The sequence below is a fragment of the Ricinus communis genome, chromosome 3 (assembly GCF_019578655.1).
Source record: "Ricinus communis isolate WT05 ecotype wild-type chromosome 3, ASM1957865v1, whole genome shotgun sequence".
Classification (NCBI taxonomy): domain Eukaryota; kingdom Viridiplantae; phylum Streptophyta; class Magnoliopsida; order Malpighiales; family Euphorbiaceae; genus Ricinus; species Ricinus communis.
Window position 1 is genome coordinate 21,966,881 of NC_063258.1, and position 72,089 is coordinate 22,038,969.

At 32.9% G+C, this 72,089-nt stretch overlaps 5 protein-coding genes across 7 annotated transcripts in view; 2 read left to right on the forward strand and 3 right to left on the reverse strand.

The window, feature by feature from the left end:
• Positions 1-11,605: 11,605 nt before the first annotated feature.
• LOC8277898 (putative receptor protein kinase ZmPK1) lies at positions 11,606-14,284 on the reverse strand. The gene has a single exon (XM_015723592.3). It carries the CDS (start codon positions 14,212-14,214, stop codon positions 11,791-11,793), a length of 2,424 nt encoding a protein of 807 aa, XP_015579078.2. The 5' UTR covers positions 14,215-14,284; the 3' UTR covers positions 11,606-11,790.
• A 3,233-nt stretch (positions 14,285-17,517) lies between these two features.
• LOC8277897 (putative receptor protein kinase ZmPK1) lies at positions 17,518-20,450 on the reverse strand. Its single transcript, XM_002526174.3, has one exon. The coding sequence runs from the start codon at positions 20,437-20,439 to the stop codon at positions 18,025-18,027; it is 2,415 nt and encodes an 804-aa protein (XP_002526220.1). The 5' UTR covers positions 20,440-20,450; the 3' UTR covers positions 17,518-18,024.
• Positions 20,451-28,412: 7,962 nt separating this feature from the next.
• LOC107261809 (zinc finger BED domain-containing protein RICESLEEPER 3-like) lies at positions 28,413-29,774 on the forward strand. The gene has a single exon (XM_015723591.2). It carries the CDS (start codon positions 28,413-28,415, stop codon positions 29,772-29,774), a length of 1,362 nt encoding a protein of 453 aa, XP_015579077.2.
• Positions 29,775-31,619: 1,845 nt separating this feature from the next.
• LOC8277896 (26S proteasome regulatory subunit 4 homolog B) lies at positions 31,620-36,193 on the reverse strand. The gene is made up of 6 exons (XM_002526173.4): positions 35,617-36,193; positions 34,508-34,753; positions 32,904-33,073; positions 32,607-32,823; positions 32,363-32,503; positions 31,620-31,947 (listed from the first exon to the last, which is right to left on the reverse strand). The coding sequence occupies exons 1-6, from the start codon at positions 36,088-36,090 to the stop codon at positions 31,864-31,866; spliced, it is 1,332 nt and encodes a 443-aa protein (XP_002526219.1). The 5' UTR covers positions 36,091-36,193; the 3' UTR covers positions 31,620-31,863.
• Positions 36,194-67,969: 31,776 nt separating this feature from the next.
• Positions 67,970-72,089, forward strand: part of LOC8277895 — a 9,170-nt gene continuing 5,050 nt past the window's right edge. The window contains exons 1-4 of one of the 3 annotated variants that reach the window (XM_048371666.1): positions 67,971-68,676; positions 68,710-71,068; positions 71,150-71,254; positions 71,407-71,559. In XM_048371666.1, coding sequence (XP_048227623.1) covers positions 68,606-68,676; positions 68,710-71,068; positions 71,150-71,254; positions 71,407-71,559 — 2,688 coding nt within the window. In that variant the 5' untranslated portion in view covers positions 67,971-68,605. Of the gene's footprint in view, positions 71,069-71,149; positions 71,255-71,406; positions 71,560-72,089 lie in introns of all 3 variants that reach the window. The other 2 variants (XM_048371665.1, XM_002526172.4) reach the window with 2 other exon arrangements.

Consider the following 72,089-nt stretch of genomic DNA (forward strand, 5'->3'; position numbering starts at 1 on the left):
TCTGTGTTTAGTGTGAATATGATTTGATGTCTGTAATGTATAAAAATCTCATGGCTGTCATTTTCTAATGACTTGGGAAAAGCAGAAAACTTGGCAAGTTGTAGTAGTGGCATAACTGTTGTATATATATAGGGAGCTTCGTAGAAAAAGTAAACTAACAACAATAACATGGGATCCATTTAATTACAAATGGGTGGGGCGGGGAGGTCCTAATTAGCAGTTCAAAATAGAGTTTCCAATATTATCACAGGGGCTAATATAGGAGCACTGTTTGGTACTGTGAGTGATGATGGTGTTATTCATGTGAAGGAATGAAGTAAAACCCAGTTGTATTATGTTATAAAGAGAGCATATTTTTATACATAATGCATGATAAGGAGATAAGTGTAGATGCAATTACTGAGAAGTATTTATAACAGAATAAATAATATAGGAGAGCTGTTGTGTCTATCTTATCATCCTCCTGCAAATTGAGCAGAAGTAGACACGATTGTTGATCGCTAAAATCTTCATCTGTAAGTGTACGAGGTAATGACAGTATAAGATAGTAAATTAAAGTCGATCCCATATAAATAACTGAATTGATATTTACTAAAAAGTTATGTAAACTAAAAGAATTAAATTGTAAATTTTAGATATTAAAATAATAAAAATTTTAATAAAATAGATGAAATTTTAATAGTTAAAAATAGTAGAGATTATATTTCATTTAATGACAATCATCGCGGAAGTCAAATCAAATTTTCAGTTCTTAAATGCAATTGTTTCTAAGATATTCTAATATTCTCCCAAGCTATTAGGATCTTAGATCACCTTAATTGAACCTCTGTAGCTTTGGATAAAGCCCAAACACTGAGACTAACTCAAACAGAAACAGACTGCACAACATCTGACTTCGATCCAAGTATTTTCATCCTTAGTAATCTGATATGAAGTCAAACCCTTCGTGAGGATTATAGCTTAGGTAGTTCTCTACAAAGTTGATGAAGACCAATTTTCGATTTTAAACCTTTACTATCACGAAAAATTCACCAAAGCTACTGCAACCAATGTTGAAATTTGTCATTTTCTTTACAAACTCCTTATCTCGATATGAACCGGTTCTCCAACTAGTCCTGACCCTTTTTAAACATCTAAAATGGTGGTGGAGCTGGTTCACAATATCAGGTCAAGTCTTCTTTGTTCTTCATTCGGTTCTACGACTAGTCCTTGCTCCTTTCAATTTAAAACTCCACTTTTTATGACTCAAGTCACTCTTCTAACATCTGATGCTCATCCAAATCAATCCAAGAGTCAATTTGTACTTCGAAAAGCTCTATATTTATTTAGAATTGCCAATATACCTTGAGAACACACAATAAATAACCCAGTAACTAAATCAAGCAAAAACTCTATAAAATTAGAAAGACATTAACTATAACTGCAAAACAAAACCATAAAAATATACTCATAATTTAGAGTTATCAAATTTTTCCATACTTGAATTATTATTTGTCCTTAAGTAAAGCAAACCCATGACTCTTAAAACAATAATCTACTTAGATAATTAAGATAACTGAGAATCTTAGAAATGACCTCATACTTGTCAACCAAGAGAAATAAATATAATTAACTCACTTGTTGTAAACCCAAATGTGTGTGTGCATGTGACCTTGACGCAAGACAAACATAAATAATCAATTGAATTACTAATGGAATTATTCCATCATACTACAATAGTCTTTAAAGCACTAATCTCAATCTCAATCTTTTCATTTGATCTTTCTCCATTGCAGATTACTTTCTCTTTCTTTTCTATCATCTAAAGGATATTTTCTTATTGAGTACTTGGATGATAACTATCTATTTTTCCTTGAGATATATATAGCTTTTTTACGCGAATACTAACACTTGTGGTGAAAGCACCTGATTATTCAATATATAAGAACCTTAGGAAGCTTTACTTACTCATATTGATCAATTATCTTTTGACGCGAAGATCAATATTTGTGATGAAGACCCTCAGTTTCTCAATAGCTAAACAACAACGGAGCATAATTTTCCAACATAATCAACTTTTTTATTTTATTTTACAACATAAAGAAAGAAAAAGCCCAAAAATTTCTAAATGGCATAAAAGAATAATAACTTGTAATATCATCAATTATCTATGTTAACAATGCTAAGATATCATGAATTAAATTAAAAATCCAAATTACATGCTACACAATCATGGATTAATCATACTAATAGATCTTAATTTTTAATTGATGACAACAATATAATCATGGATCAACCAAGAAATTAAGTTATCTGAGTAATTGACACCTAAAAATAAAATAAAAGAAATTAAGAAAATAATAAATAAAAGCTTTAAAATCCTTCTTCCCCGTATTTAATTGAAACATTATCCTCAATGTGAAAAATAAAAGAAGAAAGAAAAGAAAAATAAAAGTAAATATGAGGTAGTACTCCTTATGTAATTTCCATTCCTCAATTGCTTGTTTTCATCATATTTGGATCGCACGTTCCACTCAAATGGTGATAGGAGAATAGTAGATATAACTGCTAATAATCAACACTTAACAAAAAGATTAAATAGCAAAACATATTTAAAATACATGAACTTAAATAACCAATCTAAGTAAAGAGTTCTAAAATAACTATAACAAAAAATTAGATTGCTTTCCGAAAAGCGCTTGTTTATAGTCCATAGCTTAACTTTTGACCTAGCTTTTCCTTTATTCAAGATGACTCCTTTAACTTCTTCCTCCACACATTGCTAACAAGTTTTTGAAAGTCCTAAGAACTAGCTTTCATTTTCTATCTCTTTTTCTTTTTCTTCCTCTAAGATGAGATCAGAGTTGTTAAATTCAAGTTTAGGTGTTGTTTTGATTGAGTGATCCAGTTTAGGTTTTCCTTGACCATGATTCTCTAATTTCAAATTATGCTTCTTAGTTCTAACACCCTCCTCATTTAACCTTAAAGCATACCCAACAATTTTCTTATTATCATCTCTCTCATTCAAGTGCAATGCTAGACATGCCTCAAATGGTTTTTCATGTGATTTATTTACAAAAATTGTTTCAACTAAAGAATTAATCACATCAATTGCAAAACAAGTATCATTTATGTAGGGTTTCTTTAACGCTTTTTTCTTTTTCAATCTCTATCCTAGATATCAACTTGTCCATTGCATATTACTCCTCTTGTGGCAAAAAATAGTTTATTCAATATGATAGACACGTCTACATCTTCCATATTTAGAATAAGAAAATTAGTAGGTAAATAAAACTTTTCCACTTTCACTAACAAATCTTCAACTATCCCTATAGGATATTTAACAAATCTATTAACAAGCTGTAATGAAATAATGATTGGTTTCATTTCAGTTATACCAAGTTCATTTTCAAGTGGTAAAGAAATCAAATTAATACTAGCACCTAAATTGCATAAGCAATTTTTAATACTAATATCACCAATAGAACAAGAAATAGAAAAACTCCATAGATCTTTCAACTTATGAGGCATCTTCTTTTGTAGGATTGCACTGCATTCTTCAGTCAATGAAACTGTAATGTATTCATTTAACTTGTTCTTCTTGGAACAATTTCCTTAAAGAACTTGGCATAATATGGCATTTGAGCAAGAGCTTCAATAAAAAAATATTAATCTAAATTTTCTTAAAGATGTCAATAAACTTTTAAAAGTTATTCTCATTATTCTTCTTTTAAGTATTTGCGGTATGAATTGGTGGAATATAAGATTTTATCAAAAAGAAGCATATTCCTTCTTTTTCTTTTCTTTACTTATTTTTTCTTACTCTTTTTCTTCACTTGAAATGATCAGCTTTCCTTACAACTACTGCTTTCTCCTCTACAACATTAAGTTTACGTAATTTCCTTCCATTTCTCAAAGTAATGGTCATGACTCTCTCTTCGGATTCACCTCAATATTACTAGGTAGTTTTTCTTGCTCCCTTTCAATAATCTTTTTAGTTAATTGCCTCACTTGCAACTAATTGCCCCACTTGGAACTCTAGATTGTGGATTTCTACTTGATTGGTTTATACAACTTGATCAATCTTTGCATCAAGTTTCTTCAATATAATATCTTAAGAAAACATATATTGCATCATCATGTATTCTAATATTGTTGGTGGAATAATATTTTTGGTTTCATTAGCCAAGTTAATTTCCTCATTGAGCAATAACCCATAGAGATCATCAAAAGGAAAGCTCGATTGATTTATTTTCAAGAAATCGAATAAATGGATGATAAGTTGTCCCTAACTCTTTGGTGACAACATGAATCGGGTCTTCTCGGAGATGGGGCTACTAAGGGCCTGAACTTGATCCGACATGCTTTTAGCTCATTAGATATATTGTGAAATTGATCGCTTGTGTCTTTTTTTAGGTGGTAGAGACTCGTTTTAATGCTATGAATCTGTTGTTTTGATCCAAATGCATATGTTGATTCAAAACGAGTCCAAACTGCTCGAGCTTTAGCAGCACCTACAATTTGCAAGATGAAGCTCTCGGACATTGATCCAATTATCCAACTAAGAATAAGCTGGTCTCATTGAAACCACAGTTTGTATGTCGGGTTTGGTTGATTATCTTAAAGAGTTTGAGGAGGAGGTTGGCTGATGCCATCTATATCTATCGCTAAGTAATAACTATATAGAACGGGCATCAGTTGCTCACGCTAGAGAAGGTAGTTGGTGGTGTTCAGGCGGGTGGGTTATTGATGCACAACATTAGGAAGAGATTGTAGAGTTGATTGGGAATTGTCTACTGGTGTTATAACTATTTTGGTGTTAGAGGTGGACATGGTGAAGCTGGATTGTGAAACCACTCAAGGCTCTAATACCATGAAGGAATAAAGTAAAACTCAGTTGTATTATGTTATGAAGTACACTTTTATATAGAATACATGATAAGGAGATAAGTATAGATAAAACTAATGAGAAGTGTTTATAACAGAATAAACAACATAAGGAAGTTGTTCTGTTTATCTTATCAGTGTGATGGTTGTTTGGAGCATGAGAGAATTGCTCTCTTGCAACTCAAAATTATTTCATTTTTTTATGTAAAAAAATTAAAATTATACTATTATTCATATTATATACTAACGTTACTCAAGGGTCCAACATTGAATAACCTAACAAGAATTCAAAAGTTACAAAAAATGGGTAAATTGCCCAGCTGGTACTAATGACTGGGGATAATTGAATATCCTAACAAGACTTCAGAAGTTTCAGAAATTGCAAAAGTTGCAGAAAGGGGTAAATTATCCATTGCTTACAGAGGGATAATAGGAGTCTTCTTCGAGTTGTTTGGGTATTTTACTAGATGAGTAAGACAAAGAGAGGCGATACAAGGGTCAATTGGGGTTAGAGTTTTTTATAGTGTCAAATTTAGGATTCAAATTGGGGAAATTTGGTTTTAATTTATGGAAAGTTAAAAAGTAGGACTCGCTGACTGATTGGATTGACTTTTATGAGATGACACATGCTGAGGTGGAGAATCAAACAGAATATACCTCATCAGATTGCTAAATCAGCATCAGTTAGCCGGAAATTGAAGAGCTATCATAAATTGATATACTTTTATATAATTTGAGTACTAATTATATTCAAATTAAAATGCTGGTATCAATTTAAAATATGGTCTAAATGATTGGTACTAGCTGGGCAATTTACCCCGCAAATAAGTGATAGTAAGATCAAAGGGTTTATGGTATGAATTGATAAATTAATCTACTTACCACTTTATTTTGCAATAAGTTGAATATATATATATATATATATATATATATGTTTTTTACATAAGCGGTGAAGAAGTTTTGAAGCTACGCAACTTGAAGATCCTCGGCCTGCCTGGCAACCGCTTGAAAAACAATATTCTATCATCACTTAGTGGACTTGCATCTCTCCGAAATCTAGATATAAGCTACAACCAACTAACTGGAGCATTAAGCTTGAAAGGTTAGATGTGGCTTCTCGCTGTTTTTTCATTTTATGAAGTCAGTAATGAAGTGTTCTATCTGACATTATTTTATTTAAATAGATTGTTGAAGAAAACAGAAAGTAGCTGCACCTTTCTGGTCTCAGAGGTTGCACAAGCTAGGTTGCTTGTGCAGACCTTTCATCACTGACCAAGGGAAAAAGGGAGTTTGCAGGAAAGGTCACTTCTACCTCTTCCCCAAAAATTCAGAAGTGTCCGTTAGAAAGAAACTCAGAATCTCAGCATGTATATAATTCCATCTTAAGTTGCAATGAACTCAGAATTCTTGTAACATTAAAATTCATCACTGTTCTATAAAATTTTACATGGTATCAAAACTAGTTTAAAACCAGTCATCATCTACCCCATCAACACAAAAAATCAAGCCTAAAAAATGGCTCACTTAGAAACCACAAAAATCACAAACATTGTCCTACGAGGCAGTCAAAATTATTTTTAGTGGTCAAAATCTATTTCCATTGCCCTCAGCGGTAGAAAAAAATTAGGTTTCATTACTGGAAATAAACAAAAACCCAAACCTGTAAATCCAGAGGCTCCGGAATGGAAGAGTGGCAGACAGCTGACCATCTGGTCATGTCTATGATCACTAATACCATGGAAAGCCAGATTTCCCGACTGTGTATTCTTATGGAGTCATCAAAGGCAATCTGGGAAAAACTAAAAGGCCTCTACGGGCATCAAAATAATTTTGCACACATTTTCAGATTGAAGCAGGAATTTTCTCAAATCACTCAGGGAACTAAGAATCCCTCAGAATATGCAATAGAGATATTAACTAGATGAGAAGAGTTACAAAATTACCTTCCTTCGTCTAATGATCTAGAAGAACTCCAAAGAAGAGCAGAACAAGACTTGATTTATACCTACCTCGGAGGCTTGGATTCAAGCTACGAAGGCTTGCGTTCTCAGATCCTTCTTGCCTCTCGGCTGCCTTCAATAGACGCTGTGATAGCGACTATTCAACATGAAGAAACCAGAAGGAACATTATGAATGGGTCATCAGAAAGCACAAACAACCATTCCTACCTTACCCATCGAGACCAAGCCCGACAGAGAGGAGGGCCGAGCGCCATCGTGCGATGTGACCACTGCAAAAAGCAGGGCCATCACCATGATGGCTGCTGGCACCTTCATCCGCAGCTTAGGCCATCGAGAAGGTGGGAGGGGGCTGGAAGCTCGAAGGGAGGCGAGAGGAGAAGCAGGGGGAGCAGGATGAGAAGGGAGGAAAACTCTAGAAAGGGTGTGCATTTGGGAATGGGGGCGTCATATGCCGAAAAATATATGACGCCCCAACCCGAAATGCATCCCGAGTTTCTAGGGTTTTACCAATCTGACCCGACTCGTTCCGCCCCAACCCGGACTGAATCCGACTGCAACCTAGCGACCCGACCTAATCTAGCAACCCGACCCGACCTCTTGACCCACAGTCTTCATGGTCGGACCTCTCATTGGGCCAGCCAGCCCATCTGCCCAGCGGACTTTGGCACCAAATAGCCTCCCAGCCCGCCCGGTCGAGGCCCAAACGACCGAGATTTTGGCTCAACTCCAAGTTTTGATTCGGCAACCCCATGGATTCGGATCGGTTCAACCCGACGGGTCAGGTTCGGTTTAAAATAATTCGTTTAATAATGCTAAATCTTATCAAAATGCATGGATTATTGACTCTGGTGCTACTGATCATATGACTTGGGATCATGCAAAATTGAAAAAATTCATTCCACCAAGGATTTCCATCATGTGACCGTTGCAAACCGGAACAAGATCAAAATTCATGGCCATAGCACCACAAATTTATTTAATTGCAACATTAATGATATTTTATTTCTGCCTGAATTTAATTATAATCTTTTATCTGTTAGTAAGATTACTCGAAATTTGAACCGCAATGTCATTTTCTCACCATCTTCAGTCTCCTTTCAGGATCAAAATTCCGGGAAGACGATTGGTAAAGGATACCTAGAAAATGGCCTCTACTATCTTCACAGTCCTCCCACGAAATGCCTTATGTCAACCATTCCCTCCCCTGGCATGCTCATGCATCGGAGATTTGGGCATCCCTCCGACTCCGTCCTAAATAAATTATTTTGTTACAATTTAAACTCTAGTAATTGTGATGTGTGTAAATTCTCCAAACACACACGATTGCCTTTTTCCTTATCTTTAAGTATGTCAGAAAAACCTTTTGATTTAATTCATTCTGATGTTTGGGGACCTGCTCCCGTTACTGCCTATAATCATTTTAGATATTTTGTCATTTTCATTGATGATTACTTTCGCACTACCTGGATCTATTTATTAAAAGAAAAAAATGAAGTTTTTTCTCGATTCCAAGAATTTTTTAATTTTATCAAAAATCAGTATAATGCAAATTTAAAATTTTTTCGCTCCGATAATGGTATGGAGTACGTAAACCAAAATTTTTTTATTTTCTTTAAACAACATGGGATTTTGCATCAAACCACATGTGTTAACACCCCAAAGCAAAATGGTGTTTCTGAACGCAAAAATCGACATCTTCTCAATGTCACTCGCACTCTTCTTTTTCAAAATAATGTCCCTTCCTTTTTTTGATCGGATGCTCTCTTAACTGCCACCTATCTTATCAATCGGTTACCTACTGTCACCTTAAAGCACATGAGTCCTCTGGAAGTTCTCAAAGGCCGTAAAATAGAATTAGGACATCTTCGAGTCTTTAGATGTGTCTGCTATGTCCATATAAAGCGCCAGCATAAACTAGACAGAAGCTCTATCAAAAGCCTCTTTCTAGGATACTCCTCCACCCAAAAAGGGTACAAATGTTATGATCAAGTAACCCATAAAACCTATGTCTCCTACGATGTTAGTTTTGTCGAGAATGATCCCTATTACACCACTCCCACTAGTACTGACTTTACCAATGGTCCTCCCCCCTCTTTATTTCCGCTTAACTCTGATTTCCCTCTTAGTAGCTCGGACCAGGATTGTCAGCTTCAAGGGGAGTCCCCTCTCGTCTCCAGGCTAATTCCTTCAAGGGGAGACAATCCTACTCCAGAAGCTCAATCTCAAGAAGTAACAGAAGAAGCAATTGCCTTGCGAAGATCTACTAGACAAACTAGACCTCCTGTGAAATTTAGAGACTATGTGTCTCATACAGTAACATATCTAATTAAGAATTTTATTTCCTATAATGTCTTATCTGATCAATACCGCAACTATTTATGTCAGATTTCCAACCTCGTTGAACCCACAAACTTCTATGAAGCCAATACTGACCCCACTTGGTGTAAAGCTATGGAAGAAGAACTTCTTGCTCTAGAAAGGAATGAGACATAGAGTATTGTTCCTCTTCCACTAAATAAAAAACCAGTGGGATGCAAGTGGATATACAAAATCAAGTTCAATAGTAATGGAACCGTTAAAAGATACAAGGCAAGACTTGTAGCCCGAGGTTTCATGCAAACTTATGGAGTTAACTATCAAGAGACGTTTGCTCCTGTAGCCAAAATGAATACGGTCAGAATCCTTCTCTCAATAGCAATCAATCAAGGTTGGAATATGTTCCAAATGGATGTCAAGAATGCCTTCTTACAAGGAAACTTAGAAGAGGAAGTTTACATGAAGCTACCTCCTGGACATAAGTCAATCTCAGACACTTTCCTGGTATGTAAACTAAAAAGGCAATCTATGGCCTGAAACAATCCCCGAGAGCATGGTACGCCAAACACAACCATTTTCTATTAAGCATTCTTTTTAATAAATGTGAATTGGATTCATCGATATTCGTTAAACATACTATTATTATTTTAGTATACGTTGATGATATCATAATAATAGGGAACGATGATCAGGGGATAGAAGAGGTCAAATAGAGCCTAAAAAAGAAATTTGATATCAAAGACCTAGGCCAACTTTCTTATTTCCTTAGTATAGAAATGGCGAAATCTGACAAGGGATTATTCCTATCTCAAAGGAAATATACCCTTGACCTGTTAAAGGAAACAGGAAAAATAGGAGCTAAACCGGCCATCACTCCAATGGAAACCAAAGTCAAACTCAATCTTGAAGATGGAAAACCCTTAACCAACGTAGGGCATTATCAGCGCCTGGTAGGAAAACTAATTTATTTGACTGTCACTAGACCTGACATTTCATTTGCGGTTAGTATGGTAAGTCAGTTCATGCATGCTCCTCGCTCCAGCCACCTCGAAGCCATAGACCTCCTTAGATACCTCAAGGGAACACCCGGACAAGGAATTTGGATGAAGAAAAACAATTCCACTAACATAGTTGGTTTTTCTGATGCAGATTGGGCTGGAAGTTGTAACAGGAAGTCAACCATTGGTTTCTGTGTCTTTGTCGGACGAAACTTGGTGACATGGAAAAGCAAAAAACAAAGTGTGGTTGCTAGATTAAGTGCTGAAGCTGCATATCGTGCAATGGCATCCACAACTAGTGAACTCATTTGGATCAAACAAGTTATCAAGGATATAAAGATTGAAAGCAAAGAACCTATGAAAATGCATTGCGATAACCAAGCTGGCCGTCACATAGCGTCCAACCCAGTATTTCACGAGCGAACTAAGCACATCGAAGGAGAAATTGAAACACCTTATATTAAGAGTCAAGATCAGTTGGCAGACATATTCACAAAATCCCTTGACAATCAGAATCATCACTCGATTCTTAGCAAGATGGGCTCGATAAACTTATTCGAACCCACCTTGAGGGGGAGTGTTGAAGAAAATAGAAAGTAGCTGCACCTTTTTGGTCTCAGAGGCTGCACAAGCTAGGTTGCTTGTGCAGACCTTTCATCACTGACCAAGGAAAAAATGGAGCATCATTTCCTGCAAAGTAAGAAAGGTCACTTCCACTTTTTCTCCAAAAACTTAGAAGTGTCCGTTAGAAAGAAACTCAGAATCTCAGCATGTATATAATTTCATCTTAAGTTGTAATGAATTCAGAATTCTTGTAACATTAAAATTCATCACTGATTCTACATAGATTCTTCTTAAATTCCACAAATGATGTAATTGGTGTTGAATCTTTATGCTTCGAATTGGATGCTTTGAGCAACCTATCGATATTGGACTCGAGTGGAAAACATATTGACAGATTTATGGGCTCAAGAGGTTACCTATTATAGAACAGTTTTGTAATTTTTTAATTTGATTATGTTAAAGTTAATAAGAAAAGTGGAAATTAAGTTTAAATAAGCGAAAAAGAATCTCTTATTGATATCTATTTCCTGATTTCCAGATGGAAGATGTCCCAAAAGCGTAAGTGCCCTTTATCTAAGATGATATGACCATAGAAGGAAGAAGCACACTTCTCGAAGGAGGTAAGTTGGAGAGCCTCCTCCTCTCTCTTAAGATCTCTTTATTATTACTGTTAATTACTAATCAATATTATTATTGTTGGATAAAGTTAATAACATTTTATTTTTAATGAATGAATAGTTTCAGGCATATGCCAACTAAAACATCTTGAAGAGCTTTCTATCAGCAACAATGGTCTCAGTGGTGCATTGCCTTTGTTTCTATCAAATTTGACATCCTTTCAAAGATTAGATTCTTATGGTAATCAGTCATTAGTAACAATTACACAAACAAAAGAATAAGAATAGAAATAAATGATTTGTTTATTTATATGCATATATATATATGCACAAAAACACCTGCCAGCAAAAGTTCATAGACATATTATATATTTATATCAAAGAAAGCATGATCATGTATTTGCTTGACTAGATCATGTTGCTTTTACATTACAATACCACATGCATGGAAATCACCAATTGAGGCATTTACTGCCAATGATCATATTCATCCTGTAGAATCATCTTAACCACTTGGCTCATGGTAGGTCTACTGTCTTTTCCTTCTGCAACACATTTCAGTGCCACTCCAATCAGATTCTCCATTTTCTCTGCATCATAATCCGCTCCCATAATTGGATCAACAATCTCTTTAACCCAAGATTTTGTAGACGCCCCATTTCTCTTCTCATTCACCCATTCCACCAACCTTTTATGCTTCAGTTCCTCACCAGTCTCACTATCCTGACCACCCATTAATGATGGGCTCTTGCCAGTCACCATTTCTAAAGCTACCATTCCATAGCTATAAACATCTACTTTGGAGGTGATGGGCATGTTAAATATCCACTCAGGTGCTATGTAACCTCGTGTTCCTCTTATTCTTGAGAATGAGTTTCTCGGATCAGCTCTGCTCAGCAACCGAGAGAGGCCGAAATCTGAAACTTTCGGTCGGTAATCATCGTCCAAGAGTATGTTTTCTGGCTTTACATCACAGTGCAGGACCCACTCCAAGCATTCTTCATGTAAATAAGCTAGGCCTTTAGCTGTTCCAACTGCAATTTCTAATCTTTTTCTCCAATCCAGTTCTTTGGAAGAGAGATTTTCAGCCAAGGATCCATGCTCCATATACTCGTATACTAAAAGCCTATGCTTTCCCTCTGCACAGTAACCATACATCTCTATCAAGTTCATATGATTAATCTTCCCAACAGTGCTCACTTCTGCTAGAAATTCAGTTTCTCCTTGGCTAGCATCATTTAGTCGTTTGATGGCTGCAACTCGCTGATCATCCAATACCCCTTTATAGACAGTTCCAGCAGCTCCTCTGCCTATTTCTTCACTGAAATCTCTGGTGGCTTTCTTCAGCTCAGAGTAACTGAATCTTTTGAAACCGGTGCCAGCAAGAATGTAATCTTGGTCACTCTTTTCCTTGCTTCTAATCAAGAGGAACCGAACAAATATCGTAGCAAGAATCTCAATAATCCCAATTATACTAGCAAACGCAAACAAGAACTTCTGTAACAAACTTCCATCAGATTTATCGTACCTTCTTTCAAGCTGTTTTACAGCTCCATCAGGACAATCTAAACTCAGTTGTTTAATTGACGAGTTATCTGAATGACTTGTTTTTGGCACTTTCAAATATAGATCTCCTCGGAAACTTGGCGAATCATAACCATTCAACATTTGCGTCTTGGGGAAACAATAAGGAACATTTTCAGGATGGTTCTGAAAGACATATTTTAATATAAACCCTCTGCAGTCACATCTACGTAAGCATACATCCTCACACATATCCAATGTATAATTCAGAAAGTAGCCAAAGTCATAGCCATACATTTCAACGTGAGAAAATTGAAGGAAAGTAGCCTCATTCATGTCACAAGAAACCTTATCTTCAGTTTCGCAGCCTAAAGTCCAATCGGCAAGATTCTTCATTTTATATCCAGGAAGGCAGGAACATTTCCTGCCAAAGCCAGGATTATAGCTACAAATACTATTAGGCCCGCAAACTCCATGTATCTTGCACGGTTGAGAAATGATTTGCCATGAGATTTCCCAAGTGCTACTCTCATTTGCTCGGCTATATAGTCGTAGATTACCATCAAAATCAAGAGTCAATCTCCGTTGAAGTAGGTTTCCATAATCAACAGCTAAGAAAGTGAAATTGTCTGATGAAGTAAACTTACCAAATGAATCTAACATAGCTATTCTACTACTGTTGTAGGAGGATCTGCCCGCTTCTCGGTCCAGAAGCCAAGGGTCTGGCCAGAAAGAACTTGAAACGTCGAAACCATCATAAACAAGACGGAGAATGTTACTTACATCGAAAGATAACTTGTAGAAACCAGAGGAGTAGTTTGTCGAACTTCTTGAAGAAACAAGAAGCGAGTCTCTGGTGAATAATTGGAGTGGGAGAAGAGTATCAGTAGGTAAATCAAAGCTCTGCCATAGAATGACACGCTCTTTTATGGTAATAAGTGCAAGATTTCCAGTATCATAAAGATATAAAGATGACGAAGAGACGGAGAAAGTGTTGGTTTCCCAAATGGTAACGGAAACCCCAGCATCAGTCAAGACAAGGTTACTGGTTTTATGTAGAGATAGCTTGGAGCCTCTTCCATTAACAGGCGTATCACGGTTCGCCATCCAAACTACTGTGCAACTGTTAAAGCAAGAAGGTTCATTAAACCATATGGCGAAGGAATAAGCATTATCACCAACTGGGTAAAAGCCTGCAGAAAAAATTCCGCTAGGTGAAATCAAAACACGATCTGGGTTCTCCGCAGACAGTGATGATCCTTCATTTAATGGACCCTTGAGTGTTGAAGAAGAAGAATATGAAAATAAATTTGATATAATCAGAGAGAAAACAATCAAGATAAGAGAAGTAGACAAAGAAGTAGCCATGTTTGTGGAACTTCACGAAGGTTAAGATGAAGAAGGAAGAGTTAATTTGTAGGACAATTGATGAGAAGCCTTGCAAATGGCACTTGAATACATATATATATATGGAATGGATAATTGACCTTTGGCAAGGGCAGATTATCAACTTCGGGTAAGAGACAAATAAAATAGCTAATTAATTATCATATTAATTATTTATGTAATGAGTTCTTACCAGTAAAGACTCAATGAAAAAGGAACAAATGAAGAAAGAATATTGTATACATAAGTTGTTGTCAACGTCAACTGATGTCAATGTCTGAATTGAGTTACCAATAATTTTGGGCATATTATTAATATTGTTCCGAGAAATCTAGAACCTACTGAAACTCATATTTATCTTATCACATTAAAGAACATATGTCTAATTTTGAGTGTATTAAAAAGAATATCTTCTGGCTTTATATAATGGAATGAAGTTAAATTTGGCAACTCCAATGTCACTCGAACTCAGCTTATTCTTTTTCTAAATTTCTATATACTTTTTAATTTAAATTAATTCTATTTAAAGAAAATAAAAAAAATGAATCACTTTTTTTTTAAATAAAATATAATTAAAAGAATTTATAATAATATTTAAAAATATCATATTATATAATTATAATGCAGTTAATATAATTAAACAATAAATAATTTTTATTACTATTATTTCTATCAAAATTATTTATTTTTACTGTTTTTATCGCTATTGACACCATTACTATATTAGTTTTTTCTTTCATTCTTATTATTAAAAAATAGAAATATTAATAAATAGTTGTATTTTATTTTATTATTAATTTAAATAATTTAATTTGATATAAAAATAATATTTTTATTTTTATTTTATTTACTATCTTTTTAGAGATTTTAATTTATTTTTTATTTCTATAAAAAATAAAATTAATTTAAACTAAATATATAAAAATTAAAATTAAAATGTCTATAAATTTTAAAAAAATAATTGAATTGAATCATAGTTAAATTAGACTTTATTTTTATATATATTCCTTTGCATCACACAATCACATCAAAATCCAAATAAATCACATTAAATATTTTATGAACGCAATATACGCTGAATAAATGTCTGCTCACAATCCTTCGTCAAATATGATACCATATTTTAGGCCTAATGAACTCACTCCCCTATTAAAAACTTTATACTTATTTAAAAAAAAAAAAAATTATTCTGACTTTTAAAAGGTCTATTTATTTTATGTTTGATTTCAAATCTGTCTTACCCTTTGCAAGTTTGTTCTATTGATGAGGTGACAGGTCTAAATGGCTTATAGACTCGACGCGCTCAAGAAGCACCCAGTGAAGCACTCGAACAGTGTCATTTTGGTTTTATAAATAGTAATTAATTTCTTTTTAAATTAAACATATTGTGTTAGAAAAACTCTAGCCGCGTGTTAAAAAAAACTCATAGCCGCCTCTCTTTCTTTTTTTTTTATTATTTTTATCAAAATTTCATCTTTTGGCCCACTGAAGTTTCTTTTTATTTGTTGTTATAAATTATTTTAATAAATAAATATTAATATTTTTTGAGAAGTTTTATAGTTTTCCATTACAAAGGTATTGAATTCTTTTTCTATAGGAGTTTTATAGTGTAGGAATGTTAGATTCTCCCTTTTATAAAAGTGGTGAAAAGAAAAAAAAATCAAATCAGATATTTAAACAATCGGATTTATCAAAAAACTTCTATAAAGTCAATATAGAGCTTAACGCTACCGAATAGAGCGTTCTTTCCGCAAAATTGCAATTTACTACTCTATCAAAGCGATTAATGATTATTATGAATAGATCTCTTTATTTATTTTTCTTAATGTTTGATATTTATTTTTATTTTTATATCAATATGTACTTATTAATTCTCATTAATGGAATATCTATATTTCTTCTCAAAAATTATTTTTTTAAATTGAGTATGACTTAGATTAGATGAAAGTAATATTAAGATAATTTTAAATATTAAATTAAAAATTAGTGATTAAAATTCTATTATTTAATAAATAATAATTTACTATATGAAATCTAAATTTTATTTTAATAAAATTTTAATTATTCAATTAAAATTTAATAGTAAAAATTATAAAAATATGATGAATGATGTTTGATATAAATATGAAGATTCCAGTATATATTTAATTAATTTAAATTAATAAATATATTATTGATTATTCATTAATTTAGTATAAATAAATTAAACTATATAAAAATATTTTAAATATTTTTTTTATCTTTTCTTGTTTAAACCTTTGCTTAAAAGCCATAACCATAACTGATGGTAATAAGGACAAGAAGGAAAACATATTGACTTCTTCAAATGTCTATGGATCCACGCCGCCAAGTGCCAATATTCAAGAAAAACATCTGCAACAAGTTAAAACTTACCCAAAGGGGCAAAACTCTAATTTATCAACAAAACTCCAAAACCAAACACAATAAATATCTTGACACAATTCTCTATTTTTAGTGTTCTTCAATTCCTCTAGCTCAATTTTTATTATTTTATAGTAGTATTCAAATGCTGAATTCTCATCTTATTTAGCTAATTGAAGTCCTGGATTGTTGCTTTTATTAATTTTTAATTTGTTAATTTCAAGTTCTCAACTTTTTATTTAGAGTCCCTAATCAATTTCTCCTAACCTAACAATCCCATGATCTTACTTAGCTTTCAAAATTAGCCATTCTACTTAAATTTATGAAACTATAATAGTAGAATTAAGAAATCAGAATAATTCAGATTTTATTATTCACTTGACTGTCTAGTAGTAGTTAAAATAATGCACTTGTTAACATTTAATACAACAACTTATAGGGCCATTCACTTTTTGCATGCTCCATATGTAAGTGTCAAGTAAAACGCCCAAAACCATATATTTTCTATCGATTAACATTTATTATGGTTCAATTTGATCCCTTGAACATTTTTCTTATAAAATATGAAAATTGATTAAGGGATCAAATATGGATCAACATGGATAATATGATATATATATATATATATCAACATGGGTAATCACTTTATTGCTGCTAAAACTTTGATTATATTTTTAATTAGTATCAAAATCTTAAACTATATCTAATTAGTACTAATATTTTATTTTTTTCTCTTTAATATCAAAATTTTAGTTTTCATTAGAGACGACGATACCTATTGGTACCGAAGCTTTACTATTTATATTCAAATGGTAATATTTTTTAATCTGTTTTTTTATAGTATCACACCTATTATTTGTATTTCAATTGATGATATACGATAGAGACCTGTAGATTCTTTATGATAGTTGTTAGAGCTATGCTCTGAATTGTATTCTTTGATTTGTTTCTGCAATAAAAAATTCTTTTTGGTTTAACCAGAAAAGAATACAAAAAATAAACAATTCCATGCCAGCATATGCTCTATCATCTACTTGGATATTGCATATAGCAGGCGAACTCCCAATAGTAACCCTGGAAGCTTTGATCTTTTCAACAGTAGCACTTCTAAGAATACTTAAGAACCCAAAAAGAAAACCAAAAAAAGAAAAATTAGAAAATCTAAGTAGAAATTAGAAAAGTTCGACAAAAATTTTACGAAAGAAAACTGCAATTTTATTTCATAGTCATCAGTAACAGTTGCAGAAACAAAAGAGAATACATAGGCTATTGTTATTCATTTACACAAAACACCTGCCAACAGAAGACATATGTCAAGAAAAACATGACCATGTATTTGCTTGACTAGATAATTTTCCTTCACAGGTATTGTTACGATGCCACATGCATGGAAATCACCAATTGAGGCATTTACTGCCAATGATCATATTCATCCTGTAGAATCATCTTAACCACATGGCTCATGGTAGGTCTACTGTCTTTTCCTTCTGCAACACATTTCAGTGCCACTCCAATCAGATTTTCCATTTTCTCTGCATCATAATCCGCTCCCATAATTGGATCAACAATCTCTTTAACCCAAGATTTTGTAGACGCTTCATTTCTCTTCTCATTCACCCATTCCACCAGCCTTTTATGCTTCAGTTCCTCACCAGTCTCACTATCCTGACCACCCATTAATGATGGGCTCTTGCCAGTCACCATTTCTAAAGCTACCATTCCATAGCTATAAACATCTACTTTGGAGGTGATGGGCATGTTAAATATCCACTCAGGTGCCATGTAACCTCTTGTTCCTCTTATTCTTGAGAATGAGTTTCTCGGATCAGCTCTGCTCAGCAATCGAGAGAGGCCGAAATCTGAAACTTTCGGTCGGTAATCATCGTCCAGAAGTATGTTTTCTGGCTTTACATCACAGTGCAGGACCCACTCCAAGCATTCTTCATGTAAATAAGCTAGGCCTTTAGCTGTTCCAACTGCAATTTCTAATCTTTTTCTCCAATCCAGTTCCTTGGAAGAGAGATTTTCAGCCAAGGATCCATGCTCCATATACTCGTATACTAAAAGCCTATGCTTTCCCTCTGCACAGTAACCATACATCTCTATCAAGTTCATATGATTAATCTTCCCAACAGTGCTCACTTCTGCTAGAAATTCAGCTTCTCCTTGGCTAGCATCATTTAGTCGTTTGATGGCTGCAACTCGCTGATCATCCAATACCCCTTTATAGACAGTTCCAGCAGCTCCTCTGCCTATTTCTTCACTGAAATCTCTGGTGGCTTTCTTCAGCTCAGAGTAACTGAATCTTTTGAAACCGGTGGCAGCAAGAATGTAATCTTGGTCACTCTTTTCCTTGCTTCTAATCAAGAAAAACCAAACACCAAATATAGCAAGAAGCTCAACTATCCCAATTGTACTAACAAACCCGAGCAAGAACTTCTGTGACCAACTTTTATGAGATTTATCATACCTTCGGTCAAGCTGTTTTACAGCTCCATCTGGACATTCTAAATTCAGTTGTTTCATTGACAAGTTCTTCGAACTACGACTGGTTTTTGGCACTTTCAAATAAAGATCTCCTCGGAAGCTTGTGGCATGATAGCCGTTCAGCATTTCTGTCTTGGGGTAACAATATGGAATATTTTCAGGATGGGTGACCAAATAATTATGTTTCAATAAAAACCCTCTGCAGTCACATCTCTGTAAGCATACTTCCTTGCACATATCCAATGTGTAATTCAGATAGTAGCCAAAATCATAGCCATACATTTCAACGTGAGCAAATTGAAGGAAAGTTGCCTCATTTTTGTCACAAGAAACCTTATCTTCTGTTTGGCAGCCTAAAGTCCAATCAGCAAGATTCTTCATTTTATATCCAGGAAGGCAGGAACATTTCCTGCCAAAGCCAGGAACATAGTTACAAATACTATTAGGCCCGCAAACTCCATGAATCTTGCACTGTTGAGAAAAGACTTGCCATGAGACTTCCCAAGTGCTACTCACATTTGCTCGGCTATAGAGTCGTAGATTACCATCAAAATCAAGAGTAAATCTCCGTTGAAGTAGGATTCCATAATCAGTAGCTAAGAAAGTGAAGTTATCTGATGAAATAAACTTACCAAATGGATCCAACATAGCTATTCTACTACTATTGTAAGAGGATCTGCCAGCGTCTCGGCTCAGAAGCCAAGGGTCTGGCCAGAAAGAACTTGAAACGTCGAGACCATCATAAACAAGACGGAGAATGTTACTTACATCGAAAGATAACTTGTAGAAACCAGAAGAATAGTTTGTCGAACTTCTTGAAGAAACAAGAACCGATTCTCTCGTGAATAGCTGGAGTGGAAGAAGGGTATCAGTAGGAGAATCAAAGCTCTGCCATAAAATAACACCCTCTTGTGCGGTAACAAGAGCAAGATTTCCAGTATCATAGAGATGTAAAGATGACGGCGAGAGGGAGAAAGTGTTGGTTTCCCAAACAACACTAGAAGCCCCGGCATCAGTCAAGACAAGGTTACTGGTTTTAAGCAGAGATAGCTTTGAGCCTCTTCCATTAACAGGAGTATCACGGTTCGCCATCCAAACTACCGTGCAACTGTTAAAGCAAGAAGGTTCGTTAAACCATATGGCAAAGGAATAAGCATTATCACCGACCGGGTAAAAGCCGGCGGAGAAAATCCCATTAGGTGAAACCAAAACGTGGTCTGGGTTCTCCACAGAGATGGGTAAGCCTTCATTTAAACTACCACTACTACTGGTTGCTGAAGGTGAAAATAAAGGTGATATAATGAGAGACAAAACAATCAAGACAAAAGAAGTAGCCATATTTGTGGAACTTCATCAAAGTCGAGAAAGGAAGAGTTTAAATAGTTTATAATGAGAAGCCTAGCAAATTAAATGGCAATTAAATAGATTGTCAACTTGTAAAGGGTTGAAGTAAGGGAAAATAAGTAATTCCGAAAAACCTGGAAGGTAATGGAATTCATATATTCTCTCTCAGTACTTGGGAAATTCATCGTCAAGTCAACACATTTTCTTATCCAAGAAAAATTATAAAATATATTTTATAGTACTCTTGGCCGCCGCATGAGCTGATATTAGTATCATATATATATTATATATATTTCTTTGCTTTCTATGATAATCAGTTAGGGGGTTACACGTTCAGAAAAAACAAAAAAAAAAAAAGCTTACCGGGTCAGACAAACATAAATAAAAAAAGAAAGTATTATCTGGTGTCCCAGGACGCTATAAGGATTAATTAATTTTTTATACAATTTATAAAATATAAATATAAATATTATTAAATTTTATATTTATATAGCATATAATTATTAAAAATAATTTATTATTCTATTAATAAATCATTAGTTCAACAATTATATAATTAAATAGAATAGTTTTAAAATATATATTATAAGGTGTAATAAAATAATTGTCTAAATGAAGATATATATATATATATATATATATATATATATATATATATATATATATATATATATATATAAAATTTCTATATATATATATATATATATAAAATTTCTCATCGCAGCCATATTGTCTGGCCAATGGCACCATTTCACGGGGGAGAAGGAACTCCTGCAGAGGGTTGACTTGGTCTGCAAGTGGTTTGCCCTTTTTTTAGAAGTATTTATTAATGTAATATTTATTTGTCTTTTTCAGTTATTGCTCCAGTTTCTACTTGTGGATCATGTGAGTCACCGTAGTTTTAGTATGGTTCCACATGTGGATCCACCTTAAAGAATTAAGGGATGTTCATGAAACTATACAAAAGTAAATAAATAAAAATATATATTATGATGGAAAGAAAAATTATTTGCAGCCTTTATTTTTAAAATTTTTTGTGGAAGTACATGCTAGATATAATATCTTTAAATGTAAAATAGAATGATATTATTATCAATTTAGTATATATTTTTATAATTTTTATGATATTGTGATATTTGGTAATATGATTAGTAATAATTAATACACATAAATAATATTTGAAATTGGTATCTAAAATTATTTTTAATATTTATTTTATATATTTTATATTTATTTAACATATAATTAATATATCTAATATTTTTTCACACATAGTTCATGAAGAGAAGAAATGAGAAAACCAATTGTATAATTCATGTCAATACTAGTATATTTAGTTTGTTGTATCGTGCATGGATGATAAGAAGAAGTAAAGAAATCACGGTTCAGTCACTATAATTTTTCTCATGAATTGAGCAAAAATATCCTCATATTCAAGCAATTCAATTTGCTATATTCGCAATGAAAACGGGGAGATTGTTATTAAACTATGACAAAGTCTTGTTTGAAGATCTTAATAAGAACATATCATTCTGTTTGAAATTTGATTTTTTCAAGATTTCTTTTAGGACGTAATATACGATCGAAAGTATATGAAAAATTGTTGACAACCGAACAGATTGTCTTTTCCAAATCTTTGAAAAGAATAAAAAAAATTTCAATTTGGTTAGGTAATATGTTTGAAAAGTCTTATCATGAGTTACTTAAAGCATGATGATCCATTACTATGTAAATAGCTTGAACAATTAAAGTATATAAGAATTATTGTAATGACTCAAAGTTAGATCCCTTTAGTAAATTTGAGAATTTTCTAAGAGATCATTAAATTCTGAATTTCTTTTGAATTTAACACGTTTTACTTTATAGTTCTTCCAATTCTATATTGAAATGACTAAAAAGCTTCTCATATGATTAATTCAAATTCTTTACATATATACTGTTATGCATTTCATGTTTTATTTTAATGTGCAATTTGATTCATTCATATACCCTGTATCTGAAAGTGTTACCGTCCTAGAAGCCTGCTAGGAGTCACTCTTTATCTAAGTATTTTGCTCTTCCCCGGTGTCCATTTACTGCCCTCAACATATCATTTCTCCAGATCATATTATTACACGTCACCAACTACTGTCTGGTTCATCCTCGAACCATACATCTACTAGAGTAGTCCTGCTCTAATACAATTTGTAACGATCCAAAACTAAATTCCATGAAATGCGTCCACTAGTCTTACAATTTTATATCTTTATATCTTTAATGAATTTAAAAACTTTTTAGGTCACCGATTTTGAATTTCTCATGAACCTAGTATGTTTAACTTTAGAGTTCCTCCAACTACATAGCTAAACAAATCAAAAGCCAGCTCACGTAATTAGTTTTAATTTTTTATATATATACTATCAGTCATTTACTATCTCGTTTTAATGTGCAATTCGATTAATTCATGCACCATATTACCATAAAGTACTATCATCCTAAAAGCCTGCTCCTTATCTAGTCATCTTGCTCTTGTGTCGGGGTCTACTTCTTACTCTCATCATACAACTTTTTTGAACCAAGTTGTCACAATCATGATGCAAAACAATTAAGCTTCCATCAGATTATTCAGCTTTATCAACTAACAAAACGATTTCAATATAAGCACTATTCCATCGATCAATGAAAATTTCTATAGATTCTTTTTAGCCACTTGATATTACAGAATAAGAAATTGTATCCTAAACCAATAAACACTTTATCCTTATTTATTCTTGGAAAGAATAGCCAAAAGAAAAATTAACCAAAAGCATCAAACTAATTGAGGCCTAAAAGATCTAATGTCAATCATTGAGCAAGCAAAAGTTGCAAATGCAGATAATAACATCTAGTAAAGTTTTACCTTTGATGAAATCTATCACCCAATTCAGCACTGATGTCAATCACATGAAAAGCAAAGACTTTCAACCAGATAAAGAAATAGATAATAGATAACACCAATAGTAAGAGAGGAAGCTCAATTATAAAAGAAACAAACGTGAAGAAACAAAATATAAAAAAAAATTAAGAGAAAGAATTTAGGCATAAAGGAAATGAGATATAATATTAAGAGATTTAACAATTTTTTTAGCAATCTCTCTCCATTTCTTACAAACACAAGCATAAGCCACTCCCTGCACAACTCATCATCTTCGACTAGTCCTAGTCACACCACTACTCTAGTAATTAAGCCATCCAACTACAAGAAAAGAAAAAAGAAATCTAGATGGCGACAATGATGAAATCAATAGCTAAAATAAATTCTGAAAAGAATGAGAGACTTATCTTTTGATGTGTCTAAGTTAGTACTTGCAAGTGTACGAACCGTTCTTCTTAGAGCAATCCATTAAGAAATGTGTTATTAACATCAAATTGCCTAATTGCCTACTTATTCTTAAGAGGCACAGAGAGCACAACTCTGATAGTTGTAGGCTTAACCACAGGACTAAAGGTCTCTGTGAAATCAAAACCAGCCTGCTGATGGAATCCTTTAGTAATAAGCCTAGCCTTTGTACCTTGAAACAGTGCCATCAGGATTCTCCTTCACCTTGAATACCTACTTGCAGCCTATAGCTTTCTTATTGGTAGGGAGGTCAACTAAAGACCAAGTGTCATCCTTCAATAGGGCTTCATATTCAGATACCATAGCAACTTTCCATTCAAGAACCTCCAAAGCAGCAGCAACAGACTTAGGTTCCTTAAGAGTAGCAAAATATGTCATAGGTTTATAGATGCCAACCTTAGCCTAGTAACCATAGGATGAATATTAACAACTAGAGTAGTAGCATGATCAAGAATTTTAGAGGAAGTAGCTTGTTTAACACCTATAAATTCAACACTAACTAGAGGAACAACATTAGTAGCATAAGGTAAAGAAACAGCTTGAGAACTAAAAGACAAGACATGAGAGTCTATAACAGAAACATGTCGTTCTACAGAAGAGGAGAATGAGGAATGGAAGAAGAAGAGGAAAGAATAGGAGGAGAAGCTAAAGGAAAAGTAGACAAAACAAGAAAAGAACTAGAAGAAGAAACAAAGGAAGAAGACAGAATATGGGAATACAATTTCATCAAACAATATATCCCTAGAGATATAAATCCTTCCAGAATAAGAGACACACTTATAACCCTTATGTTGTGAACTATACCAAGAAAAGTACAAGTGATAGTTCGAGGTTGAAGTTTATGAGTATAATAGGGCCTGCGATTCGAGTAACAGGCACACCCAAACACTCTTAGCATAGAATAGTTAGACTTATATGGAACAAGGATTCCAAAGGAGACAAGTTATTGAGAGAGGAAATAGCTAATATGTTGAAAAGATAAACAACAGTTTTAAGAGATTCAACCTAATATGAATTTGAGACATGAGAGTGTGATAATAACGAAAGTCCATGTTCTACTATTGTATTGTGTTTCCTCTTAGCAAATCCATGTTGCTGCTGAGTATAGGGACAAAAGGCACGATGAATGATCCCATTAGTGTTAACAATAGTCAGTGAAGGCTTGATGCTCTCCACCTCAATCTATTTGGATAGCCTTGATTCTACTGTCTAATTGTAACTCAGCAAGAGCCTTAAAGTTTTGAAAGACCCTAAAAGTGTCAGACTTGTTCTTAAGGAAATATATCCAAGTAAAGTGAGTAAAGGCATCTATGAAGGTAACATAGTATTTGTATTCAACTGATGACAACACTAGGGAAGGACTCTATAGATCTGAATGAATTAACTATAATGGCTTAGAATTAGTGGAAGAAAGAGAGCAAGGAAGTCTATGAATCTTCCCTTCACAGTATGAAGAACAGAGAAATAGAGCCTTTATTAGAAGGAACATAAACATTACACTTAGACAACATTGTTTTAACAGTAACATCAGACACATGACCAAGTCTATTGTGCCAAAGAGTAAACACAGCATTATTCCTAGATACATCTCCATTTACAACAGACAGATTCTCAACACCAAAAACAGAATTACACAAGATAGAATCTGAAGAAACAACATAATTATAAGAATTAAGAGCAGTAGAGTGCTGGAAAGAAGCTGGAAGTTGCAACTGAGTTGAATCAAAGGCATAAACACCATCTTTATTTCTCTTCTCAGTAGAACAGCTTTGGTAGTTCGATCCTTGACAAAGCAAATGTCAAGGTGAAACTCAAAAAAGACATTATTATCTTGAGCAAACTTAGAAACACTCAACAAATTTATTATTATGGTTGGAACATGTAAGATATTATGTAAGTGCAGAATTTTAGAGGTGAAAGGAGACTGGAAAGTAGAGTAACCTATTTGAGTTATTGACAAACATGTGTCGTTTCCAATCTTAATCTTTTCTTGACCGGTGTACACATTGTTATGCATCAGGTTGTGTGAGTTGGGGGTTAGATGACTAGAAGCACTAGAGTTGGGATACCAAGACTCATCAAGAACCTCTGCTGAAGAAAGAAGACCAGGTAGTTAAGACACTAGAGAAGTCTGTGTGTACTAAGTAGGAGGAGGAGGTGAGTTATGTTGAGCTAATCTAGAAGAACTACAATCAAAGCGATAATAGCACTTTTCAACAAAATGTCCAATTCTTCCACAAAGCTGGCATTGAGGCTTAGCATGTGAAGAGATCTAGAAGTGCCTTCCTCAACCCCTAAATCCATGATTTCTACCACCAGAATATGGACCGTGCGAGAAATGAAAATTTCCTTGACTAAAATTAAGGTTTGAGTTCAAATAAGAACCAAAAAAGAGAACTGCCGTGTCCAGAAGAAAAAGGATGCCTTCGATTGTAATTCATTTAAGAATTAAGGTTTGACGTAGTGGACATTAAAGCAGTAGGAGTTGAATCCACAGATCTATTATGTTTTTCAATCTTAGCTTCTTGAGTTATAACAAGAGATTCAACCTCATCAACGGTATAAGCACCAATTCTTGTTGATAAAGAAATAATAAATGCATCATATTCAGATGGTAAGCCATCAAGTATTGCAGCAACATGTTCATTTTCAGAAAGCTCACAACCAACAAAGGCTAGCACATCAACAGTCATCTTTATCTTAGAAAGATATACATTGGCAGACATTGAACCTTTTTTAATATTTTGTAACTCAGTTTTGAACTGATTTACCTTTGCTCTTATCTGAGAAGAAAAATACTGTTGAAGTTTTCCCCAAACTTGAAATGAAGTGTTGCAGCCAACCATACGAAGGAGAACACCTTCTGACATTGAAGAAAGCAGCAAAGAGAGAAGAAGTTAATCCTGTTGTTCCCATTCAAAAAACTCCTTTGATAGTTTTCGATACATTTCATCAGCTTGTGAATCATACAGCGGTGGACTACTAAGGTCATGAAAGATGTTACGTTGCAAACCATATCCTTTAATGGCAGATAAGATTTGTTAACGAACAAGGAATGAAATAAATTAATAGGTTGAAATTCCGAAGCAAAAGTTATAGATACCGTTTGGCCATGTGTGTGGAGGAGGATTCCTGCTCTGTACCATGATTAGACCTGTTCAAGGGCCTAGGTACCCTCCCAGGCCCGCACTCTTCAAGCCGGGCTTGGACAACGATTTTTGTGTACAAGCCCGGCCCGGCCCGAACCCATAAAAAGCCCGTACTTCTAGGACCGGGCTTGGGATTTATATAAAAACCCAACTCCGGCCCGGCCCGGCCCGATGTATAATTTAGTTAGAAAAAAAAATGTCATACCTGGGACTCGAACTTGTGACCTTCAACTTATAATTAAGTGTTATATACCACTTAACTACCTATTATTTCTGTTTATAATTTTATTGTTATTAATAATATATCAACAAAAAAAACCCTAAATCTAAATATAACAATTCGGCTCCTTGCAATGTTGTTTACCGCCTCCTTCTCCTTTCAATTGTACAGCCCAGGTGCGGCTCCTTCTCCGTCTCCATCTCCATCCAACCAAATCCTTCTCACCGGCTTTGGCTTCTTATTCACCAGCTTCGAATTCACCGGCTTCTTCAGTCATATGTTTTATCATCTTCAGCAATTACCTTCTACTTGCTCTCGTTACTAACACTGTATGCTTTTATTTGGCTATATTAGCAGTCCTTTTGTGACTTTGGACAGGGTGCTTGTTCAAATTACTTATGTTTAGTTGTGATTTGTTGTAGAGTGTAGAGCTCACAGGTGAAACTATCGAATTCTTGAGGGGAATCTACGAATTATTCGACCTGCAGAACTTGAGGATATTTTTTTCTACTGCACCAGAAAGGTACTCTAGCTTTCTCTTGAGGCATTACTATTACTATTTAGTATCTCTCGACTTACAAGTCAGTCGTTTTGTGGTGAGTCATGGGTACGGGTTAACAGAAATGGCAAGACTCGTTGTGTCGTGTGCTTGGAAACCGAAATGGAACACGGTACCAGCAAGTGAAAGAGCTAGATTAAAAGCAAGACAAGGAGTGAGAATTGCTGGGTTCACAGAGATAGATGTGATTAACCCAAAAACGGGACTGAGTGTTAAAAGGGACGGATTATCACTAGGTGAGATAGTGTTAAGAGGTGGCTGTGTGATGATGGGTTATCTGAAAGACCCAGATGGGACATCAAAGTGTTTGAAAGACGACGGGTGGTTTTACACAGGAGATGTAGGAGTGATGCACCCAGATGGCTATTCTCCCATCTTTTTATTGTTTGTTTGATTTTGGACTTCTTTGAATATGGTGACTGTTTTGTTTAAATTTCGTATTCACATTAGTATTGTTGACGAACACGTGGAACCTTCGCACATTTGTAAATGTTAATTTGTATTTGTGATGCATGTTATGATAAACTGGTTCTAACATGGTTTTTTCCCATCTAAGTGCTATTCACATACGGATTAGAGCATTTATTCTTTACTTTGTGTTTCCAATGTAAATATCCAACCTTATTCCTATATTACATTTGACAAATATTTTTGTATATAATGCATATTAAAATTTAGTTCATGGCTGAGGAACAAAATTCCATAGTACCCCAAAATGACAAATATAAACAGCCCATTGAGGATGGCTTTGCAGAATATAAAGTTTCTAAAAAGCGAGCAAAGACTACTTCAATTGTTTGGGAACATTTTGAGCTAATCGCAAAAGAAACAAATGGAGATGAAGCCAAAGCGAAATGTAAGCATTGTAAGTCTATTTTGGGTGCTGCTGCAAAAAATGGAACATCACATTTAAGGCGTCATTTAACTAAATGCACAAAACTTGGAAATGCAGATATTAAACAATTTCTTATAGCTAGTGAAGTTTTAAGTGATGGGAGTAATTCTATAAAGAATTATAAGTTTGATCATGATGGATTGCGCCATTGCATTAGCATGTTTGTTGTTGAAGGTTCTCATCCTTTTACTATTGTAGAAGAAAAGGGTTTTAGGCGCATGTTGTGTAAGGCGTGTCCTCAATTTAGAGTATATAGTAGGCATACTCTAAAAAGAGACATTCTTTCTTTGTATGTGAAAGAAAGGGATAAACTTAGAGAAATGATTTTCAATGCTCCTGGTAAAATTTGTTTGACAACTGATAATTGGAAGAGTCAACATACAAAACTTAAGTATATTTGCATTACTGCTCATTTTATTGATGATAAGTGGAAACTACAAAAGAGAATTTGGAGATTTAGAGCATTAGTTCCACCTTATGACGGCTTGTGCATAGCTGATGAGATTCACTTATTTTTATCTCAATGGAATTTGAAGCATAAAATATTCTCAATCACTGCTGATAATGCTTCTTACAATGATACTATGATTTCTATCCTTAATGGTCGCCTCATAACAAAAGAGTTTCTCGTATGTAATGGAGAGTTTTTTCAAATCCGTTGTTGTGCTCATATTTTAAACTTAATCGTACAATCAGGTTTGGATAGTATCAGTGATATTATTAATAAGATCAGAGAAATTATGAAGTATATTGATAAATTACAGATACGTAGAAAAAAGTTTTTTGATGTTGCAAAGAAAAGTTTTCACTTAGATATTAGGAGAAGATTTAGGTTTGATTGTCCTACGAGATGGAATTCGACTTATACAATGCTTGATAATGCTCTTTACTACAAGAATGTGTTTGATTATTTTGGGAGTAGAAGTCATGTACTTAGATCTTATGAAATTTCAGAAATTGAATGGAAACATATTTCTATGATTCATAAATTTTTGAAGGTGTTTTATGAAGTGACAATTATGTTTTCGGCTCATAACACTCCTACTTCAAATTTAGTTTTTAGAGGAGTGTGGAAAATCCATTCAAAGTTATTAGAAGTTGCAAATGAGCCATCTCACCTTCTATGCAATACTGCTAAGGCTATGTAACCTAAATTTGACAAATATTGGGCTAATTACAATGGAATTTTGAGTTGTGTTGCACTTTTAGATCCTAGATGCAAAATAAATTTTTTAAAGTATTGTTATGGGAAAATATATGGGAAAGACAAAATGGATGAGATGGTAGAGAAAGTTGTGACTACCCTTCATAAGTTGTTTGACGAGTATAGACAAGAAACTAGTTCTAGTGTTGGAACTTCAAATGAGGAACCATCAAGTGGTGGCAATTTTCTCAGTGACATGGGGGATGAGCAATTTGAAGATTACAAAGAGTTTTTGGGTGAAACAACTACCACACATGGTAAGTCACAATTAGATCTTTATTTTGAGGAACCAACTCATAATTTGACTGAAGATTTGGATGTTTTGGAGTTTTGGAATAAAAGTTCAATGAGATATCCCGAACTCTCAAAAATGGCACGCGATGTTTTATCAATTCCGGTTACAAGTGTTGCTTCAGAATCCGCCTTTAGCATTGGAAATAAGATCATTACCGCTTCTAGAAGTTCTCTTAATTCTAAGACAGTTCAAGCTTTAAATTGTCTCAAGGATTGGATTCGTGCGGAAGGTAATAAAAGTTGTTTATTTATAATTCAATCTATTTTCTGAATTTTATTTTTAAAATTAAGTTTTATAATTGACTAATTTTTATTTTGTGAATTTTTGTCTAGGTGATTTTACACCCAAATTTGAATCTGACACCTCAAGTGAGGATGATATTAGTGATATTGATGGCGAAGAAGAAGCTGAAATTATGGATTTTTAGGTAAGTTTATTATTTACATATTGATTTAGCTTACTAGTTATTTTTATTTATATAAAATACTTATTAATTTAAATATTTTTTGTTTTGTAGGAAATGTGAATTTAAATGCCTTGAAGGAGTTTTCATCTATATTGTTGTTCTTTTATTTCAGTTTTTAGAGTTTTATTTAGATGGTTAAAAATATTAATTGATATTTGTATCTTTATTATCATGATGAACATGATTATTGGGTTTAAAATTTGAATATTTGTGTTGAAATTGGATTTAAATTTTGAATATTTGTATTGAATTGTCGGTTGGTCAAGCCAAGCCCGACCCGAGCCCACCCAGGCCCGATTCGAGCCACCCAGATCCGACCTCTGTTCAATGCCTGGTCGGGCCGAGCCGGACTTTTCATAAAATTTCGGGCTCGGGCTCGGGCTCTAAGATATTAAAAATTTCTCAAGCCTGGACGGGCTCGGGCTTCTCTAAAATTAAGTCAGGCCCAGTCAAGCTCGGCCCGAGCCCGCCCAGGCCCGACCCATGAACAAGTCTAACCATGATACAATTCCAAAATGATCACATTCTAATAACAATTCCAAACACATCACATGTGGTAATCTACTCACAATAACGCATCCACAATTACTATCTCAAACACATCACGTGGAATTTACTCGAAATTGCTATCTCAAACACATCATGTGTGGTAATTTACTCACAATAACATATCCTATATGAAATTTACTCGCAATTGCTATCTCAACAATTCCCCGATCGAGAGCAAGTATCTTCCAAACTGGGTTCAGATTTGCGCCCGCTTGAATGAAAGTCGACTATACTCTGACATCTAACGTTGGATGCTATGCATTGAATAAAGAGGAGAGAAAAGGAAATGCCCATCCACTCCACCTGCCGGCAATTATTTTTATCATTATTTGATCAAATTCCACATCATCTTGGGAACTGACTTCCCTCATCTCATATCATCAGTCTCCAGTCACCCTCCCAAAATTTTTGAAATCATTATCCTCATTCTATAATTTCTTCAATAATTTCAATCACTTTAGTATCAACTGTGAGAGAGCTAAAAAGAACATCACAATAAGTTGCTTTCCTCATGTGCGGTTGTATGGCACATAGCAAACTTCAACAATGAGAAGGATTTTCAAATTACAAAGTCAAAATAAAACAAAAGGTAGCCCAAAAGGATGATATCAGAATGTTAACAGATGAAGCATAATCACCCATAATAAAGCAAATTGTAGAGTATGAAGGGAATGCTAAAAGAGAACAAAATATAAGATCGTCTAGCCTCATGGAAGGATTGCCTCACATATAGAGTCCTTCCGGCACCCCTTCTTTCTTCTTGAACATAACTTTCTCCTTCGCTTTCTTAAAATCTGCATGGGTTACCTGAAACATGAAATACTAAAGCGTGTTAAACGGGCAGCAAGCCAAATCATAAAGTAGCTATAACCTGAATATAAAGCTTCCAGTTCAACAACAAAACCTTTTAAAAAAGATATAAAAGGGAGAAGCAGAGAAGGGGCTAGACATGCTTTTGTTGAGCAAAATGCTTAGACATGCAAAAATATGTGTTGAGAAAAAACAAAAATAAATAACATGAAATACCAATAATTCAAATCCAGAATATCATATGAAAATGAAGTTATTTTTCAATCCACAACCCACAACCCTGACCTTAAGAATAAGGCTTTCACACAACTGTAAAACCAGAAAACTCCCAACGAAAGCAAACACTATGTTAATGAGCATGATGCTCAAATGATTCAGTCCCTATTATCCTACAAGTTATGCAAGGAATCACCTTCATGCGCCGCTCTCTTAGAGCAAGCAGGCCAGCCTCTGTACATATAGCTTTGATATCAGCCCCAGAAAATTCATCCTTAGTCATTACGAATTCTTCTAAGTTAACATCATCTGCCAATGTCATTCTTGATGTATGTATCTACATTACAAGGTAGAAAGCAAGGGCACATTATTTGCAACCCAACATAAAAATATCCATAGGCAATAAAATACAATTCTTGCACTTAAACATGACCAAGTACCTGGAAAATGCGCCTCCTGGTTTTGATATCTGGAAGGGGAAATTCAATCTTTCTGTCTATTCGTCCGGGGCGCAACAAGGCCGGATCAAGACTTTCAATTCTGTTTGTTGCAAGGATTACTTTTACATCTCCTCTTGAATCAAAACCATCTAGTTGATTCAGCAACTCTAACATAGTTCTTTGGATCTCACGTTCACCACCTGAATGTGCATCATACCTGAAAAATAACAAGAAACCGTCATATATTCTTATCATGATAATGACACATCTTGAAATCATGCATATTGATAAGCACACCTCTTTGTACCAACTGCATCAATTTCATCGATGAAAACAATTGATGGTGAAAGATCATCAGCAACTCTAAAGAGTTCCCTGACTAATTTTGGGCCATCTCCCAAGTATTTCTGAATCAATTCACTTCCTACTACACGCAAGAAAGTTGCTGATGTAGAGTTTGCCACTGCCTGAAGTTAAAAATAAGAAAAAGCTAGTGAGACCAATTCTACCGTATATCCAGTGAGGAACAACCAGCATATTTAAACTTGTATCAGAAGATGTGTTGGGCACTTGTGCAACACATGGGAAATACAAGTATAATATATATAAAAAAAAATCCTGGAATCCATAATAGTTTCTATAACTATAGTCACAGATAGGCTTCATTGCCATATCCTGAGGTAGCCTTCCAACAAGAATTGAGCTAGATGCGCTTGGAAAACTGTGAACTACCACTCCAACTGGCTTGGCTGGCCAGGATAAGGTATTATATTCGGGCAGGGCGTCTTACAAAAGAGATATTAACACTTTTAGTTCTTCTATACTTCAAGCTATGGAAGAAATAAATAGACCAATTCTAATTCCACATCCTGATTGTCATAGCACAAGTACAAAGCCCTTTTCTTAATAATGTAGCAGGATTACAACTGAGTTCTTCCAACTGGCAATTGACAAGAAAATGCTGCACTCCCCAGTTCCCAAGAGAAGAACCCCATAGCCTTCCATTTGGGACTTGTGAGTTCTGACTAGGAGTTCTAAATTCCAATCCCATAGGGACAGACAGAGTAGTATTCTCCCCTAGATAGACATCTAAGCCCCAAAATAGATATATTGCAAAGCCCATTGCCTACCAAGCTTCTGAACCAAACAAAACAAAATAATATTATTTTCTGCATAGACAAGATTCTGGAACAGTTGAACTGCTTAAATAGCAATATAAAGAGACAATAGACCCAGATCTTTAACACATAAATATAGATTCAATGAAGTATGAAGAATAATTAGCCAGTACTAAAGACTTCTTTCACCACAATCTATCTTGACTCTTTTAAGTTATTGAACAGAAATTTTTTTGAAGAAAAGTCAATGTATAAATTCTACTGTCTTTTATTTCTAGAATACATACACTTTTTGCAATACCTCAAATAATTATGAATACCCTTTTTCAAGCAAATATGGAAATCTTTTTTTTAACAGAGATGAAGTATAGATTCAATGAGAAAAAAGTAGAATCCTATCTGTTCCTTCAGCCACAACATTTGGTTGATGGAGTCATTGCAGAAACTAGAATAAGAAAGGGCTTTTTTGGCTAGTTAATCAGCCACAACATTCGGCTAGTGACTAATCAATTTCAAAAACCAAAATTCAACAATTAAAAAAAGCATATTTAAACTGCTATCTGTCTTCATTTTCTCTTTTATATTTAATCTAGTCATTTTGCGAAACTTTGCAACCTCGCAATATGAAAAACATATAGAAGAACTATAATATCCAAATTATGCTCATGCCCAATAGGAAATGAAAAAACAATGCAGAAGAAGTATACACCAGAAAGTTATTAGTCAAGCACAACAAAAATATGGGAGGAGAGGGAGGATAAAGAAAGCAAGAGAGAGATGCACCTTAGCAAGCAATGTTTTCCCTGTTCCAGGCTCCCCATAGAGTATCACTCCTTTAGGGGGTTTAATACCAATATCTTCATACAATTCAGGATGAGTAAGCGGAAGTTCCACTGCTTCTTTAATTTCCTGTATTTGGGCATCCAACCCACCAATGTCGGCATAAGATTCCAGAGGAGCTTTCTCAACCTTCATCACAGAAACCATAGGATCAACTTCATCCTGAAGAAGCCCAACAACAGAAAGGACCTGCTCAAGCATAACAACAAAACAGCAATCAAATTCTCATTAGAGAATACAAATCTACTATAAAAATTAGAAGATAAACATTCAGCTACTTTGCAGAACACACATTTTATACAGAAGCTTAGAATACAATATGCAACCTCATCATTATTTGAACTGAACATACATAACACCCTTATTGGTAGATGAATTCAATCACGAAAAAGGCAGCACAACACTGTATTCTCCATGTATTATGCACATAAAAAGGTTCAGATAAAATGGAATGAAATAAAATTAAAATTGGGCATGATTAAACTTTCTTTGTGTTAAATAACACAATATGTGCTAAACATTTTGTGAGTGAAAACAAAAAGGTACACTACATGAACTTATAAATAATTCTCTCTATGCCTCATGCATTATATCACAAGCTAATCCAGAAAAAAGAATACATAACACACACACACCATATTAACTTTATTTGTAGAACATTGTTTAGTTCGGGTCTAAATGAACCATAATACTGACTCACAAAACATCTCACTTTAGAATCAGTTGAATTAATGTATAAAAGAATTCTTCAAATGTAAAGTAAGAGTTTTATTTTTACCAATACAATGCTCAATCTAAATTCTGGACAACATAAATCATATGCAACAACCAACCCAATCGAGAAGTTAACGCATGAAAAAAGAATTAGGAATTTAGAACTACAATTTTCATTCAAACCCTAATATAAGCTCAGTCACTTAAAACTTTAGATCTTTACCTGAATCATCTAAAAACCCTAGGAAAAAAACCCCAAAAAACCACCAAACTCTCAAAATTACATCTAAAGACAGAACTAATTAAGAATTATTTAAGAAACTAAAAAGAAAACGGACCTTATTATGCATAAGAATAGCACATCCAGGTTCAAGTTGATCCTTATCAACAAAAGACAAAATCCCAACATAATACTCGGGTCCCACCGAAGAAGAAACGATGGCATGATTCTCATCAATCAGCTCTTCCAAATTGCCAACACTCATAGGCGAGCCTCTCAAATCATCGACCTTAGATCTGTCCTCTTCATTCTTTTCCTCCTGTGGTTTAAGCCTTTCTTGATTGGCTACAAACTCCTCCTCCATTAACAGATAGTCTTTAATGCGCTCCAGTTTTAAGAGCCGAAGTTTGCATTTAGTTAGTGGTGTTACTGTTGGGAGCCGCGCGGCCGCCTCCGGACCTTTTTGTTTGCGCTGCTTTCGGCCTACGCGTGATGGTGGTGCTGCTGGTTCGTATTTTTTGTCCTTTTTGTTGTCGGAATCGTTCTTTCTGTCGCCTGGTGGCCGGTTCATTCCCGATGGACCTTGACCCATTGTGAACACACGCAGAGAGTGAGAGAATTAAGAGGAAGGATTTGATTTTTGAAATGTTCTCTTTATGTTGATGCTTTACTGTGTCTTTGGGCATTGGCTCGGTTCATTTTATCTGTGTTTATGGTCGAAACCCCTTCCTCAAGCCACTCGACTTTACCTTTTCTTTGGTTAGCCCCCTCAAGTTTAATTTGGTCCATCTGACCCCTCTAACTAATCAATTTCGTTTATCCAAGTTCCTTTTCAGTAAAACCATAACGACTGGACTATTTTTTACATAATTATTTACAAAAACAAAATCTTTTGATAAAAAACAGCCATCATGAAATTAATTTAAAAATCAGTAATCAACATAGTCCATTGATGATTTTCTATGTATTATTATTTACATATTCTCTTGTATGTTCTAATCACTTAGGTTTAAAAAAAGTCGAGTTTTACATATGTTATATTTAATTATTTTATTAAAACTAAATTTAAAATTTAGTGGACTTTTTAAGTTTTTATCACTAATACAATAAATGAAGAGTGGCATTAATTTGGGATTTAAAAACCCAAAACAACACAAGGAATTTAAAAAAAAATTATAAATATCTATATTTTTAATTTTTTATCAAATTTATGAATTTTATTTTATTTTTATTTTTACTATGTTAAAATATAAAAAATATAACATTTTTTAAGTTTATAGTTTTGATTATTTTTTTATTTTTTTTATTATTCTTAAATAAAATAACCAAAAAGCCACCGGAAAGCAATTGAAAAACAACCAAAAACAATTAAAATATAATAAAAATAATTAAAAAAAATGAAAACCACACCATAATTTAAAAAAATTAAAAATTTAATATTTTTTAAAAGAAAAAGTTTACACAATGAAACAATATTCTGTTTATGGTATTTTTGAAAAGTTTTCAAGAAATTATAAGGCAAAAAAGAATTTCCAACAACATAACCCTCGTAAGGGGTTTAAGCAAAGGGACCTAAAGCTCTTTTGAATAATTAAGATGAATATATAGCCCCTAGCAACATCAGCCAAGAAAGATGAGAGAATAAGGGACCTTTCCTCCAGCAAATCAAAATTTCTATAAGCTAGAGAGCTATGCTCGATCAGGGACAACACAAAATATCTTCCTATTATCTGTCCCTGATTTATACCGATGCACACGTGATCCTGATGTAACCTATTAGGTGGCATGTTGATATGGAACCTCCATGAATAAGCTTAAGAATCCTTTTTAAATTGTAGACCCCTAATACATTAACATGAAAACCTCAAGTACCCATTCGGTTCAACCCCTAAGAAAGGTTAGAAAATAAATTACTTAGAAAGATGATTAAGAATTAGAATTTAGAAAACTTGTTCCTAAAGCCCAATTTTGAAACACTCCATAAGAAGATGATCAATCTTTTAAGCATGCATTCCACACAAGAACACAAAGACAAAAGCAAAATAGCTTTTAGATTTATTAACCAATTATCATTCAAAATCAACTTCCACTTACATCAAAATTCATACTAGCCTTTTATAGACCTTAGAAAATCCTAAATCTTAACTAATAAGAATTTACATGTCATCTAGAATAAAGATAACCTTCTTAATAAAAGAGATAAGTAAAAAAAGTTCTAATTAGGTTAAAATACATGTGTGGCCGCCTAAAATAAGCTATAAAATTTTAATTTACATAAGTCATATAGATGGGTCTCATAACATAAGTCAAGTTAGACCCAAAGTCTTCATATACTCCAATTTAGCTTATTTGATATTTTTAAGCCTAATTAGATTCGTTCAAGCTCAAGAAACTGAAATAGTTTAATGAGCCTTGAACTTAGATTCAATTCTTTAAACCTTTATGTGTCCTTAGCCCAAAATGTCTTGGATAAACTCATTGACTTGTAATTTGAATCGGACTAGGTCTCCTAGTTGAATTAGGATTCCTAGTTGAATTAGGATTTCTAGTTGAATTAATTTTGTTGCTTGAACTCCTAATATCATCAGGACTTCTTGCTGGATTAGAATCCTAGTTGAGTAAGGACTCCTTGTTGGATTAGGATTCTTTGAGCTAGTAGAATTTGCATCATCAAGACTTCTTGTTAGAGTAAGATTTGTTGTGCTTGTATGGTTCGTATCACATGTTCTACTCTTGTCTCATCCCGAGCCACATTACATATTTAGTATCAATAATATTAAAAGTGATACACAACAATCATAATATTCTTATTCAAATTAACATTAAATACTAAAATTAAATAACGCTAGTTATTGTTAATAATAATAATAATAAATATAATGGAAAAATAATAATAATATTGATAATAATAATAAAAATTAATAATAATAATAATACTAATAATAATCATAATAATGGTTAATCAAATAAAGTTGCATTTAAATTTGGATATGACACATGCAATTGATTATATGACTTTAACTCACAATTCTACTGAATTTCCTCTAGCTGCTCCTACGCCTCTGGCAGAGCTAGTTGAACTGTCAGATTATTTATTCTCGAAAATAATTAAATTAATAAAATATTTCATAATTAATCCTAAGCCTAGACACTTAAAATTAGACTGCCTAAAAATCTCGACTGGTCCCTACTCAGAAATTCTACCAAAAATTTGACAGAATCTCCCCTAAAATACAGACGTTTGCCCCCGTATAACGGGTTCAGAATCGGCTAAAAACACTTCTAATATTCATCAAAGATTTAACAGGAGTCGGGTCACTTATAGCTGCATTATTTTCCCGACTCGACAATACAATTCAGATCACAAGTATTAAATAACAGTCTGACATAAATATTTATTCTACAACCAACTCATGAATAATTTGCTGGTATCTAATTTAATTATTCATAACCACAGTTATCACCAAACAGGATAATAATTAATCACACTAATGAATTCATAATATTTATAATTAAACTATCAATTAATTAAATTATTTATAATTAACAATTAATGGGGATAATATTTTTTGAAATTTTTATATAATTTATCAAGTCCAAATATATTTTTACTGAGCAAAAATCAAAGTTTTGTGCATCTAGAAAACACCAAAATCCGAAAGCAAGTACAGACAGCGGTGTCGGAATTTGAATCCGGAGACGTCTACGCGAAGTTATGATGCAAGGAGCCTGAAAATGCAGATATCTCCGCTTGACACCCACCGGATCGAGGCCGGAAAGTTTCGGCTCCAATGAGGCTTGGAGGAGCTGAATGGCGATTGATCAACGGTGATGAGGGGTTGTCCAAAGGTGTTTGAGGGTGAGGAACTCAAATCCGGAGTCGGATTTGTAAAAAAGACGGCGAGAGGAGGCTGGTTACACGGCAGCAGCATAAATGATAACTCCTTCTTCCAAGGTTTTCGATTTTTCGGTGAGTATTAGTGGGTAGAGGGTGGCACCGGTGAAAAGGAGCCATCTTGATGCTCGTATGATAATTGTTATTATAAGCACCAACATAACACACATCCAAAGCATATCTTCCAAGGTCTGAATTATCCTTTTCGATTGTCCATCAGTCTAGGGTGGAAAGCTATACTAAAGTCCAATCTGGTATAAAGCTCTTCTTGTAGCTTTCTCTAAAACCTCGAAGTGAATTGTGGTCCCTTGTCAGACATTATAGAGATAGGAACACCATGAAGACTTATAATTCTCTCTAGATACACCCTTGCATACTTAGCCATAGAATAAGTAGTCTTTACAGGTAGGAAATGCGCTGACTTAGTCAAACGGTCCATAATTACTCAAATAGAGTCATATCCAACTGAAATCTTAGGCAAACTCGACACAAAGTCCATAATAATCCCTTCCCATTTTCACTCTGGTATGCGAAGTGGCTACAACAACCTTGGCGGCTTCTAGTGCTCAAGTTTAACCTGTTTACACATCAAACACTTGGAAATAAACTCTACCACATCCCTTTTTGTCCCGTTCCACCAATAAATGCCTTTCAAATCATAATACATCTTGGTAGAATCTAGGTGGACACTATAAGCTATTTAGTAAGCCTCTTCCAGAATCTCCTTTCTCTGAGATTATCCATGTCAGGAACATACAGTCTAGTGCCAATCCTGAGAGTACTATCCTCATCTATGACAAAATCATTGGCTTGAACCTGCTACACTTCTTTCCAGATTTTTCTTAATTGTGGATCTTGATTCTAAGCTGACTTAATTCTGTCAACAAACACGGACCTAACCCTGAAACGTGCCAACAATGCTCCCAATTCTAATATCTCCAACTGCAATCCTTGATTGTACAATTCATGCAACTCTTTAGTCTGAGGTCTTTTCTCCGTGCTTATGTGAACAAGGCTACTTGCTGACTTCCTACTTAAAGCATTCTCCATTACATTTGCTTTACTTGGTTGGTAAGGAATGATACCATCAGAATCCTTCAGAAGCTCCAACCATCTTCTTTGCCTCAAATTCAACTCCTTCTACTAGAATATATACTTCAAACTCTTGTGATCTGTATATATCTCGCATGTCTCCTTATAGAGATAATGACTCCAGATCTTAAGGGCAAAAATTACTACTGCCATCTGCAAGTCATGAGTGGGATAATTTTGTTCATGCCTCTTCAACTAACTGGATGCATAAGCCACTACTTTACCATGCTGCATCAAAACACAACCCAAACCCACTCTAGAAGCATCATAATACATTATGAAACCACCAGTTCCATATGGTAAAATCAACACTAGAGCTGAAGTCAAACAATCTTTTAGCATTTGAAGCTCCTTTCGCAAGCATCAGTCCACTAGAACCTGATATTCTTCTGAGTCAACTTAGTTAAAGGCATTCTTATTCTTGAAAAGTCTTGCACAAATTGGCGGTAGTAGCCTACCAATCCTAGAAAGCTGTGAACTCCTAGAAAATGGTAGTTAGTCTCTACCAATCAGTCACTACTTCCACTTTCTTAGGGTCCACTTGAATACCCTCTCTAGATACCACTGACCTAGAAAAGCTACACTCTCCAACCAAAACTCACACTTGGAGAACTTAGCATATAACTGATGCTTCCTTAAGGTCTGAAGTACCATTCTCAAATGCCACGTATACTCCTCTTCGCTTTTGGAGTACACCAGGATATCATCAATAAATATGATAACAAAGTGATCCAGGAACGGCTTGAACACCTGATTCATGAGATCGATAAAAGCTGCAGGAGCATTAGTGAGTCTAAACGACATTACCAAAAACCTATAATGCCCATAACGCATCCTAAACACCTTCTTAGAAATGTCCTCCTCATGAATTTTCAACTAGTGATACCTCGATCGAAAATCAATCTTGAAAAGGTATGCAACACCGTGGAGCTGATCGAATAGATCATCAATACGAGGAAGCAGATACTTATTGCGAATCGTCACCTTATTCAACTGTCGATACTCGATACAAAGGCATAAAGTACCATCCTTCTTCAAAAAAAGTACTCGAGCGCCCTACAGAGACGTACTGAGTCTGATAAAACCCTTATCTAGAAGGTCCTGCATTTGCTCCTTTAGCTCCTTTAACTTTGTTGGTGACATTCTATAGGGTGGCATAGAAATGGGAGTTGTACTTGGTAGCAAATCGATATAGAACTCTATCTCCCTGTCACATAGTAATCCTGGCAACTCTTCTGGAAAAATATCGAAAAACTTGCAGACAACAGGAACATCCTCAACTCTGCCTTTTTCTGCTGAAGTATCCCTAACTAAAGCCAGATATCCTGACACCCACGGCAAAGCAGCCGTCTAGCTGTAATGGTTGAACGAGATTCGATAGTGCATGTATCTGTTCACCTTTAAAGTGAAACTCTGAGTCAGTCGGAATTTAAAAAGTCACTTGCTTTTTCCGACAGTTCAACATGGCATAATGCATAGCCAACCAGTCCATTCTCAAAATTATATCAAAGTCCATGATGTCCAACAAAATCAAATTGGCAGTCAGATCTAGACCCTCAATTGACACCGGACAAGAGTGAAACACAATATCGGTCTCTAAGGTGACATTCAATGGCCCAATCACAGACATAGGAACCTGAAGTCTAATTGGTTGAACACTCAATCTCAATGCAAAGCTAGAAGATACAGAAGAATAGGTAGCCCCAAGGTCTAACAAAACTCTAGCCTCAAAATAGCAGACTGAAATAATACATAAAACCACAGCATTGGAAGCTCGGGCATCCTGGTGGGTGATGTGAACACTCTTGCCTGTCCACGACTTGACTGCCATGAACCCAAAGCCGGACTCTGAACTCTACCCCCCCCCTCCCCTGTCTGCCTCCCATGGCCCTACCTCTGAAATCACGACCCTGCTAGCCAGCAAATTAAAATCCAACCTGGGAATAACCAGGAGTTGCAAAATAAGCTAGTCGGGCTATGCTAGTATATGAGCCTTGGAAAAAAGTTGATTGGCTGAAATAGAAAAGGCATGCTCGATCCATATGACCCATCTCACAACATCTGAAATAGGCTCCGCTAGATACTAGGCACGATACCTAATGTGACTTGCCACACATCTGGTATGCACTGGCTCTAGAAATAGAACTGTTGTAACTAGAACTTTGTCCACTGCCACTAAATCCTTGAGTTGGCCCTAGATCCTCGGCTACCCTTTCGATTATATCTACCCTTCTTGTGAGTACAGTAGCCTCTCTATTCGGCTTGATGGTCAGAACCCTCGGAGTATCCTCCACTACCATAAAACAACACTGCTGACTGCATACTACTCTAACCGTCAGTCTTGGTCTGCTTCTTCTTACCCTCATCGGTCCCTAACTAAATGCCCGTAGGGTTATCTCCATCTGCTTAGCCATATTAAAAACTTCTAGAAAGATGTTCCTCCTAGACTGAACTAAGAAAACAAACTTTGGACCAAGACTTGAAATATACTTATTGTTCTTCTGCTCATTTATCCCCACAGCATAGGGCACATGCCAGCTCGGCTGAACAAACTGCCTAGTGTATTCTGCCATTGACAGATCTCCCTTAACCAACCTCTCAAATCTTTCCTTGCACTCCCATCTCACACTAAAGGGAATGAAATACTCTTCAAATCTATCTCTGAACTGCCTCTAGGTCATACCATCCATAAAGGGACGAATATAATCCATGAACCACTAAGATGTTATCATCTTCAAAGAAAAGCATGCCATCTTGATGGTCCTCTTATCTGAACACCACAAGTGGGATGCTCTTCTCAACCTCATCTAGGAAGTCCAAAGGGTCTCCTGATACCCCATCAAACTCCATCAATCTCAACTTGGTATACTCAGACATAGGAACCTCATCCGAATTTCTGATACCGGACCTACTACTATGGCTCTCTGAACGCTAAGCCAGAGGAAGGGAAGAGTCGGGCTGCCAAAACGAGAGGAACTGTAGAAAACCTAGCTAATACGGAAAAAATTATTAAATTGAGACTGTCAGTCTCGAGAGTGAGTTAAAATCATATAGTCTAAAATAAAAGCAATCATCTATATAATTAATTATTTAAATAATATAAAATATTACAGAATAATAACACGTGTGTCATATCATAATTCGGAGAAAAATGCAATTTTAATATATACGGGATGAGTATCTCAGCAGAACCCTAAACTCTAATTTTATCAGCCTTTCGGTTATCTTATTCCAATAAAACTGGCACCTAGAGAGTAAAGCTCGATTAGGGTCCTTAAACCCAGAGAACAAAGCTCGATCAGGGTCCTCTAGCAGCCTCGGCTTCACAAGATTAGCACTGGTTTGCCGAAAATGGGAATGGCAGCCACAAACACCATTCCTTTTCTTCAAACTTTGACTTTCCGATGAGCTGGGGCTACAAGTCTACAATAGGTCTAGGGGTGGAGGAGGACTGGTGAGGGTCGGTTTTAGGTGCAAAAACAGTAGTGATAGTGACGAAAACAGATGGGGAGAGGAGGAAGATAGTGTATATGTTAGAGAGGGGAGTGAGAAAAAATAGAGAATACTGCACTTTTGTTCCTCTATAGTGTACAATAAGATTTCTCTGTAGTTATATACTTGGTACCAAATAAAATGTATGACTATGAGGATGTTATAACTTAATGGAGGTTTGAGTACTAAAATTTTTTTTTGGATTTAGTACTTAATCTTGCAGATAAAATGAGATAAACTAGAAATAAAATACGTTAATATCTTGTCATATGATACAACTAAAATTGATGAGATAAAATAATACTACAGTAAGACAAAATATAACATAATATATATTTTTTAAGTTATATATACAAACATTACTATGTAGAGGAATATTTTCTTAAGAGTGGACTTAAAAAATTTATAACCTATTACAATATAGAGTTTATTCTTATTTATAACTTGCTCAAATTATGACCATAATTTTTTTATCACTATATAAATGTTATTCCTATATAGAGTATAACTATAGATAGGTTTTACTGTATAATTTATTAGATATATTTTCTCATATAATAACAAAACGGAAAATAAAAAATTAGCTTTCCTTCTTGGCATATTCATAAAGATTTTTATTTATTTGAACGCACAAAAAAGTATACAGTAAAACATCTTTATAGTCATACACTTGGAACCAAATAAAATTTATGACTATGAGGAGGTTATAAACTTCATGGAGGTCTAAATACTAAATTTTTTCTTTAGGCTTAATACTTAGTCTTGTAGATGAAATAATATATACTATAAATAAGATACGTTAATATTTTGTCATATTATACGAATAAAATTGATGAGAAAAAATAATATGTATAGTAAAATAAAACATAACATAACATTTATTTTTAAAACTATATATATAAGTATTATTATTATAGAGAAATATTTCTTAAGTGGGACTTAAAAAATTTATAATTTATTATAATTGAAAATTTATTTTATTTATAACTGGCCCAAATTGGAACCATAACTTTTTATCATTATATAATGGTTATTTATATTTAGAGTATCATTGTAGAAAAGTTATATTGTACTAAAGTCGTATTTTGTCAACAGTTGTAAATTTTAGTTAAGTTGCACAATTCAAGAGTTTTAGGAAAAATTTGGCTAAGATTTTGAGTATTTAGAATAACGAGTAATGCTTAATCTATTATTGTCTAATAAAATTGAATTATTTATTTTTAATAAGAAAATTGTAATATAAGTAATTAAATTTTAAAATAATTATATGCTAATTCAAAATACTGTAGTATAATAAAATAAAATAAACTAATAATAATAATAATAATAAAATTATGACATAAAAAACTACAGGTGTTATAAAATATATTATTAATTTTTTAAACAAAATTTTGTTTGCAGTTAATGCTTCAAGGATAATGGAAATTGTGTCTTTAAAGTAATTAACAAAAAGTCGATAGCCTTTCTTAATGATAAGGTATTATATGTTATCACTTTTTATTGGCGAGTTCTTTTCCACATTTTCTTAAATTATTAAATAAGATTTTATTAACTTATCTATAATATATTAAAACCATAATTATAATCATAATCGTATATTAAAATGCGAAGGAAAGAAAATATGTAAATTTATTAAAAGAATTTATTAAATGTTAATTAATTTAATTAATTTGATTTTTTATTAATTTAATTTAATAATATTATTAATTAATTAAATATAAGTGTAACACCCCATTACATGCTAACCAATAGACATTAGCAAGAAAACATACAAGCGTCGTAAACTATATATTACATGTAGATAGGTCAATATGCAAATTGTTAAGAATCAAGACACAAGGTTATTAACATATAAACATATGATTATACTTAAACATCATTTAACAAGTATTCAAAACATCTTCTTATGCCTTACAAGGCACACTTCTATATACATCACATAACTGCATACAAAATGCATCAGGAGGAGACTCCACAAAACTGGCCCAACCCGATGTAATCGCTAAAAACTAGACTTGGATACAACCAACGGATGCACTACTATTTACAAACCTGAAAGAAAAATTTTTGAGAGGGTGAGCCTCCGACTCGATAGAATAAATAATCAACATAATCTATATCACATACACTTAATACAATTTCCACCCAATCACATAACTTACCATGATTCATAGTTTAGGTATAAATTCATACCATTCTACTCAATTCAGTACAACCATCATAGAAGAAATACAATTCAACAATTATGGTTAGTTCTCACAGCTTGTGGATCCCCTTTAATGTGCTGCTCCGCCTCATCCTCACATATCGCACACGTAAGTTGCTCCGCCTCATCCTCACATAATACACTTTTATAGCCTCTCTAGGCTTTAGCCTCCCAAGGCTTTATATATAGATATATATTTTTTTTCATAGGGGAATCCACCATTCACATGCACATATGCACTTAACATCACAATTCAATCATTTCACTTATATCATATTCAAGCAATAACAATTGTTCCACTCAACACCAATCATTTCCATCTCATTCATTTAAACACAACACAATATTAAGCAGACACAACCATTCGTAGAACATTTGATTAAATATATGGATATAGCAAATATTAACTATTTACTTACTCAAAATACACTTATTCCTTCAGCATATAAGAACCTCCTTTCTCCACAACTTCCTTTCTAGGCCTTTGAGTACCTGTTAACACATTCATCAATTCACATTTCATGCATATTCCAAATATTCATGTAAATGCTAGTTCTAATGCATTACAAGATCATCCCCTTTGTAATTCATAGGTCTAACTCTTCCTCTAAGACTCTCAATTACTATTTTAATATCATATAAATATTTTTCATCTAGTTATATACCAATTTAACTTAAATTAACTGTATAAAACTAATCTCCAACATCTCTGTTTTCTAGACAGAATTTAGTACCAAAGTATATTTATTGCTGTGCAAAATTGGCTCAATACAAAAATCTCGTATTAAATAGACATATACGCTTATGCGTCTAGTTTCATCTCCAAGAAGAATTACTCAATTTTGACTTCTATAGATTTAATTATTCTCAAATTCATCGAGCAAGGGTCATACAACTAGTTGTGCGAGCGTGTCTGTTTGCTCAATTTAAGCAACCAAAAGGGAAAAAATAGCAAAATCATAAAACTACAAAGTTATAGAGAACTCTTCAAAATTCCATAGACACCAATTAAGCTTAATTTGGACTTATATAACCTATGTTATGCCCAAAATACAGAACATCAAGGTTGCTGCAATTTTGACAGTTTTCTATCTTGACATACTTAAACTTAAATTAAGCTTAATCTCTATGCAATCATTCAATACTCTACTAATTCATGATAATCAGACCTTTAATTAATCAATGAAAGCATCAATTGAAGTTTTTCCAATTTGTAATCAAGAACTCTAATGACAAATTAATAATACTCAAGTAACAACTCACCAATTTCAGCTTTTGGGTTGCTAATATGCTTAAATTCTTTAGCTTTAGCTTAGCTCCTTCAATAGTTGGTAAAATCCTATCTTAATCTTAAGTTTTTCTAGGTATTCCACTCCTCTCTCTTGTTTCAAATTTTGAGTTTTTGACCATGTACGAATTTTAGAGAAATGAAGAGGTAAAATGAGCTTGCTCATGGTTCCAATTTCCAAGATTCATCTCTCATTGCCACCACCTACTTAACTAGTTTTATCATCCTAAATTAATTCTTTCTAACCATATATAGGTACTAACTTTTAATTATATCTTTTAAGTCCAATCTATTTACCCAACCTTCAGCTATTGGTTCAATTAAGTCTTAAGGCTTAATACACATAACCCAAATACTTAATCAACTTATCTAAATTAATAATCTAATATCATGCTTCTTATTCTCTACTTATAATTAATATATATTTGTTCCCATAAAATAAAAATATTATTAATATACCATCATATGCCCAATGATTAAATGTAAATGCACATAACATGTATGATGAGAAAATGCAGGCGTTACAATAAGTCTAATTTTAAAACCTAACTTTATTAGAATTTTCAATTATTGATTATAACTAAGTCTAATTTTAGTAGTTCATAAAATAAATCATATTTTTTTTATAACAATGAGTTGAGCTAGAGATTGAGTTGTGATTTCATGTATAAATGTCTTTGTTAAGCAATCTTAATTCTACAAAAGGAAAAGCCTTAAAGCAAGTCTAACTCAAATTTCTAAAATATTAAACTTCCTAAAAATAAGATATTTTCTTAAATATTAAACCACAACAATATTAATATCCCAATACCTCCCCTCAAGTTGGAGCATGAAGATTGACTGTCACATAAAAGTTGCATCCCTTGATCATGATGAACGCCTAGATCCTCGAGCAATTATTGCAACCATTTTAACTCACATGTAACAGTAGCCATTGATCTATATTCTGCCTTTGCGGAAGAACGCGATACTGTAGGCTATTTCGTAGTTTTCCAAGATACAGGAGAAAAATCAAGCAGGATAAACCAACCTGTTAACGATCGTCTTGACAATGGACAACTAGCCCAATTTGAATCACACCACCCTTCCAACTTGAGCACACTATCAGAAATGAAGGAGTATTCCTTGTCCTGGACTTCTCTTCAAATAACGAACCACACGTAGCACTGCCTCCCAATGCTCTTTCCTGGGTTACTGCATAAATTGAGACAATATATGCACCGAATATGCAAGATCTGGTCTTGTCATAGACAAATATATCAGACGACCTACTAACCGTCTATATTTCTCAACATCTTCAAGCACCTTTCCTTCGGCCAAAGCCAACCGGTGATTCTGCTCCATGGGAAAATCTGCAGGTTTGGCCCCCTAATAAACTTGTTTCCGTAATAATATTAAGGGCATATTTTCTTTGACACATATAGAACCCATGTTTGCTACGAGCTACCTCAAGGCCTAAAAAGTATTTCAAATTCCCAAGGTCTTTCATTTTAAAGCATTTACCTAAGTAAGCTTTAAAAGTATGAAGTGCTACCAAATCATTTCCTGCAACAATTAAATCATCTACATATATCAACACATTAAGTTGCATTTTTCCCTTTGTCATGGTAAAAAGGGAATAATCAGAATATGACTGTTTAAAGCCATAATTCTTCAATGTTGTCGACAATTTTGCAAACCAACATCGTGGTGCTTGTTTTAACCCATATAAAGATTTCTTCATACTGCAGACTTTATCTGAATTGCCTTTAGCAAATCCTGGTGGTATCCTCATATACACTTCCTCCTCTAAATCCCCATGAAGAAAAGCATTATGGACATCCATTTGATGCGCCACCCAATTCTGGACTACTGCAATTGTGAGAAAGGTTCGAACTATCGCCATCTTTGCTACCGGAGCAAATGTCTCATTATAGTCCAAACCCTAAGATTACCAACCTAGCTTTTAATCGTTTCAAATTTCCTTTCTCATCACGTTTCTCTGTATAAATCCACTTGCTTCCTAATGCCTTTTTCCCAGGCAGTAACTTCTCTAATACCCAAGTACCTTGTTCCTCAAGTGCTCGAATCTCTTCGGACATTGCCTTACGCCAACCCTCATGTTTCATTGCTTCTTTGAAGCTTTTTGGTTCAGTTCCTGCATTTGTTGCTGCAATATATTTTCTATGTTGTGCAGAGAAACATTCACAATCAATAAAATATGTTAAAGGATAGGGAGTACTTGAGGAGAATGATTGTGTGGTTGACTTCGAAGATGGACTTATTTTCCGTATGGTATGAGTCACAAAGTCCTTAAGTTTGGTGGAAGGAATTTTAGGACGTTTGCCTTTGCCCATATCACTCACATTCTCACTTTGTAACAGATTTCCTCCTATCTGTACCTCCTCTTGCACATCCAAATCCCCACTATCCTCCTGCACAATTGCCTCACTACCTACCGTTGGTTGCTGATCAGGCCCACTGCCTAACTGTTGTTGTTGTTGCTGATCACCATTATTCACTAGTGGCTGCTGCTGTACAACCCTACTATTGTTTAACATCTCCAACTCTTCATCATCACTCAAACATTCTAAATTGCTCATAGTCACAACATTAGGAGGCTTATCGATATTTGGATCAATATAAGGAAATTGTTGTTCATGGAAATCCACATCTCTCGACACTAAGAATTGTTTTGCATCTAAATCGTAAACTTGCCATGCCTTTTTACCAAATGGATATTCGAGAAAAACACACATTCTCCCACGACTAGCAAACTTATCCCCTTTACTACTTTGGTCATGAGCAAAACATAAGCAACCAAATACACGAAGCATATCATAAGAAGGCACTTTTCCATTCAACATCTCATATGGAGTTTTATTCCCAAGCAAAGGAGTTGGTGTTCTATTAATCAGATAACAGCTGTTAAAGCACATTCCCCCTAAAATTTTGTTGGTAAATTAGCTTGAAATTTCAGTACTCTTGCAACATTCAAAAGATGTTGATGTTTTCGTTCAACTCTCCCATTTTGTTAAGGTGTCCCAACACAAGATGTTTCAAATATAATGCCAGTCTTAAAAAAATAATCATGTAACACAAAAAAATTTCGTGCCATTATCACTTCTAACAATTTTGATTTCCTTGTTAAATTGACGTTTTATAAAAGCAACAAAGTTAAAAAACATCAATTTTCAACTTCCATTTTATTTCTAATTAAATAAAGCCATACACCTCTTGAAAAATCATTAATTATTGTCAAAAAATAATGAGCTCCACAAGAAGACGGAGTCTTGTAAGGCCCCCATAAATCCAAGTGAACTAATTCAAACAAACAACTAGCTTTATTCATACTCGTAGGAAAACCACTTCTATGTTGCTTCGCACGAGGACATATCTCACATGCTTTATTATTAATTTTCTAACAAGAGTTACTCACATCCGGAATCATCTTAAGTACTTTCTCCGAAGGATGCCCCATTCATTGACGCCACAGCTCATATGAATCTTTACTTACTGCTAACACCTTTACCTGAGGCACACCATGAAAAAAATAAAGTCTATCTTGTCTTTCACCCACTCCAATCACCATCCTCGTCGACTGGTCCTGTATAACACATATTTTGTTAGTGAATTGCACAACAGAAAAAGATTCGTCATTCAATTGAGTAACAGAAATTAAATTGCACGTTAAATTAGGAACATAAAGGACATTATCAAGTTGTAAGCCCCTGGAAGAACTACAGTTCCAAGTAGATTCGCATTTGTGCATTTTCCATCCGGTAATCCCACCGGAAAATTCTGAATTTTCTTCACATTAGTCATAGTAGATAAATCACAGGCAACTTGATTCGAGGCTCCCGTATCAATAATCCAACAATTACTATTATTTTTACCTTGTAATTGTGGTTTGGCTTTAGAATTTAGGAAGTCCAAGACCTGTTGCAGTTGGGCTGCTGTGACTCCAGCCAGCCTTGCTCCATCAGTCGGGCCCGTTGAGGTACTGACTTTGTTTGCACGCACTGAGTAGTTGCTACTGCCACCCCTGCTTCCTTTACCGCTAGTCTACACACCACGGCCTCCCCCTCGTCCACCTCTACCAGGCCCTCGTCCACCTCTTCCTCGATCTGCCCACCACTCTGGATAACCAATTAATTGGAAGCAACCAGATTCATCATGGCCCTCCCGATTACAATGGTTACAAAACTTGTCTCTATTATCAATGAATCGAGACTTACTTTTCCTATCTGACTTAACCTTAAAAGCCATCACATTATTACGGTCATCTTTAGTTGTGGTGGTTTTTCCAATTCGTAGCCGTTTCGTGTTAATAACATGTTGATAAGCTTTATCAATATCAGGCAGCGGGTCTAAAGCTAGCAATTGTGCTCAAATCGAAGCATAAGAAGTATCTAGTCCTATCAAAAAATAATGAAGATAATCCTCGTCTCGTAAGTTTTCAACTTGCTGCACAATATTGCATGTACAGAGGCCACACTTGCACTTAGGAACATGTACATACGTGATCAGTTCATCCCATATTTTGGACAATCTCCCAAAATATGCTGCAACAGTTTCAGATATCCTTTGCTTGCATTCCCCTATGGCCATTTTCAATTGGCAAATTCGGGTACCGCTTACAACACAAAATCTGTTTTTCAGATTGGTCCACAAAACACTCGCATCATCATAATCTCCAAGAGTCGAACGCACAAAAGCATCTAGTGTATTGTTTATCCAAGATACCAACATCGAATGCATTGCGATCCAATCCTCAATTTTTTCTGGGTCAGTCGGCTTTGTAATCGATCCGTCAACAAAGCTGAATTTCCTCTTCGCCATCAAAGAACATTTTACCGTTCTTGCCCACTCGTCGTAATTGTCACCCCTCAATTGAATAGGGGTAATTACATTACCAGGACCATCATTTGAACCAAGATAATACACCGGATCAAACTTCGGTAGAGGTGGCTGTTTTGGAGGGTCTTGCTCGCCTGACATTGGGTTTCTCTCTGTATTGTCTCTCCACCCTAATTTTGAGGCTTACTGTATTCACTTCACACATTTTGGCTCTGATACCATGTTAAGCAATCTTAATTCTGCCCCCCTTTCATTCAGCAGAAAGAATATATATATACAAAAGGAAAAACCCTAAAGCAAGTCTAACTCAAATTCCTAAAATATTAAACTTCCTAAAAATAAGATATTTTCCTAAATACTAAACAACAACAACAATATTAATATCTCAATAGTCTTTAAAGCTATGCTATAATAATAATAATAATAATAATAGTAGTAGTAGTAGCAGTAATAGTATTTTAATTTATTTGTGCTCTTATATTGATTTAATACTAATCCTAACTACGTAAACTATTTAAAATTGACTTTTTAATTGAAATATATATTAAAATCGCATTTAGTTCTAGCCATATTTGCACCTTCTAATCGACCTGAACAACATATACGGATCCTCTCCCCCCCTTTTTTAATTACTAATGAAATATCCTTATCTATTTTACTAAACATGGAACAAAATGATCTTATTTTGTTCTTCATTTGAAAAGAGATGTATTAGTTATATAAAAGTAAAAAGAACTTTTGAATTGACTAAAATACCCTTAAAATTAACTAATAATTAATCTACTCTTTATCCTAAATTTATATTCAATAATTTAATTTAATACATTCCTAATCCTAATATATTTAATTTAATTCACTTCTAATCCTATCATAATTTTATATATATTTTTAATTTTATAAGAAATTGATGAATTACTAAATCGTGTTATATATACCTATGATAAATAGAGTTCAAATAGCTCAATTCAAATTTTCAAAAAAACTTTGAAGATAAGAGGTAAAAAAGAAAAGTAAAATACTTTTAATTTTTTATTTTATTGATATATTAATTCATACGTTTATTAATATTATAATATTTCATTTATAGGATTATTGCAAGTGAGTTACTTCAAGTGGTAAGTTTTTTCATTGATGTCTCAAACTTAGTACTCGCAAGTGTACGAACCGAATGATAGTACAGACAAGTTCATTCACGAGACTGATCTCACAAGGAACTGTAGAGCATATATTATAAAGACTAATTATCACACAAGAACACTATAAATAAATCTAAATTACTCCAAGACAATACTTTAAGAGTATTTTAAAGTTTATAAAAGAAATTAAATAAACTAGAAAATAGATATGTAAATGAAAGATTAATATAAACTATATGATAAAATAGCATTTAGTCTAGCTTATACTCAGTAATCTCCTTATTTTCCCTTAAGCTCAAATCTAATGAATGAGATGATGATGTGCCTTTTCCCTAAGTCACTCAAGCTAATGATGCAACCCAGGTTTCTTATACCAACATAAACTAAAGTAAAGATGGTATTTCTAATACGTTTAATCTAAAGATTTTCATAACAAATATTACTGTTAAATTGATATGATGGTCAACTAAAAATAATAGATGTAACTAATAAAGTTATGAAGGTAAAAAAATCATTCATTAAACTTATAATAAATAAGGTTCATGTATAAGTAAAAAACCAAACTAAACACATATAGAAATTAGCATGACATATTTAATCCAACGGTCATTATAATTAAATAGAAAGACATAAAAAATATTAAACAGAAAATTAAAACTCCCTCAAAATCTAGATGTTCAAGGTTTGAAGATGATTGATCCTCACTCTCCATGCCTTCAAAAACTCTTTGATCTTTAAAAGAATAATACAAAACTAACTAAAGTATTTGTAGTAGATGAACTGTAGAGAAATTGCAAAGAGAAGAATGATAGACAGGTGTCGCTCCCTCTTGTTTAATTGATCTCCACCACTTGTAGAGATTCTTTTTCTAGAGTCCTCCTCTAAGAACAATACTTCTATAGTTATCCTCTTAACTGTCTTAAATGAAATAAACAACTTAAAAGTAATTATCCTTAATTACATAATAACTAATTAATTTTCCTTTGTGAGTCTTGTATTTTTTTCGGTAGACCTATAAAATTAGTAGTCAACGCATCTTTATTCTAAGCTTTCGCAGCATTGATCCAATTAAAGCATATTTATATATATTTGGCTCATATTCTCCATCTTTAGCTATTATCACATGAAATTAGATAATAAAACTAAAGTAAGGTAATAAACACATATTTTCATATATTATGTATAGAAAACATATTAATAAATCACTAAAATGCCTTAAATATATATACATAATATCAACATATCATTCATATATTAAACTAATTATATATATCAAAGTATTGACATATATATATATATATATATATATATATATATGTATATATATATATATATATATATATATATATATGTATATATATATATTATATGAAATTGAATTTTATTTTTATATATTATTGTAAATTTAAGTGTATATGATGAAAACAAGATTTTGAGATATTTTTAATATTATAATATTATACTATATATAAATAAAGGAATCTAAATAGCTCGATACAAATTTTTAAAAAATAAAAGATAATATTAGAAAAATTAAAAATATTTATAATTTTATTCTATTAATATATTAACTCATGTGTTATTATTATAATATTTCATTAATAGAATTATTATAAATAAGTTACTTCAAAAGGTTAATTCTTTTATATACTAAACTAATTATTACATTAAAGTCTTCACATAGGAAGTTGAGTTATATTATTCTAATTGTAAATTTAAATTATGTATAAAAGAACTTTGAAATATTTGAATTCAATAAACTCATTTTTATTTTATTTTAATAAATTGAAGACGACGTGTCATATATATATATATATATAATCATGTTCCGAGTTTGGTGGTCCAACTCCAACAAAGTGTACAAGCAGTGCTAAATTATCAAAGGATTGATTTTGTTTGTGATGATGCACCCTACTTTATTGCTAGATATTCTTATAATCATAAACTTTTTAGATATTTACATAAATTGTTATATATTTTTAAATTGTTTGTTTTCTAATGTTGCATCATTCCTTAACTATTTTAAGTTTACTTTAGCTTCTATTGGAAAATTAAAAAAATATAAAATTTGTTGAGTTTGAAAGCAAGATCTTTTTCTTTTTATATATATATTTATAATGCGTTATACAATTGTTATAATTATTTTGATTATAAATAATAATATGAAATGAATTTATAAATAAAATTTAATAAAAGTTATAATAGAAATTTTTAATATTTTTTAATTATTTATAATATTTTAAAAATAATAAGAAATTAATTTTGTTTTATTTTTAATATTTTAAAATTTTATTGATTTCAAAATTTTCTATCAGTGTAATAATATAATTTTTTTAAATGTTTATTAATTGATTTTAATTTTATATAAATTAACACTATTAATATAATTAATAATAATTTCTTTATAGTTAGATATTGTATAATTATAAAATTAATTTATTAGTTAATAAAAATATTAAAAGTTTTATTTAAAATATTATCTTTTAGAATTATAATTATTGTCTATTTAGAAAATTAATTTTTAGTTAATATAATATCAATAATATAAATAAAATACTATTTTTTAAAATTATAGCTATTGTTTGATTAGGAGTATAACTTGTTAATTAATAAATTAATAGAAAAAATGATAAAATTATATAAAAAATTTAATATGATGTGTTAAAATATAGTCACATATATTAAAAAGAATTATGTGTTAAAATTTAATAATTATATAAATACAAAATGATAAAAATAAAAAATATGCTAGCTGAGGTAGCTAAATTAATGAGGATCGATCATATAAGGCTTTTTCTAAGATGAAGTTTGATTAATTGCTTCATTTTATTAAAAACACTTGAATATGTGGTAAGGTTTATATAGCTACACATTAATTTTTTCCATTAGTTTATAAAGTTATTAAAATTTAATATGCTCTTTCAAAAAATAAAAATAAAAATCAGCTATTGTACAAAAAAAAACATATGAAACAATAATAATGACACTTACTTTATATATATAAATATTAAATTTTAATTTAATCTTAAAAGAATAAAAAATTTAAAATAGTCATAAAATACTTTCTGAAATTTTAAGCCTTTCATCTGATTTTTGTAAATTTTTTTATTATTTTTCAAAGATAGAAGATAAATAAAATTATTACTTATAATAAAAATAATAACAACTATATAGCGGGCAATTAATTTCTAAAAATATATAATCTACTATATTAAGCTTATTGTCTCATGTAAAATTGTTATATTTTAAAAATTTTATTTCAAAACAAGTTTTTGCCAGATGGCAAGCACTTTTAGGAATATTTGATTTTGATATTGAGTATATTAAAGGTTCTTCAAATTCTTTGCCTGATTTTTTGACAAGAGAATTTTTGCAGGAAAATAAATCAAGCTAATTCTTATGGGCACTCCCATTAAGAAAAAAATTATCTCCAGCCAAAATAATAGAGAAATAGTTAATAATAGAAGAAGAGAAAGAGAAGAAGTAAGTAAATAGTTTAAACTTTTATTGAAAAGAGAAAATTTTACAAAGAGATTATAGGGAAGATAGCTCAAGCGTTCAAGTGATGCCGTCTTACTTCTAATGTACATCTATTTATAATAAGAAAAACTATACTATTCGGACTTCAAACATTTTTGAGTCCGTTACATTATTGAATTAATTTGTCAAAAAGAAAACAGTAGTTGTCTGCCATCTTGTCCACTTTGTCAAAAAGAAAAGATTCTTTGTCCGCCACTTGTTCATTCTTATCGATTTGTTTTGTCCTTTTGTTTTGTCCATTCTTCAAAAGATGCTTGTTTATCTTCGTGTTTTGTCTTTCTTTGTCCACTTGTGAAAAATGAAAGATTCCTTGTCCATTTAGTCAAAAATAATGTCATAATTGTCGAGTCCATAGCAGTCATCTTCATTTTGAGGAGTAAAGTTAGGTCCATTAGTGCTTCCAGAGTCCTTATTGTCACTATCTCCAGAGACTTGTGACAAAGCTTGTTCCAAGGCTGCTTTGAATTCCTTCTTTGTTGTATTTCCAGATAATTTTGCTAAAATTTTGCTTTTATCCGATAAAAAGTTAAATTGTCCCATAGATTGGCTCGTACCAGATATCATGGGATTTTTTCCCGCAAAATATTTCAAAACAGTTTCTTTATTAGCTTGAATGTCTTTGCAGTTTGTCCACCATTTGACACTATATTCTCGAACTAAACAGGCAATAGAATTTACATTTGAAGAGGGTTTAAAGGGTTTCACCTTGAATTGCCAAGAAAATATCCAAGGTAGGTTAAAAGTTTCGGAAAAAATTATCAATTTGTCATGTTTAAGAATGGGTAATTTTTCTTTAAAGATGGTAAATCCTTCCATAATTTTAGTAGGTAGAATTTCTGGGCAAAGTCCAAAATAGGTCCACCAATCATAAAACCAATTGGGAAAGGTTTTTGAGTTGGTTTTGTGAAACATAAAGAACCAGGAATGGTTCCAATTTCGAAGATAAAAAGTATAGTACCAGGCTTTCTTATAATCAAAATAATTGAAACAAGGAGGTGTAAAGGTAACAGAAATTTTTTTGGCAGTATAAGGATTTTGGTTCCATTCGGTTAGGGTAAGGACTTTCAAAATTCTGCATTTTGAATAGGAGATTTTTTCAGGAACGTCTTTATCAAAGGAATGTTCAATTTCTATTGAGTGAGTGTCCAAAAGGATAAGTTCGTAAAAAAATTTTAGTTTGTACGAACTTTCAAGAATGAAAAATTGTCCAGAGGGAAAAGTATGTTGAAATAATTGTTGGTAATTGGAATTTTCCAAATTCCCATTGAATATTTCGCTTTTAAGAATAGTTACAATTTGGTGTTGAGGTTTTGTGAAATATTTGGGTGGTTCGGTTTTAGAAGAATCTGGTTTTGTAACAGCTTGTAAAAAGTTGGATGGTTTAGGTGGGGTAGAAGGAGTCTTGTCAAGTATTTCAAATCTGTTGGTAGAAACCAACGAAGATTGTCCAGACTTTTTAGCCGCAAAATCGGCTGGAGATAATTTTTTCTTAATGGGAGTGCCCATAAGAACTAGCTTGATTTATTTCTTTGCAAAAATTCTCTTGTCAAAAAATCAGGCAAATAATTTGAAGAACCTTTAATATACTCAATATCAAAATCAAATATTCCTAAAAGTGCTTGCCATCTGGCAAAACACTTGTTTTGAAATAAAATTTTTAACATCTTTTTCCAAAATATTTTTTGCAGCACTACAATCAATACGTAGTAAAAAATGTTTTTCAACTAAATCGTCTTCAAATTTTGTAATACACAAAATAATTGATAAAAGCTCTTTTTTAATAGTAGAGTATTTGGATTGGGTTTCATTCCATGCTCCAGAGTGAAATCTAACCAAAGACTCTGTATTTTGACCAGGTAACCTCTGTTTGAGAATACCCCCAAAACCTAAATCAGAGGCATCTGTTTATTTAAAGGTTTATAATTTATGACAAGTCTAGGTACACCACATTCTCCTTGGAGCTGCTCTGCTTTCTATGTTTATAATGCAGGAGAGAGAGAACGTGGTGTACCCAGACTTGTCATAAATTATAAACCTTTAAATAAAGTTTTAGAATGGATTAGATACCCTTTACCTAACAAAAGAGATTTGTTGAAAAAACTTTATGATTCAAAAATTTATTCTAAGTTTGACATGAAATCTGGTTTTTGGCAAATCCAAATTAATGAAAAAGATCGTTACAAAACTGGTTTTAATGTTCCTTTTGGCCATTATGAATGGAATGTTATGCCATTTGGATTGAAAAATGCACCATCGGAATTTTAAAGAATTATGAATGACATTTTTCGTGATCATCAATCATTCACCATCGTTTACATAGATGATGTCTTAGTCTTTTCAAATTCATTAGCACAACATTTCTCTCATTTGCATAAATTTTACAATATAATTAAGCAAAATGGTTTAGTTGTTTCTGCACCTAAAATGAAATTATGTCAAACAAAAATTAGATTTCTTCGACATGAAATTTTTGAAAATAATGTTTCACCAATTTCAAGAGTTTTAAAATTTACTTCCAAATTTTCTGATGAAATCAAGGACAAAAATCAACTTCAAAGATTTTTGGGATGCCTCAATTATGTGTCTGATTTTTTCAAAGACATTAGAATTCTTTGCAAACTTTTATTCAATCGTCTTAGAAAAAATCCAAAATCCTAGACCCATGAACACACTCGAGTCGTACAAACTATTAAACAAAAAGTTCTTCGTTTACCTTGTCTATCCATACCACATCCAAATGCCTTTCTCATAGTAGAAACAGATGCCTCTGATTTAGGTTTTGGGGGTATTCTCAAACAAAGGTTACCTGGTCAAAATACAGAGTCTTTGGTTAGATTTCACTCTAGAGCATGGAATGAAACCCAATTCAAATACTCTACTATTAAAAAAGAGCTTTTATCAATTGTTTTGTGTATTACAAAATTTGAAGACGATTTAGTTGGAAAATATTTTTTACTACGTATTGATTGTAGTGCTGCAAAAAATATTTTGGAAAAAGATGTTAAAAATTTTATTTCAAAACAAGTTTTTGCTAGATGGCAAGCACTTTTAGGAATATTTGATTTTGATATTGAGTATATTAAAGGTTCTTCAAATTCTTTGCCTGATTTTTTGATAAGAGAATTTTTGCAGGGAAATAAATCAAGCTAGTTCTTATGGGACTCCCATTAAGAAAAAATTATCTCCAGCCGATTTTGCGGCTAAAAAATCTGGACAATCTTCGTTGGTTTCTACCAACAGATTTGAAATACTTGACAAAACTCCTTCTACCCCACCTAAACCATCCAACTTTTTACAAGCTGTTACAAAATCAGGTTCTTCTAAAACCGAACCACCCAAATATTTCACAAAACCTCAACACCAAATTGTAACTATTCTTGAAAGCGAAATATTCAATGGGAATTTGGAAAATCCCAATTACCAACAATTATTTCAACATACTTTTCCCTCTGGACAATTTTTCATTCCTGAAAGTTCGTACAAACTAAAATTTTTTTACGAACTTATCCTTTTGGACACTCACTCAATAGAAATTGAACATTCCTTTGATAAAGACGTTCCTGAAAAAATCTCCTATTCAAAATGCAGAATTTTGAAAGTCCTTACCCTAACCGACTGGAACCAAAATCCTTATACTGCCAAAAAATTTCACATTACCTTTACACCTCCTTGTTTCAATTATTTTGATTATAAGAAAGCCTGGTACTATACTTTTTATCTTCGAAATTGGAACCATTCCTGGTTCTTTATGTTTCACAAAATCAACTCAAAAACCTTTCCCAATTGGTTTTCTGATTGGTGGACCTATTTTGGACTTTGCCCAGAAATTCTACCTACTAAAATTATGGAAGGATTTACCATCTTTAAAGAAAAATTACCCATTCTTAAACATGACAAATTGATAATTTTTTCCGAAACTTTTAACCTACCTTGGATATTTTCTTGGCAATTCAAGGTGAAACCCTTTAAACCCTCTTCAAATGTAAATTCTATTGCCTGTTTAGTTCGAGAATATAGTGTCAAATGGTGGACAAACTGCAAAGACATTCAAGCTAATAAAAAAACTGTTTTGAAACATTTTGCGGGAAAAAATCCCATGATATCTGGTACGAGCCAATCTATGGGACAATTTAACTTTTTATCGGATAAAAGCAAAATTTTAGCAAAATTATCTGGAAATACAACAAAGAAGGAATTCAAAGCAGCCTTGGAACAAGCTTTGTCATAAGTCTCTAGAGATAGTGACAATGAGGACTCTGGAAGCACTAGTGGACCTAGCTTTACTCCTCAAAATGAAGATGATTGCTATGGACTCGATAATTATGATATTATTTTTGACTAAATGGACAAGGAATCTTTCCTTTTTCGCAAGTGGACAAAGAAAGACAAAACAAGAAGATAAACAAGCATCTTTTGAAGAATGGACAAAATAAAAGGACAAAACAAATCGATAAGAATGAACAAGTGGCGGACAAAGAATCTTTTCTTTTTGACAACGTGGACAAGATGGCGGACAACTACTGTTTTCTTTTTGACAAATTAATTCAATAATGTAACGGACTCAAAAATGTTTGAAGACCGAATAGTATAGTTTTTCTTATTATAAATAGATGTACATTAGAAGTAAGACGGCATCACTTGAACGCTTGAGCTATCTTCCCTATAATCTCTTTGTAAAATTTTCTCTCTTCAATAAAAGTTTAAATTATTTACTTACTTCTTCTCTTTCTCTTCTTCTATTATTAACTATTTCTCTATTATTTCGATCCTGCTGCGCATATGGTATCAGAGCCTAGTTATTAAACTCGTGATATTATTTAAGGTAGCGTTGGTCAGCCTGGTTATCCGTTGGTCAGCCTGTCTTCCCAATTATCAGTCAAGGCAGTCCCGGTAGGTGGTCCCACTATCCTAAACATTATTTACTTGTTTATTGTCTTTGGTAATGACATCGTTGTTTCACAGTTTTAGTAGTCGAGAAATAGTTTCTCCTTCTTCTTCTTATACTCTTTCTGATTTAAATTCTGAAGAATTTACTGTTCAAGGGTCTAATATCCTAGAAATAGAAAATTAGTTACATAATTGGTCCATCCGTAAATAAAATGTTAATAGTATTTATCGAATTGGAACTTTTGATTTTGCACAAAATTATTCTATTAAACAAACTGAACAAACTATTGCTTTAAATAAATCACATGAAAATTTACATTTACTTTCATCATCTGCATTACATGAACATATTAAAAAGAAATTTAAATTTCTGCATATAGGCATGGTTCAAATTGCTGTCAAACCTTTATTTAGAATTGGATTGGACATACCTATTTTTCTTTGTTTAAGAGATGCAAGACATCTAAATTTTTCAAATTCACTTTTGGCTATGGCTGAATCGAATTTAGCCAATGGTCCTGTCTATTTTAATTGTTATCCAAATTTTTCAATTTTATTATTTGATTCAAATATTTTAGACACGTTGATTTTAACTGTTAAAACCAAAAAAATGGATTTTGCTGAAAATTCTAGATCTATAGCTGTTATTTATAGGATTTACTATAAAGTAATGACAACTATAGATCCTAGAGCAAGACATTCTTTAACAAGAAATGAAACGATTTTATTTGAAGCTAATCCTTTACATTCTAAAATACAAGTCCCCAAAAGACTAAAATGGAATGAGTTGTCATAGTCGGAACTTGGGATTTACAAGAAATTAATAAGCCACAATCTATTGAAAATAATTCTAGAGTTTCACAAATTTTAGAGCAGTCTAATGGATATGTTCAAATAAGTTTTTCACCTACTTTTTTACCTTCATCTAGATTGTCTACTTTTGAAAATTCTAGACCTTCCACACACACAGCACGTTTTCCAAATTCTAATACAAATTTACAAGGAGTTGATTTTGAAAATAGGATTCCTCAACCTTTTTACGATTACATTAATATAGAACAAGATAAAAATTCTGATGAACCTGTTTTGTCACCTTCTAGATCAACTATGGAAAATTTTTCAACTTTAAATATGATTTTTACACCTTTTGAAATAAATAAACCTTTTTTACGATCTGATTATTACCATATAAGAAATCGTGAAAAATTTTTATGGTTTCAAAATCATTTTTCAAAGGGGGAGAGAGAGACTATTCAAGAAAAATTTTATGAAATATTTAAATTCTGTTAAGGTAAATGTTCCGTTTAAGGATAATTTCGTAAAAAAAATTTAGTTTGTAAGAATTTTCAGGAATGAAAAATTGTCCAGAGGGAAAAGTATATTGAAATAATTGTTGGTAATTGGGATTTTTCAAATTCCCATTGAATATTTCGCTTTCAAGAATAGTTACAATTTGGTGTTGAGGTTTTGTGAAATATTTGGGCGGTTCGGTTTTTAGAAGAACTGGTTTTGTAAATGACTTGTAAAAAGTTGGATGGTTTAGGTGGGGTAGAAGGAGTTTTGTCAAGTATTTCAAATCTGTTGGTAGAAACCAACAAAGATTGTCCAGACTTTTTAGCCGCAAAATCGGCTGGAGATAATTTTTTCTTAATGGGAGTGCCCATAAGAACTAGCTTGATTTATTTTCCTGCAAAAATTCTCTTGTCAAAAAATCAGGCAAAGAATTTGAAGAACCTTTAATATACTCAAGTTGAATTACAACAGGGACCTGTACAAATTCCAGGACCCTCACATGTTTCAAAATCAGTATTTGTAGAAGAAGAATCACTTAAAATATTTAAATCATTTTCTTCAAAATCACTTAAATCATAATTTTCTGGGTCTGTATCGGAAAGTAAAAGGTTAAGCATTTGATCTTTAAGTTTATCAGAAATGTCTAACTTATTAATTTTTTCTTTCATCCTACACTGGGATTTAAAATGACCAACACGACCACATTTGTAACAAACAGGAGGACCTTTCTTTTTATTATTTTTATTTTGAGAAATATTTTTGGATGAAGAATGTTTTTGAAAATTCGAAGTATTTTTTCTATAATTTTTATTAGAAGATTTTCTTTTCAAATATTTTTTAGTTTTTGTAGAAGGAGCTTGAATACGTTCATAGCCATATTGAGAACAGAAATCTCCTAACTCCTTTTTAGATTGTGAAAATTCATTTTTAATTTTAGCTTTTAATTTTAAATCAGTACACAAAGCTAAGCCTTCATTATTAATAAAATTAATAATTTCTCCATAGGTTAAAGTATCATAAGGAATAGTATTTCCATAAAAATCTCTAATCCTAGTTCTAACTTTTTCAGCAAATAATTTAGGTAAACCAGCAATAAATCTTTCTTTCCAAAAACTATGGTTACAATCAGTTCGAGAAAAAACTTTAGTTAAAAAGACATCTTTATACCAGCGAAAATCTTGAAGTTTAGGACAAGTTAAATTTGAAAGAATTTCAGAAGATCGAATTTGATATTGATTAGGTTCACCAACAAAACATTTTGTAATAGCAAAAAGTAAAGTTGCTACAGCATCTTCTTCCTTAGTTTGAACAGATGTTTGATTCTCAGTTTTAATAACTATTTTTCTAGCATTTAAAATCCTTGATTTATCTTCTAAGGAGGTGTAATTATCCCACCATCCTTTTAATTGACTAGTGAAGCAAGATATTAACATTTCAGCTATTTTTTATCGATTATTTACGGATCGGCTCAGACGAGCCATGGTCATTTCCTGTAACATATTTAAAATCTGATATTCAGACAGACCATTTAAGTTCCATTCATAAACAGAATCTCCATCATATTTTGCTTGAGTAAAGCTAACTTTTTCCTCAAACAAGACATATGGAGGAGTAGGTCTAGGATAATAATGTCTAGTCCTAGGTTTGTCAAAACCTCTATTATGGTATATTTTATTTATTTCAAATTTATCGTTAACAAATTGACTCTCTAAATTTTTAACTTCATTTTGTTCAAGATTATCAGAATTAAGTACACTAACAGAAGGTTTATCTTTCAAAGACAGACTAGCTAATTTTAAATTTATTTGGTTCAAAATATCATCTTTATCATTTAATTTAATTAATTGTTGTTCAGGAATCTCATGGGGTTAAAAAATAGGTTTCATAGGTATACCACCTGGCCTAGGTGCTTGATTATTTAGGCTAGATGTCTCTATCCTATCAAGTTGTGAAGCAATTGTAAAAAGAATCTGATTTGTATAATTATTTTGATTTTGAACATTTCTAATATCTTTTTAATAAAGGGAGTTTGTCATCATTCTCAGAGCTTATCCTTTTAAAAGGTGAAGCAATTACTTCTTGATTATGAACATTTATTTTAACTTCTTCTAAAGGTGGATGAACAGAAATAATTTGTTTATTTTCTACGGTTGTAGTCCAAGTTTTAGAAACTCTATCATTTGTAAAAAAGTTTTTAAAAGGAAATTTTATATCATTATTGTTACAATAAATTTCAAACCAGATGAAAAACGGAACATTTACCTTAACGAAATTTAAATATTTATAAAATTTTTCTTGAATAGTCTCTCTCTCCCCCTTTGAAAAATGATTTTGAAATCATAAAACTTTTTCACGATTTCTTATATGGTAATAATCAGATCGTAAAAAAGATTTATTTATTTCAAAAGGTGTAAAAATCATATTTAAAGTTGAAAAATTTTCCATAGTTGATCTAGAAGGTGACAAAACAGGTTCATCCGAATTTTTATCTTGTTCTATATTAACAGAATCAGTGTAAAAAGGTTGAGAAATCCTATTTTCAAAATCAACTCCTTGTAAATTTGTATTAGAATTCGGAAAACGTGCTGTGTGTGTGGAAGGTCTAAAATTTTCAATATCACGAGTTTAATAACTAGGCTCTGATACCATATGCGGAGCAGGATCGAAATAATAGAGAAATAGTTAATAATAAAAGAAGAGAAAAAGAAGAAGTAAGTAAATAATTTAAACAATTATTTCTTGATTATGAACATTTATTTTAACTTCTTATAAAGGTGGATGAACAGAAATAATTTGTTTATTTCCTATGGTTGTAGTCCAAGTTTTAGAAACTCTATCATTTGTAAAAAGGTTTTTAAAAGGAAATTTTATATCATTATTGTTACAATAAATTTCAAACGAGATGAAAAACGAAAAAATCAGCTATTGTATAAAGAAAAACATATGAAACAATAATAATGACACTTACTTTATATATATAAATATTAAATTTTAATTTAATCTTAAAAGAATAAAAAATTTAAAATAGTCATAAAATACTTTCTGAAATTTTAAGCCTTTCATCTGATTTTTATAATTTTTTTTATTATTTTTCAAAGATAGAAGATAAATAAAATTATTACTTATAATAAAAATAATAACAACTATATAGCGTGCAATTAATTTCTAAAAATATATAATCTACTATATTAAGCTTATTGTCTCATGTAAAATTGTTATATATTTTTGCAGTTATCTAATAACGTCTTTTACCATATTGATTTAAATCTCTACTAAATTACATATTAAATTTATTTTCAATCGTAATTATAAATTTATATTATAAATTGTCCTCGTATACTAAAACTTTATAATGCCACCTAATAGAATCCAAGTTGATAAATTGAACACTTGATGAAACCTTTGAATTTTTCTTTTCAATTTATATTTTTACTATTTACAATTAAAACTGATAAAATAAAATGTTTAATAAATAAATATATGGTCAAATTCAATTAAATTATATATTTTTTAATGTTTTTGTTTTAAAGTTAATTAGACAAACTAAGTATGTATTTTTAATTGAATTAGATTGAATTGATTAATTCGATATGATATTTTAAGAACATGGCTATATTAATCTAAAATCGGAAGTAATTAAGAGAAAAAAATAAAACTTTCTTTTTCAACAAAGAAAAGACTGGGATATTAAATAAGAAAAAGACAAAGAATAGCCAGCAAAGAGAAAGGAAAAAAAGACAAGAAAAATTGGAAAGCGAGAGCAAATCATTCCAGTCCTCATGGTTGTATCCGATGATATCATCACAACACACACAAACAAACCGTTATTTACTTCTACTTGTAGCCAATCACATCGTTTTGAACTTCTGCCACTTGGCACTTCGCTAGTGGAGAGACGTGCTGTCGGCCCCACGTGATTTTTCACGGGAAAGTGTGACTGCGCGTAAAGGGAACGCGCGCGGGCTTGAGGTTTGGATTGAAGTCTCAACGTTTGAGGAATCGAACCTCGAAGGTCCTTCTTAAAAAAGAATATTCGACGCACTATTCTCGTTTTGATGCAATCGGTGACTGCCACGTTGATTAAGAGTCAACAGCCATATATCTATTGGCAGGAGCAGTAATTGCCCACATAAGTATTTCATTTTAAAAAATATATTTTTGTTTTTCAGAAAAAGATAAATTGATATCATGTATGCGTATTATCAAGTTAAGAATATTGTTTATATCGTGTTAATATATATCCTTCTCGATTTTCTAAACTCAGGTAAAAAAAAAAAAATAACACCTATATATTTTACTTAAATTATTTAAAAATTGACTGATTCGATTAGTTTTTATCCTAGTTTGTCTATTTTTATATGTTATGAAACTTTAATATATTTGATTTTTTAGTTTTTAAAATAATTATTAATAATATATATTAAATTATTATTTTAAATTAAATTTTTTATTCTTATTTATTATTGTTTAGTTTAATATAATATAAATTTATATGGTTAAAATAAATATAATATTATAAATACAATTAAAAAAATTATAATGAATCGCTGATTTATTAAAAATATATATATAATAGAAGTTTTTAAAATATAAAATATAAAAGTAAATTGAATATCATAAAAAAATCTATTCGATTTAGTTTTTGATGTCTAATTAAATAATGAACACTTCTAATTAATTGAAAAATCTAATAAAATAATTCTGTGGAAGATACTTTTTAATCAATTAAGCAATAGTCGGTCGATCAATCATCTTATTAGTTAGAGGAATAACAGAATATATTATAGAATATTATGCAAGCACAATCGGAGAGAAACTAACCTTTAAAAACGCGCCAGAAAGAGGAGCGTGCAATTACCAGTTAAAGAAGGGGAAGGTAATAAATAGAAGATGCGTTTGGGTGGAGAAATTAGAGAATACAGAAGAAAGCAGCAGGAAGTGCCACGTGTGACATACCTGGCAAACTCCCATCATCGCATCTTCTTCTTCTTCTTCTTCTTCTTCTCTCTCTCACTTTGCCTCGAAAAATACTTTCTTTTCTGTTTATATTTATTTAATTCATTTATTTTTTTTTCGTTTTAAAAAGAGAGTAACACTTTTGAGAGGTAGAACCTTTGTGAGTTCTAAAATTTGGGGTTTGCTATTACCAGGTATTTTTTTGTTTTTGTTTTTGTTTTTGTTTAATTTAACAATTTTGTTAGGATTAGCGGAATTAGAGATTTAATTTTAATTATGGATTTTTTCTAATTCAACATTAGGGTTTTTATTCAGCTGTTTCAATCATTTACGTAGCTTTCTCTAATTTAATATTAAATTTAGGGAATTTAGAGTGTTTTCTATATGAGCTGCCAAATTGGAGATAAAATTTATCTCTTGTTATTGAATTTTGGGTTTTATTTGTTCTAATGTTAATGTTATGTGAGTGATAGTATTACTCCCATGTGTAATAAAAGCAATGAGTGCTTGAACAACACTCATAACCCTGTTGATCTTGATCATCATCATCATCATCATCATCATCGTCATCATCATCATCATCATCGTCATCATCACCAGGAGCAGCAAAATCTTCACTTAATGGATTCTACTGCAACATCTGTTACTTCTTCAAGTACTGTTGGCTCTAATGCTGGTTCACATGATGAGAACACCCCGCGTGTTAAGTTGTTATGTAGCTTCTTAGGTAGTATAATGCCTAGACCTCAGGATGGGAAGCTACGCTATGTGGGTGGCGAGACTCGAATTGTTAGTTTGCCTAGGGATATTAGTTTTGAGGAGTTAATGAATAAGATGAGAGAGCTTTATGAAGGGGCATCAGTTTTGAAGTACCAACAGCCTGATGAGGATCTTGATGCGTTGGTTTCGGTTGTGAATGATGATGATGTGACTAATATGATGGAGGAGTATGAAAAGTTGGATTCTGGGGATGGGTTCACTAGGCTTAGGATTTTTCTGTTTTCGCACCCGGACCAAGATGGTTCCTCGCATTATGTTGATGGGGATGAGAGGGAGTCTGAAAGGAGGTATGTTGATGCATTAAATAATTTGAATGATGGAGCTGATTTTAGAAGGCAGCAAGCTGATTCTCCTTTGATTGGTCCGATTGAAGATGTCCATTTACATGAACACTTTTTTAGTCCAATGAATCTTGATAGTGGTCTTCATAACCAAAGGAGTGGTGAGATGCTGATACCGCAGTATAATTTGCATCATGTTGCAATTCCACAGAGGTACAATGAAATGGAAGGTCCGTGGAGTCCTGCATTTTATTCTCCTAGGCATCATGGGCACCATGATCCAAGACCGTTGACAGAGTTTCCAAATTCACCCCCTTCTTCCCGGTATCGTACGCAGTTTGGAGAATTTCCTGATAGAGGCATGGATAGAGTATCTGAAGAATATGCTAGGTCACAGCTAAATCATCATCCTGCTTATGACCACCAGCCACCATATCCTGATAATGTAGTATGGATGCCTCCTGGAACTATATCTGGTGATAATAAGGCTGGTTTTCCTGGTAACTTGCTGCATGGTCCTACTGTTGTTGAAGGTAGTAGCACTTGTGAGCACTGCCGGGTGGCTTTCCAAAGAAATCAACTACATTTGGAGCAACCTAATGTAGGAAATCCAGTTCACCAGGTTGCTAATTCATGTACTGAGTGCCACCCAAATAGAGAACATTTCATGTTAAATGCAGATACAAAGGTTCACCACGCGATGTACCCAAAAGATCAGAATGATCCTCGATCCATCTATAATGAAGCTCACAGCCATGAAAGAGGATGGAGCCTGCAGCATCAGTTGAGTCCTCATGCTGATGAAGCAAGAACACATATCTCTGGAGCTGGAAGAATTAATGAGCATTATATAGTAGATGGTCCTGGCATTAATTATCCTCTTGGACATTCCAATTTAGCGGATGGCCAACATGCATCCTCGAACCATAGTCATCACCGAGCTGGACATGAATTGGGTAATGACGTTTTTCATGATCAAGCTGTGGCTGCTATGCACCACCTACACATTCCTCCTTCAGAAGAACGTGCAGTTCGATATGGGAATTTTGCTTATGGCTATGGAACAGAAAATCCTTACCCGATTTCACACGGCCATTTACATCCTCAGACTTTATGGAGAAATGTTCAGAACCCTGTGCACGGTACTCCTTATGACACATCCAGTGCAACCTCACAGGTGAATGGAACTGTTAATCCAGCACTTCTCAGGGGCACGTTAGAGGGGAGTCAACGAACTGGTAATGACCTGGACAATATGCACTCTAGGTTGGAGTCTGCACAGAAAATTTTGGGTTTTGATGGAACAACAGCCCCAGAATACTCTTATGGCCATTCTTTAAAATTAACTCCGAATCATTATGGTCCAGAGAATAAGCAGTTGTTTACTCCAGAAACTGTACGACCACCACTACCACGTGAAATCCGAAGCTCCTCTGCAATTTCAGGTACTTCTGGTTACAATCCAGAGTTATCTAGCAGCAATATTATGGAGGTGACAAAAATGGAGAAACCTGTCCTTGGCATGGAAAAAGAAGCAATTTATGCAGAGCAGATCGAAAACTTGGATGTGCAAAACCTACTTTCCACAGAGCAAGACATGGTTGCTCGGGGTAATGGTGATGCTGCACTCTTGGAGACTCTCCATTCAAATTCCTCGAGGCATACAGAAGGAGCTGGTGACATTGTTAAAGGGGGTGAAACTGATCCTTCAGCTGTTATGGAAACTTCAAAGCTATCACTTGACCGATTAAGTTTCTTACCTGAGCTTATTGCTTCTGTAAAGAAGGCAGCATTGGAAGAGGCTGAGGAGGTGAAAGCTGTTGTCAATGAGAATGAGCATAGTTCAGCATCAAAAGAAGCAACTCCAAGTGAATCTGAAGCAGTGGTGAGAATGGATTAGATTACTAAAAAGAGCAGTATCTGTGTTGTACATCATCTTCTCTTTAATTTCCTGTTTTTCTTTCAGAATGCTCATGAAGAACCAGAGTTGGATTCTGAAAGTGACAATATAAACACTAATGAAATTGAACCAACAAAGGCTGAGGAAGAAGCTATTGAAAGGGGATTACAGGTCCTTATTTGCTGTTTCATTAACATGATTGATGTTTTTCTCTTGCATCCCCATGGATGTTTTCATCTATTATTTCTTGTTTTTCTAAATTCTATCTCATCTTTCTGTTATTTTTCACTTCAATTTTAACAGCATGCTTGTTTTATTTTCAGACAATTAAAAATGATGATCTAGAAGAGATTCGGGAATTAGGTTCTGGAACATATGGAGCTGTTTATCATGGAAAGTGGAAGGGTTCTGATGTAGCTATAAAGAGAATAAAAGCCAGCTGCTTTGCTGGGAGGCCTTCTGAAAGAGAGCGTCTGGTAGAGTCTATAGCCTTCTGATACTTCTTCCCTTTCACTAACTTTCTTGCTTTTAACCCTGTTATGGAAGAATGATAAAGTATATCATGTTATAACATACTTTAAGTGTGATTTAATGGCAGGTTAATCTTGCCTATAATCATTGAACTTATTGCTATGCTTTAATAAGGTCTCTAGGTTTTAAGAATAACACAACTTTGACTTTCTTCCCACTAGAGTCATTATTGCTAGATTTTGGAAGAATCTTAAACTTGATAACCATGTACACTTTTTCTAATATACTTCTACAATTAGAAAGTCATGCAACTTTCTTATTTAGCTTATACTAAAACTTTTGCAAGAGTAATATTATTGAAACAAAATTAATGTTGAGTTATTTTGTGATACAATTGAAGCTTAGTAAGCGTGCTAAAATTTAGTGACCATGAGTGATATTAAGTTATCTAATGCTGCTTCTAAAGCAACGGCAAAAGAGTCTTCTGATATTTTTTTGATAATTGCAGCCTATTTGTTGAGCAGGCTACTAAATA

What these genes read in the sequence shown, in the direction of transcription:
- LOC107261809 (XM_015723591.2), top strand. Translation starts at nt 28,413, where the DNA reads ATGGCTGAGGAACAAAATTCCATAGTACCCCAAAATGACAAATATAAA.
- LOC8277896 (XM_002526173.4), bottom strand. Translation starts at nt 36,090, where the DNA reads ATGGGTCAAGGTCCATCGGGAATGAACCGGCCACCAGGCGACAGAAAG. An exon ending in GATGCAGTTGGTACAAAGAG is followed by an intron (nt 32,824 to 32,903) that starts GTGTGCTTATCA and finishes GTTATTTTTCAG; the next exon opens with GTATGATGCACATTCAGGTG. An exon ending in CCAGGAGGCGCATTTTCCAG is followed by an intron (nt 32,504 to 32,606) that starts GTACTTGGTCAT and finishes CTTGTAATGTAG; the next exon opens with ATACATACATCAAGAATGAC.
- LOC8277898 (XM_015723592.3), bottom strand. Translation starts at nt 14,214, where the DNA reads ATGGCTACTTCTTTGTCTACTTCTCTTATCTTGATTGTTTTCTCTCTG.
- LOC8277897 (XM_002526174.3), bottom strand. Translation starts at nt 20,439, where the DNA reads ATGGCTACTTCTTTTGTCTTGATTGTTTTGTCTCTCATTATATCACCT.